This window comes from Dermacentor silvarum, chromosome 3 (genome assembly GCF_013339745.2).
Source record: "Dermacentor silvarum isolate Dsil-2018 chromosome 3, BIME_Dsil_1.4, whole genome shotgun sequence".
Classification (NCBI taxonomy): domain Eukaryota; kingdom Metazoa; phylum Arthropoda; class Arachnida; order Ixodida; family Ixodidae; genus Dermacentor; species Dermacentor silvarum.
In genome coordinates, this window is record NC_051156.1 from 160,011,203 (window position 1) to 160,083,291 (window position 72,089).

Here is a 72,089-nt window from a genome sequence, read left to right on the forward strand (position 1 = left end):
TACAGGTCCGGTCTGGCACCGTCCCTTCTGTGTCCTACCTGCCAGGAACCCGAAAACATTGACCCCTTTCTGTTATCTTGTCGTCGCTTTAGGAATCAGAGGAAGAAATTCGAATTTTCATTCCGTAAATTGGGTATTTCTCTAACTACTCAAAATATACTCTCCTTCGGAGCTTCTTCAATGGGCTTTAGCCACAGGAACATCTGCGTGGCCCTCTGTGACCATATCTGTGACACAAAAAGACTACCCAGTTAATTCTCGAAATAAATAATTGGATAACTCATTAAATCGCTAATTGTTGTTTCGAAATTATTCTAATACCACCAACAATTTTTGTTGTTTATATACAATTACAATTATTTTAATTCTGTCTCTGCCCTGCAAATCTCTTTCCAAATTATCCATAAACGTTCTACTTCACCCTGATTTATTTTTTCGTCTAGTTTTTTTTTCCCCCGTTCTCCCCCTTCCCTTTAACCTTTAACCACCGGCTTCTTGGCCAATCCCCCGTAGTGGGTAGGCGCCACGGATGGGGATCAAGCAAGCAAGCCCGGGCGCATAAGGTGCTTCGCACCTATGTCGGGGTACTGGCTAGGGTAAAAATGTCCTTTCTGTGGTGGACACCCAAACCACTACCATTCTACATGGGAATGCTCCAAGCCACCCGGCTTACCTAGAATACCCAACGCCTCCCCATCCCAGTGGGAAGCCGCTCTTTCCAGCACAGCCGTCGACGACCAGCGATACCTGATCGACCGGGCCAGCCGGATAGCAGCAGCAAATGGGGCCCTGGACTGAGGACTCCACCCTCTGGGACTTCGTTACAAAACGCCAAATAAAGGTTTCTACTACTACTACTACTACTACTACTACTACTACTACTACTACTACTACTACTACTTCGCACCTAAAAGTAGTGGTATATGGTTGCAATTTCCTTACAATTGTGGTACAGAGGGGATATCGTCATACCAGCGCTCTATGTAAATAAAAATTCAATTCCGGTATGCGACAGCGTAATCTGGAGTACAGGGGCGTAGCCAGGGTGGTTCAAACCCCTTCCCTCCGAAATCTTTTGCACCCCCCCACTTAGCCACCGTTTTTTCTCGTCGCTTCGGGCTCACATGATTCAAGAAACGGGTGCTACTATCACAATTTCATTCCTTGGCGCTTCTGCTTGGGTTGGTATTTTACAGTGAATTATGTCTGCATACGAAAAAACGTGTCACGGTGTTTGTCAAGGCTTTGACACTCTGTGAGGTTTTGGGCGAGAATGCGGCGGCCGCATTCTGAAGCAATAAATGAAGCCACAAATGCGGCGTCCGCATTTTACATGGGGTCGAAAATGATCGAGGCCCTTTACATAGATTTAGGCGCACGTTAAAGACCCCAGGTGGTCGAAATTTCCGGAGCCCTCCGCTACGGCGTGCCTCATAATCATATCGCGGTTTTGGGACGTTAAACCCCACCAATTAACAATTAAGAACTGTGTTTTTACGACTGTTCAAAAAATCTCAATCCCGTAATAATTTCACTTAACTTTCTTGCTTGATTTTCAGTTTGAAGCAAGATTTTCAGTGCGTATTTAAGTTTTCTAGCGTAATGACATAGAGAACAAGCTATTGCTATGTGAGTAGGTATAGTCTGGTCACACGTGGTCACACGTGCATTTTCACGTGTATAGCTGTCCTTGACTTGTGAAACGCACTTCGCCCCGACGAGGACGATGCCATCTATGCTTAACGGAGATTAACGATTAACGATCTCTTCTCCAATCGGGCGGGTCATCTCGATGATGCGTTTTCAAAGTGGTTCAGTGGCGCGATGAGAGGCCGTTGCTCCAAACGCCCACTGTACCTGTCGTACTTACTGTATGTTACTGCGCTTACTTTACTTTTTAATTAATGTCTTCACAAGCACACGCGCGGGGGAGGGGGGGGGGGTCCAAGTTTTTGACATACATGTATAGAGTCTGCTCAAACTACCGATATTCATTGTCGATCACGTCACGTAGAGGAAAGCTGACGCTTGCCCCTCCTCCCCCCTCCCCGGTCGGGTCGGTGAACCCCCCCCCCCCCCCCCCCGAAAATAATTGCTGGCTACGCTCCTGCTGGAGTATGTAACTTCCAAATGCCGAGAAGGACACCACTGTGTATCCCAGCAAAAAGCGAGATGCTGAAAGTCTGCAGATGGTATGAGCGATAATTTGCTGAAGTCATTTCATAGCCAAAATGTTCTCTATATCTTGATGCATATGGTATCCGGTAAAATAGGAAGCAAAGGTTCACTTAAAGATGATCTGGCTAATAAATCTGCCATATCGTTTAATTATAAACCGTAGCGTCCAGGAACCCACAGCAAATTAATTTTTGTAACGTTGTAGGCACTAACTTTCGGAACACATTTAAGATAGTTGTATTCGTTGCCGAGGAAAGCGACGCACATACTGACAGAGAATCTGTAACTACGACAGCTGACAATTGATTCGCGGGAAGTTTGCGCAGCGCTAAAGCAATTGCCAATAATTCTGCTATGAAAATAGGCGTATAATCCGGAAGGCGAATAGAAAAGGACCAACTAAGAGGAGAGAAAATGCCTACGCCAGCCTTCTCGTCTGACAGTGAAGCATCAGTGGTTATTATTAGAGGCCGGATCTTCAGGCAGTAAAAAAGCGCGTTTTGGGCGCCAAAAATAGGCAGGCAAAACAACGTTTTAGGCCTCCAACGTCTTAAATATAGGCACAATAAATTTTTACATAAATGTATTTAATTTAAAATAAGACGTGCGCGACCTGTATCTACGACAGGAAAACAAGAAATGTTATTGTTTATGATGGCACAAATGCGCCAACAGTTGAACATAGCCGTACAATTGTCCCATAAGACTGCTGGACTAATGACGATCAATTTGCTTAATTCAACAAGCACACTGCTCATATTCATGTTCGATGGCTACTGCACTCGAGCGTCTCATAAAGTGAAACAGGCATGACAAAGAATACTCGAAAGCTCGGACTACTGGTTAAAAAAGCGCTACTTAATTTATGTCTACCTTACGCAATTAAATTAAGATACTCCAAAAACAGACAAATAATAAATGCAAGAGAGACTACGATTCATTAAGAAATTAACATGTTCTTACATTAGGACTCTTAGGTACAACTCTGGCAAATTTCTCATATACGATGACATAATCTGAATTGTACAGGCAACATGTCCCAACACTGCCAAATACACTTGCGCCCATTTGAAGTGCACATGTTTGAAGAAATCTGTTCGGAGAGCAAGCGGAACGTAGTCTAAGAATCACTGTGAAGATTGTGGAAACAATAGCAAACTACCACCATCGCCAGATTTTTAGATTCAAAATTGTCCCTCTTGTCACTTGGCATCTTGTACGCTCAGAAGGAACGCTCGATGGCGGTGAACACCTTACCAAGTAAATTACAAACAAAAAAGCCGCGTGCACATCACATTTTTCTTTCTTCGTTTGCTCTTCACTCTCCTTTACCGTGACGGCCCTACGCGGTTTCGCATTCGCCAACCGCTCGCGCCATGTCAGCGCGGCGGCGTATAGACGTCGACTCTGGAGTTTTGCAAGACGCGTAGCGCCACCTGTCGGTGCGAAGAGGTAATAATTGAGTAGTGCAAAGTCCGACTCCCTTGCTAAGTTGCCTAAGCAGCTAGCGAGTGCGAAACAACGATTTAACTTAATTTTGGTTCATATTGCGAATGTTTGCGCATTTAACCGCCAGAATGAGAGCTATGAATTTCTCCGCTAGTCGGACGTGCCGCCGAACTGCCGTAAAGTTCCTGTTGGCTCACTCCTTCTATGGCGATGGCGAGCACGACAGCAACCGCGACAGCTCCGCGCGCTACGAAGAAACGCCGCAATCGACGTTACTGTTGCGTTGTAAATTGCCATGAACGTGAAGGACTGAATAACAACGTTCAGTTTTACCGATTTCCATCGCGGTCGTATGAAGGAGAAAGGAGAGAGCGCTAGATACGGGCCCGTTCGCGTGTTGGGTAAGCGAATTACTCGCATTCTCCACAACACAGCCGCTCACATGAGAAAGTGTGATAATGTTGTTCTGCTGTAATTGTGTTGCGTAGCCCTGACGGGGGACTATGGCAACCAAGCGAAAACTGAGGAATCTGCAGCCGCCTCTTCGTTGGCAACAGAATAAACAAAGTTGTGAACCATCCTGCGTATGTGCCCTCGATGTTTCTACCTGTTTACACACGTCCGCCTCCACTTTACTCAGCAAGTGGAACGGAGAGATTTGGCAGGTCAGTTTAACCAAACATTTTGGTTCCTTTATGAATTCAAAATCATGTTCTAGGGCATTGTGGTATCGCGAGCTTATTTCTAGTTTCGGCTTTTTCGATACAACGAGCACGTTTCGCAATGCACTGAGCCCTCTTGACAGCATTTTTCTTTTTTTTTTTGTAATCTGAGCAATAATGTTGCTGTGGGAGCACTGGATGAGTAATTGCGAAGTAACGCACGTGTTTAGAAAAAAAAAATGTCGCGTTTCTTTACATTAATTTGTGCGCGTGTGTTGTTTTAAGCGTCTGCTGGTTTGTTTTGCCTTCGGTTGTATCCCGCGAAAGCGGACATGCACGTATCTCCATTTGCAGTAAATACAAACGGAAGACAACCGAGAAGAAAACATTCGAAGATGCGCGATAACACGCTCGAACTCCCAGGAAGCGAGAGCTGAAGCGAGAACGCAACTGAAATGCGAAGGTCGCCAGGGCCATTCGCCCCTGATAAAGCGAGCTTTGTTCCACTGACCGTAATTAAGCTACATAGCTAACTGACTTAATCATATATGTACTTCATCGCTTTCACATTATGTACGTACCCAAATTTAACACATTTAGGCGCTAGAGAACGGACGTCGGAGTGCTTGACGTCGACGTCGTACGATGCTCGCTGTACTTTCGAGTTGCAGCGCGCCGAAATAACACCTGAAAGTTCTTTTACATTGTACACGTACTTCGCTCTGCTCCCTTTCCGAAGCGTGGATGGGCGGAAGAAGCTTTCCAGGTCATTGATATTTAAGAAACCGTGCCTCAACACAACCGAAAGAGGGGTCTCCACCATTGCGGCCTATGCAGCTTCGCTTGCGGACAGCTCTCTTTGCACCTACTCAGTTTGCGCCAAGGCTGCGATGGGGGCGCTGGTGGCGGGTTTTTTTGCAGCGCCGCCTGGGCAGAGTCTGAAGTCTATAGTGGCCGGCGCGTCCCATTTCACTGCTGCTAGTGGTTGTTTCCGGGAGTTGGTTGAACTAGAGGACTAGGTTGAACCTACAGTGAACTAGAAGTATTGGGTAGTGGAAAGAGCGGAGGGCTGGGCGCACAGGCAGCGTGAAGCCAAGAGCGAAGACTCCCACTAGGGGCGCTGCTGTGCTCTTCCCGAGGAGACCATGCCGGTTGGAGCCCGCGTTGCCCGTGTAGCTGCAACCGTTTTACCGCGTCGTTCTTGGTGTTACGAGCCAGCGTGATTTTCATGTTTAGCAAGTGAAGCTACTGAAAGTGGCGAGCGTGATCGTTTCTCTGTTCGATGCTGCCCTGTTGTCGCTTTTTGGATAACGCAAAAGAAGAAAGAAAGCGATACGCATTGCTATGCGCCCGGATGCAAGAGCGGGTATCCTGGTTTTTGAGAAGTACATGGGCGCACGTTGTCTTTTTTTGGAGTGCCTAAAGACAATGACCGGCGGAAACAATGGGAGAGGAATCTTCACTCCAAAGATAAGCCACTCTCCGCGACTTTAACTGTGTGGAAGAGGCACTTTAAAGCGCATTTTATTTTGCGCCACTATGTTCACTTCATCGGCGGTGAGGAAGTAAGGATTCCTCGAGGTAAACCAGCGCTGTCCGACGCCGCGGTTCCCACCCTCCTGCCCGATTTGCCATCCTACCTCTCAAAGGAAATGCGTCAGAGAAGACCCGAGAGAAAACGCGTTGCAGTGTGCCCAGCTGCACGCACGAAGAAGGTGCGTTTGTCTCGTCGCGACATTCATGATTCATCATCCCAAGATGATGGTGCGGATGGCAACGACAGCCTGGATGTGACAGCGCCCCAGCATAATCTTCAAACGATCGTAAACAGTGTGGATATTAGAAAATAAATTCTTGGTGCATTTTTTGTTGCAGGACGATCCGAGACATCATTGAAATAATGACATCCAGATTTCCAAGCCAAGTTCTGCGGCCGGAATCTGCTTCTGTGGAAAAGCTTCTTTCGTTTTTGACATGCCTGACCAAATCGGAGCTGCACGCAGGTGGTCGAGGTCGCTTCCTGTCCGCATCTACTGCTGTTGACCTGAGAGTCGCAGTCGCAAGTTTTATCATTGCTGACCTGCATGACAAAGAATGTTAGCTACAAGTACTTAATGACCTCAAAGCTGAGTCGGGACCCAGTTGAAAATCTCTTCGGTATAGCACGGCAGTCAACCGGTTGCAATACCCATCCAGTACACAGTTTGTCATTACTGCGTCTTGCCTAAGTATTTATGGGCTTGCCAGATCTGTTGTTAATGGGAATGCTGAGCCTGGTGTTCTTACAGCCCTCCCTGAGATGGAATCCCCAAGCCTAGCAAAACTGACATAATCCAAAGCCTTCTTGATGATGATGACATTCCCACTGCAGGGTATCAAAAGCAGGGCCCTGTGCCAGACCATGTCTCACGTGTTCAAGCAAAAAGTGACGACCGGATCATTTTTTATAATTGTGGTTACGTTGCCAGAAAGTTTTTATTGAAATTGGAGTGCGATGAATGCCCCAAATTGCTTCTCCCAAAGAAGGAGGATGTTGATAGTCTTGCTGCAGCTCAGTACACCAAGCTGTACACCAGTACACCAGGAGACAATGGTGGCTTACTGTATCCAACCGGATGGCTTTTCAGGTTTATTCGAAGATCAGAAAACCTTTTCACAGCCTTTTCAAGATCGTTTAGTAGCACTGACAATTGGGCGAGTTGGTACAGATGCATGGCTTCAGAACGTCGCAACAAGACGAAAAGACGAAAGATCACACGTACACAAGTTGGCTCTTGTGTTCGTGTGATCTTTCCTCTTTTCGTCCTTCTTGTTGCTCCGTTCTGAAGCCATGCTTTTCAAGATCATTCAGTACACAGGAGCTGCATCATGAGAGAGTTAAGGATGTTATTACTCCTGGTAAGAGAAACCGACAAGACCGGAGATGCGCCAGCCATGCAGAATCTTTGACGGTGAAGGTTGTAGCTTCTTATGTTACCACACACGGCTGCACTTTTATTGCGATAGCAATTATATGCACACTTCAACCGGATTTCTGCCGTCGGCGTCGCCGTGAGGTTCCCTATAGATAAAATCTTCGCCGCGCGCCGTATGCCCGAGCAGAAGCGTGCGGGGACGCGCGCTATCACGGAGAGCGAACGCACTCATCTCCCACGCGCAAGCAAGGAAGCAGGAAGCCAGCGCCGGAGGGAGCGGGGGGGGGGGGGGGGGCGCACTTCTACTCTGCCAACAACCGCGCTTGTAGCTCGTCCGCACCGTCTCTTATCTCCACACGGCTCTGACCTTTATGCGCCGTGCATTCGCCGCTCAGTTTCCGTAGAAGCGATAGACCGCACGTACCTTCGCCCGCTGCGGCGTATGCTTGCTGCCAGCGTTTTGACAGTCGTTGTCTGCAGTCATTCAGTGTGATCTATTCGTGTTTGTTTGTGCGCGCTCACATCACGCTTGTTCATTCAGTTAGTAATAGTCGGGCCACATTTTCCAACGCACGCTACACATGCAATGCTGCCCGGATCGGCAGTGCAGCGCTACAGGTGTGTCCCTTCGCATGCGCTGCCCACGGGAAGCGCTTCTCATCAACACCACCGTTTCACACGCGCCTTCTCGTGGTCATCGAGTCTCTCTTCATGTCGGTCTACTTACGCCGCAGCACACCTGCTTACTTAATCAGCTCATGTTTACTACAATTCATATTGCTACCAAAGCCGCTCACCTTACTTCGTATGACATTGCTGTGTTGCTATCGCATTCATTGCTTCGCCCTTAGGGCGAAACTGTGACATATTTTTTTGTGAAGCCCTTAAACCGTTCCAAAGAGTCGGGTGACCTCGAGATATCTGAAGTTGAGCCGCTGTACATGAGTATGTGAAATGGTATTGCGGAGTCTCGACCGTGCGACTCATCTGTTGCAGAATGTTTCTTGAAAATGCCCCACCCCCCTACCTACTGATACAGTGACTGAAATCAACTGTCTGCAGGAGACTAACGCTTCGGAAAGGCCCATGTTCATCGCTTGCTTAAATCGTAATTATCCCCCCCCCCCCCCTTCAACGGCTTTCCCGCGGGTAAAGCGTCCCCCAGCATCGGTCATCCCAATCGATCGGCAACGCCGCAGCCTCCCCACCCTTTCGCCATTTTCGTGTGTCAATAGATACAGGTCATGTCAAGTGTCTCTCCCCCCCATTTCCCCCCTTTCTTACGATGAACCTTTGAAAAGCTGCACGCCGCCACCTCTGAAGAATACCCCCTGAAGAAGGAGCCGAATTGGCTCCGAAACGTCGGGTTAATACATACCCTTACTTGGTGGGAGTCACTGTCTAAGTCCTATTCAATACAAATGTATTTTCTATATTTCGAACGGGACTTGTGACTGGTGTAACTGGGTAAAAAAAGTGAAATTGCCATGCTAAAAGTGCACTCTGCCGCTGCAGCGCGAAGTGCGTGCATCGCGATAACATACATTGTAGGTACGTACTGTGCCCTGCCATCCCATGGTACAGATCTTAGGGTTGCTTACATAAAATCATATTGAAATATTTGGCACGAGGAAAAATGAAGACAGCACTGTGAAACTCTGTGCCGCCGCACTCGCCTGCTGCGTTCTGCCGCCGACTGCCTCAGCCGGTGCTCGGGAAGTGCGCGCGCGCGCCATCTGGTGAGCTTCTACACAATATGCCTCGCGCCGAGGCCGCCGCTTCTTCCACTACCCAGTATTTTCTAGTGCACTGTAGTTGAACCCCATAGAGTTCCGAACAATGTTGCCCGGTAACATGAATAACGATCTCTAACTGCACTCGAAATCGAAACTTGAGGCTAAATCGTGCTCATATAGGCACCGATATTTAAAATAGGCAATTATAGGCGTTTATAGGCATTTAGGCACAAACGCCAAAATAGGCATTTATAGGCACTATAAAAACACTATAAAGGCCCTCCTTAACCTCTAATTCATGCTCATATATCAAAATGGGGTGAGAGGAGTGCAAGGAACAAAAAAGGCATTTGCCTAAAATCCGGTCTCTAGTTATTATATTGATTGTTCCCAGGTGAGAGAGGTAATCTTGTAATTGGTCATTTAAATATTGGAATGGCATTAGTTTAGCATTCGAGGGGAAAATATCGTCAAATTCAATTTGGAGGCTTTTCTTGGATTGACTTTTTGGGTGAATACGTAGAATTTGCACAAGGTGCTTGCTTGCTTGATCCTTCACTTGTGGCGCTTAGCCACTACGGGGGATTGGCCAAGAAGCCGGCGGTTAAAGGTGAAAAGGAAAGGCGAGAGAGAGAAACTTAAACGGAAAAGTAAGTCAGGGTGAGGTAGCACGCTTATGATAATTAGGATATAGGTTTGCCTGGCAGGTGAGCTATCCAATTATTGATTTCGAGAGCTAGCATCGTAGCCCTCTTGTGTCACATAGATAGTCGCAAATGGACATGCAGATGTTCCTGTGGCTAAAGCCCAATGAAGAACCCCCGAAGGAGAGGGTATTTTGAGCGTTTAAAGAAATACTTAATTTCCGGAACGAAAATACGATTTTTTTCTGTGATTTCTAAATCGACGGCATGTTAGTAGAAAGTGGTCAATGTTTTCGGGTTCCTGGCAGGTAGGACAGAGAGGGGACAGTGCTATGCCGGATCTGTACAGGTAAAAATTTAATGGTGGAATGCGGCAGCGTAATTTTGTTATGGAGATTGCTAGTTTAAGTTTGGGACACCATTTATTGTCCTATGAAAAAAGCTAATGATTTTCAGTCTTGTAGATTCTTCGATAGAGCACATATTATAAATCTAGCCGCAGTGACATAAGCCTATGCAGGCATAACGGACATAACTGGTCCATCAACAGATATATCCGCACAGTCTGTCAGCCATTTCATTTAAGAATATACCACGATGGCCTGGAACCCATACCAATCGCACCAGTTGTGTGCGAATAGTGATTTTACAGCCAAGCTGTTACGGGCTAGGTTCCAGGAGGTCGTGTCCGTGTGTAGAAAAGTTACATGACCTAGTGGGAGAGGACAGGAAACGAAGAGCTCAACCCTGTGAGAATACTGTGAGAGGGTGCAGATGAAAAGGAGAACGGGGAGGGGGGTTAATGTAAGTCGCGCTGTTCAATACACGCGTTGGAGGGGGAGAGCGTGAAGGGCACCAACTAATGGCGGTGTATGAAAAAAGTAGGTCAACGGAGGAGTGGAGTGTGAGAGGAGTTTGCGTTAGCGTTGGTTGTATATACGTCAGAAACGCGCTAGGAACGCCGTCGCCCGTGGACGCCGAGCCAGTTCTTTCAGAGCCGGGCATTGTATAGTTGTATAGCCATCGTCCAAGTGTTAAAAATTACCCCATTGTGCTACTCGGAGCCGGCACCGAAGCCTCTTTCCCGAGTAAGTAGCGAAGGGGTCGGTTTACCATTTTGTAGCCAAATTCAACACAGCAAATCCACAATATAGCCAAGCTCCAACATAGCAAATTCCACCAGAGCGCCAGCTTCGCTGAACTTCCCTCTTCACAGGATGGAGGGGCTCTGATTTTTTTGAGACCGAATCGAATACGAATAGAATAGTGCCAAAAGCTAATTGACTCGAATAGTTTTCTAATATTCTATAATAATAAATAACTGTTTCACAATTAATATAAAACGATGTTCACACCCCTGTATTCCTAGAGTTAGCAAGTTTCTATCATGATGTAGTACGTTATGAAGTATATTAAAAGCACAAACGAAGCACTGGGAGCAAACAAGCAGTTTCTTCACATGCACAGGGCTCTTCAGAGAGTGCAAATGATCGCTGTACAGCCTATAAAGTATGGCTACCTAAGCAACGTAGCCTACTCCACTACACAAGTTCTTATGTTTTATGCCTGTACCATTCCCGCTGAGGTGAAAATTTACCATACTTTTTCTCCAGTTTTATGTCTATATGGGTGCAGTTGACGTTCTGAAATATTCTAAAAGTATTAAAAATATAATCGCATTTAGAAATCAGGACTACCGAATCTAATAAGGCACTATTCGTACAGCTTCAAATATTGGTTTCGACGCTTGTATACCCAGAACATGCTCCGGCTGCCAACAGAATATCATATATTGACCATACCAGTTTTTGGCTAGTATTCATACTTTGGCTATTATTCATACTTAGTTTTTGGCGGGGCAGGTCAGCGCCCTTCTCCTCTACTTCGGCTGCAGATGCGCATGGCACCGCTGAGCGCGGCCGCGCGTGGTTTATCTCGGAGGTAACCTGCGGTGGGTGCAAAACATTGCCAACCCCCGATAGCTAATGGCTTCGTGTGCGCTGTGTTCTCGTGCGCCTAGGTTGCCTTGCAGCGAGAGGCAGCATGAAGGGCAATTCGCTCGCCGCTACTGTCACTCATCACGTCAGCAGCTGACAGCAAGGATGTCTGTGGTCATCGCGTGAGATGTGTGCTCATGTCTGCCTGCGCACACGTAACAACATGCTTGTTTTAATTTAGTTATTAAGTGAATGTCTACAGCACTTTATACGGCCGATAAGTCTGCTATCCTTAATTCTTACAGCTGCCTAATAATTTCCTACATCAATCAATAGTTCCCCTTTCGGTCGAAATTTCGATTTTCTTTAACCCTTCGTTGATTCCTTTGACTCACTGTAAAAAAAATAATAAAAAAAGTTTTGGCATGTGTTAACTGGAACGTCAGCGCATTTCACAGATTTTGAAGACTTACTTCTAAGCACAGCATAAATGAGTATGATTCTGTATGAATTCATTACTTCTGGGCTTCTATTCCTGAATTGCTACGTACTCTCTAAAGTGATCAACTACAGGTTAGCGAAATCTTAATTAGCTAACATCACTACGTAATTTGTCATGATAATAGAGTACATGTCTTTAAGTAATCCAGGTATATGACAGAATTGCGATATATATACAACAGCAGACCTTTCATAGGTATATTTCCATTTATATATATATATATATATATATATATATATATATATATATATATATAACCCACTGGGAATAATACCTGTACCAGTCGGCACATAAGTATATCTATAGAGCACACAGAACTAATAATATCAGAACGCATTATATTCAACTGTTTATTTATAAAAGTATACCAGTTAATTTGTTGCAACAAGCATAGGCAAAACAAAGAGACGGTATCCAAGTTAGCCCGCGAACGCTTCGGAAACCGAAATGGCAACAACGCAGTATGTTGCTTCATATCGCTTTTGTGCGTCCTAAAATGCACACCGCTTTCCACCAGTTCCGTTTCCCATGTCAGGTTCGTGTGTGCCTCCTTAAGGTTGCAAGCACCTAACTTATCCCGTTAATGAAAAAGGCCGATTTTCAGAGAAGCCTCGTCTCGCTGACAAGACGGAAGACTCAAGACAACTGAAGCATGAAAATATGCATTCCGCTTGTATGTTTCCTAAACATACAGACTGTAGTCTTTGGGTGTTCCCCAGTTAAACAAGTGTTTAATTAGGGTTTTAAATACGTAAGCATTTCTACGCTTACCCAACGAGAAAACTGTCCGTCCGTTCGTCCTTCCCGTAAGATGATCGCTTTCAAGATAGATCCCACAGCAGCGAGCGACTTTACCTTCGTGCTGCCTGTCGTTTCAATGCGAACGAAGCGGCTATAACACAGCGCTCACGAAGGTCTCAGCACAGGCCGCACCCTACCCCTTTCGCAGATCACTTTCAAGATATGGGCCCACGCATTTCCGGTCAAAGCCAAGCGGCGAAAACACAGCGGAGCTATCGGCAGTCGGCACTGTCCGTTTCACAGATCGCTTTCAAGAGCGGTCCGCGTGGCCGTGCCGCAGTACGTTTGATCTGTCCGTGCCACCGCCGGAGTCCTTTGATCAGAATTCACAATGTTTTGACATGGATGGACAAGGCTCTAAAGAGCTATAACGGCTTATAATGATCGAAACATCACCGGCGCACCTAGCGCCGCAACCTGCAGTACTTTGCTTGCGTTATCAATGCACCTTGCGCCGCCGTCCACACAAAGTTGGCCCGCACTAGTTCGTGGCACTGTCGTTTGTACTGGCCGAATCAAGTGTCATAACACTGATCATGACACCGTGCTGCGTGGAGATAGCAAGTGGCACATTGCTTACGCATAATTAGACAACTCCCTGAGGAGCTCCTGCGTGAATGTTTTCTAAGAATTCGTGCATTCAAAGTCCTCAAGGGTCTGTACAGATCCTAAACATTTACACATGCACATGCACAAAATAATGAGGACAAAAATTTAATTATGAGGTCATGCATTTCAATTCAACAATGTGGCACCATATCTCCGGGCTCAAATTTTTACCACATGCGGTCATTTAACACACACATAAAAAGCTCGGTAGATGAGAATTTATGCTCTCCACCCCCATCAAACGCAACTGCCACAACTGGAAACTGAACCCACGGCCTTGTGCCCAGCAGCAGAACAGTGTGTCAGTTGAATCATTGTGGTGGATTCACACATGCGCAGATGACTGAACATGCAGTGAGACTGTCAGTGGGTTACCTCACTGTTTTTCAAGCTGCAAGAAAAGTGATGCACAATTGCAAGAAAATAAACTGTATTTTAATGTACAGTGTCTGGTTTGGCTTTATCAAGATACACAAAATATATTCCACAGAAAATGTTCTCTTTCAAGAGAAATGGCACTTCGATGTACAGGCAATCAGAGCATTGCAATAGCACTTCTGATGGCATAGCTAGGAAACGAGCACTGACACTCCTAGAAATTGAACTTGCTAACAAGGCAGATATAGATGGCAGAAACACAGCATCTGGCACAAGCTTATTACAGATTGCCTACAGCTTGAGCTGTTCTTGTGGCATTCTTGTTCTAGTGATTACTAACTTTAAAGGAGCACTCACAAGAAAATTTATTGTCTAATTTTCTTTTTTTATAACGACGCTCTTGACGCACAACTAAGACACAAGGCATCAATTTCTCATACGTAAAACAAATGACCACATCGTCTTTGAACGCAACCAGTTTGGTATTCACACGAAGTACAGCACAGCTCTGGGTATGAAACAATAAGCAGGTTACACTGTGAAAATGAGAGGCGTCATTTGGGAGATATAATAAATTAGTGGCCAATACGCCAATGAGCTCGGAGCAGCGGCCACAGGCAAAACAATCCCAGTGTTGCCAAAGACCAGCTGTGTATCTCTAATTTGGCCCTTCCATCATCTCCTTTTCTGTGTATCTTCTATTTCGACAAGGAATTAGGCCCTTCCTCTGCTGTTACTTTTCTGGAAATGCAGAGCACCTCTTGCACCTTATCTCCCACCTTAGACTGCCAAGTGCTCAGTGAAATCAACTCTTGGCAGCATGATCACAATATGGCTCGGGCAACCGTTTCGCTGGGCCAAGCATTGTGCATATCACGAATATGTGTCACTTTAGACCAGCTCCAATTTTCGTGTCGTAAGATACAGCCTGCTATGCCCCCAAACCACATTACACTCATCATGTGTTTGCATCAGTCGCACCAGAAGACGTAAGTTTTGTTACACTCTTGAGGTACTACGGCTTCATACCCTTCATACCGTAACTACTGGGTCAGCAACTAATACCTGTTACAATGTAAAAATGCTGCTTTTTTAAAAACATTGCTCCACATATACACTTTTTAGAAATAGAATGTACTGTGTCAAATACAAAATGCCACAAAATTTGGTGTCATAAGCAGACGTTGGCAAGGGAGTGCAGTGCGCACAGGATAACTTTTATGTTGTTTATCCAACTGATGACCATTTGCTCAAGTCGGTCGAAAGTGCACTCTTTCTAAATGTCCTTCACAAGAAGAAGGAAAAGCAGGACCTTTAAGCGAGCAGCAGGTCTTTCCTATTGTAAAATGTCCTACCATGCCAAGGGGTAACAGCTAGCTGTTCTGTACAGTGCAAAAATGTACCTGCCATGGTATCTGACATCAGGTGAACTTCGCCGCATATATGCAACGAAACATTGTAGCCCTTGTGTTTCCCTCCCTGCTTTCTACACCAGAACCAGCAGAAAGTAATGCCTATAGCCTCGCAATGCATCTGTTTTCTTGCCTTCTGACGTGATAGTATTGCTCTATATGCATGGAACATTATACGCTCTAGAGCGCTTTGTACTCTGTTAAAGTGATTCTCAGGACGTTCAATAACAAGGTGTTGCAATGGCAGTCTCCAATGATTAAAACAAGGAGATGAGGCGAAGCGCTCATTCTTGTTAGCCATGATCCATAGCTTTGGAAGACATCAAAATTTGTGCCAATAAGGTTATTAATTCGCATAAAGCACCTATTAAATATATAATTTAGCAGGAATACTGGGACCCTCGTTCACCAGGTTCAAAACTCTGTCCTAAAATTTGCAACAAAATGCATAGGCAATCTATTAATTTTCCAAGATGCTTTGCTTATGCTCTATTGGTCAAGACTATGTACCAGAATGCCAATGTATTTCATGAAAAATTTTGGGCAAGATACCTCAAAGCTGTTGCTAGCCAGAATTTTTACTAAATGGACCTGACTTCAGCAGTAACTAGCTTCGGTTTTGCAACAACATATGCCCTAAGTTAATTATATATATAAAGTTTGCTGAGCGATATTGAGGTACTTATTGACCTTACATGTGATTACTGCTCAATATTCTCGTGTTTGCCACTGCTAGATAATAAATGAAGACAGTCGATGCAGGAGCACTCTGTATATCTGACAGCTGTTAGTGCACTTGGTGAACACAAGTAGGAACCAATAAATGCAGCACTGTCATGTTAAAGAAAAAAAAGGAAACACGGCAGCCATTAATATTGCTCTTAATGTCACACAGAACGTATACAACATCATGTGCTTATGAAGAAATATCTTAGCTTCTTTTGCAGCCAGCCATGATTCAGACAGCACAGCCTACAAAAATACATGCAAAATAATTTCCATGTATTAAAGCTGCCCAGGCTTTTTGCAGAGCTAAGCATTCATGTACTAACAGCTGCTCTTTGCAAACTGCAGAAAAGTTATAACAATATCTTGCACATCAGTCATAATGTATAGTGACACAAAAATACATTACTCTGTCACTGCAACAAATAAAAAGTCCTTGGACAGCTATAGTAAACATACATAAGTTTTTCTGCATAAAGGCAGATCCAGGTAATTAAAAAATGTAACTGAAACATAAAGCAGCCCTTGCATAATCAGTCCTAGTAATGAATATGAAAGAAAAAAAATGCTACCTAATGGACCTACAAGAGCTAACTCCACAGTTATGCATGGCAAAAAAAGAAAATGCCATTGCTTACATGCACTTACACGACATAATTAATGAGTGCTAAAAACAAGCAAAACCCGAAGTAAACGGGGGTGTGGACATCGCACTAACAATAGTCTATGTGCCCCCCCCCCCCCCCTCGTTTTGAGCTGTTTGTTTTTAGCGTTCATTATTTATGTCATGCATACACGAAAGAGGCCCCCAACAAGTCACTTCCAGCACTTACACAACAGTTCCAGCAAAAGTACACAAGAATAATCATGAGCAAGAAGAAAATAATGAAAAGCCAGACAGGTTGTAGGTACAGTACAGAAACTGCAAAACCGACAAAACCAAGGCATTTAGGAAATGCTTCTAAACACAGCATACTAAATGTAGATTATACATGAAAAAGTGGCAGCTTCAAGGCGAAACGTAGCAAAGAACAAATTCAAAACTGGCAGTGTTTGTTCTCTAAACAATCAGCACGGCAAATATGCATTCATGCTTAAAGCTACAAAGCGAACCTCTAAGGTTCTACTTTGACTGTCTTACATGGGCAAAATGCGGAATAAAAAAATTAATGCAAAATGAATGTTGAATAAAAAGTGGGCAACACACAATGCAATTGCACGGGTAAGTTTTGAAGTAACATAACATAAACATAGAATTGTAAGGCAAATACGTCTACTATTGCTGTTAATGACACCAAGTGAATTTGGACAGAAGTTCTCACAAATCGCAAGTTTCTCTAATGCCGAGAAGAAATTTTTACCAAATTCTATTTCAGACGGTTATGCTGAACAGTAAGCAGCAAAGATGTAAAAGCACGGTGGATGCTTTTACAGCCAAGAACACCCTTACTTATAAATGAGGAATCAGCACTACAACTTTTGATATGTCCAGCTTCACCAATACTGCTCACATTCCTGAAAATATGCATGGCTTTCATTGAAAAGTCCACCTTGAGGACGACTCCTATTTCTTTAGCTATATCACATAAAAGGCTGTACGTTACAGCCCCAAGAAAGCTAAACTGTCTCCAAAGAGAAATATCACTTTACATTTATAAAAAAAATAAAAGCATCTAGTTCCCTTCAAAATAATCCCCATCGGAGCCAATACACATGCCCTACATTTCTTCTGAATGTTCGAAGCAGCTCTGGAATTCAAGCTCAATACTGTTGAGCGGCCCCTGTGAAGCTATTTCAAGTTCTCCTTGGTAGCAGGCAAGAAAATTAAGAAAGAAGTCAGAGGCAGCTCGGTCCGATGACTATAGTAGGGCGGGAATGCCGGCCTATACCTGAGAGCCTAAATATCATGTCACAGACAGAACATTGCGAGCAGGGGTGCTGTTGTGATGTACAAACCATTCACTGCATTCCACAATTTTGCATGCTTCCCTCGTACATTCTCTCTCGAACGCCTCAACACTTCCAAGTAAAATTGTGGATTGACTGCCTGTCCAAGAGGAACTAATTCCCCTGCTACACACTTCCACAAGCACCAAAGAAAAAAAGTAAGAACAAAAGAAAGAAGAAACGATGGCCATCATGTTCACATTAACACACTTCTTGCATTCGTTGGGGACTTGAAGAAGGCGTGTTCAATTGACGCAAAACCTGTTTGGTTTCAGAGTCATACCTATAGCACCAGCTTTTGTTCCGCCTCATGCATGCGAAACAAAAAGATGCTCTCCTTAAGTAATTGGTGAACTGATTTGAAATTAAATTTGTTGTATTTAAATATGTCAGAATGTTTATTTCGGCCTTAAGTTAGAAACAGCTGCCAATGTCTAATAAATAAAAAATAAAAACATCAAAGAACTGAATTTATGTTTTCCATGACTCCACCGAAAAGGATATGTACACTGCATCTGTGAAAATGTCTCGAGGAGACATATATAAGGAAGAGCCCACATGGCGTCATTTAATGTAATTTCTGGGGAAGCCTTGCTCACAAATTCGTGGTGCCATTCAGAGTGCTATAGTATCATAACAATTTAGATATCCCCATTTTATGTAGTTCACAGTATTATGACATATTTTGATTGTAGAGTTAGCAGTAAACTTAATGCTTCTTATTTATTTTCTGGATTTTAATAATATCTGCAAGAAAGACTGAGAACTTAAAGAATTGCTAGCAGCATTCAACAAATTTTAACCTTTCCTTTTAAATGCAACAAATTTTTTCCTGATAAGATTAATCAATGCCGAGGAAAACAATTTCTCTGTTATAATGTAATTAAATGAGAGAGCCCGAAGCTAAAATTAAGGGCAAGTTATACTCCAGCGTCATGCACACGCTCGCGTGCGTAAGACTCAGTGACGTGACGATGGCAAACAACATTTGATACTCCAGTGACATGATGTAGCAGGCATAACTGGCACCGTCAGGCGTGCTCCAATGTCGCCGATGCATTGATAGCTCCTCTCCTTTTTATAGCCAGTCAGGATGGGTCATGCTGGCTATGTGCCCTGGCATTCTTCGTGGACAGCTGGAAAGAATGGCCCTGCAGGAGGGCACGCCTGCAAGTGTGGCTCTCTGTGCATCTGCAACAGTTGCTGTGGCAATGCATGCTGTTGGTGAAGTTGTGGCCGGTTGCAGTGTATGTAGACTGCAGGATTTTGGCCAAGTTTGGCACCGTCAACATGACGTGGTTAGCTTCGGTCAGCGCAGTTTGGTGAGCTGAAAGCGCTGAAGTATAACCTGCCCCTTAGGACCTTTACAAACTCACTGACTGATTTGTGGGGTTTATGTCGCAAATAAACCCTGGTGCTAAGACAGAAGCCATAGTTAAGGGCTCTAGGTTAATTTTGACTGCCTGCAGTTCTTTAATTTAGACCTAAATCCATGTAAACAAGCTTTTTTGCCTACATTAAAATGTGGCCGCCAAGGCCAAGAGTCGAACCTGCTACCTCAACGACACAGACAATGAGCCACTGCGGTTGGCAAACCTGGACAGCAATGTTACGGCAGTGAAATGACAAAATAGGAAGAAATCACGCACCACAATGTTTTAACAAGGCTGGTCACAATCTCTGATATGGCATGGCACTACGGAGAAGCATTCAGTTTCAACATTCAAGCCCTTTGGCTGCACGCCAGGTGCACTACGTCTAGCTGGGAAGCCGAGGATGGTTAGAAAATTCTTGGCATGTTCAAGAAGTGCTGTCTGGCAGCTGACAAGCAAACTGCTATATAGCAAATGGCAAACACACACTTTTTCGGAGCACCAAGCACTCAAAACTGTTGTTGTGAGGTTCCACAGTTATGCATGCAGTTTGAACTATGGCACACGAAATAAGAAAGAATCATCTGCAGCCACAACACTGAAAGCATGCACACCCACACGCTTCAAACATTCTATGTACACTTACTGCAGGTCTCTCTGTCCTCACTAAAAGATAGTTATGTATGCATGCTACTGTCTCTGCTGCGATAAGAATGCAATATACACTTCATTAAATTTTTTTTCGCACATGTGTGAGTAGCTAGCAACACCTACAGAGGGCAGTGATTCAGCAAGCTACAACGCAAGTGATAAATTTTACAAGCACAATGACTGCTATGCGAAATTCCATGAGTAGGCTTTCTTATATGTCTAACTTGTCCAAGCCAAAATGGCTGTGTTTCCATTAGCAGCATTGGTAAAGCTAAGATGTGCAAGTGTTTTGACGGCTTGGACGGCGCGGGAGAATGGTGGGCAGCAGGAATGTCACTAGCCTGGATTTTGCCACCCTAATTACAATTCAAAAACAAGTTTCACTCTGGGGTTTTACATGCCAAAACCATTCTATAATTATGAGGCACACTGTATTACTGCGGACTAATTTTGACCACCTAGGGTTCTTGAATGCGCACTTAAATCTGAGTACACGAGTGTTTTCATTTCGCCCCCATCGAAATGTGGCCACTGCCACTGGGATCGAACCCATAATCTTTAGCTCAGCAGCGCAATGGCATAGCAACTAAGCTGCCACAGCAAATATGATTCCAGCCCGAGATCTGCCATTTCGGTTCGGACTAACTAAGTTGTGAAGAAGCACACTGGCAAGCTTCGCTTATCATCCATGGCATCCCGTTAATTCATGTAACTGAATAGTTTGGACAAAATAACTGGGCACAGTGGGGTTTGTTGCAAACTGCATTCTTACTCATTTTAGTAAACGCAAATGTCTCCCTCTTGCCACATGCATCCACCATGCAAGGCTGTCAGCAGCTCGCACCTAGCTGAAGCCAGTCTGTTAACTGGTACTGTACACTACACTGCAAGTCAGACCCGTATTCATGCATCACGCATATAACATTCCTACCGGGCTGCAAACTGAAACTAACACTGCACACAAATGTGAAAGCAGCACACTTGCAATCATTTCCTCAGAAGCACCGTAGACAAGCAAGCGTTGCACATGGCTGTTTCAAACTCTTCAGAAGGTTGATGCAAGGTCAGTGACATGCTTTTTCATAGACTAATAAAACGAAAAGAGGTCGCAGCTAACTACAGCACATTGCTGTCTCGACAAAGTTTCCTGCAAAAATTACTAGAGGGCACTAGTGTCTATGGAAGCTGCAAGTATGGTGGTTCAGCCGGGATGGATTGTACATGGATTTGCCTAAACTTCATCCTTCTGGTTTCGAACGGATTTGTGACTGATAAGAGAGCATTTTTAAAGAAACAATGCAGTTTAATTGCAACAATGTGCAACTATTACATAGTGCATGGAGACTAATTGACTGTCTTATTTTTTAGAAAACTATGAAAGCTTGGAAATTTAAGAAGCTGTACCGTAATAAATAGTGTTCACAAAACAATTTAGTTTCACCCATAACAAGACGCAGTGATGCAACAGCTAGTCAAACTGATGATAACAAAAAATACCTCTTCAATAAACAGTAACTCATATGGATACATGATGGTTACTTTTAGTAGGTAAGGAACAACGCAAACCACGCAAAGACGCACTTGTGGCGATAGCGCAGTTACTGAGTCAACATAAAAAAACCTGGAACAACGCTTTTATGATAATAAAGCTGCACTACTAAAAGTTAACAAAAAAGTTTTGATCTCATCTGCAAGTTTCATTACATTATATATAAAAAATGCAAGAGAACATGCGCAAGCTGCTTGCTTCCATTGAATATGATGGACCTGCAACCATAAAATATGGCAAAGGGCAACAAAGAACAAGAACTGTCTATAAACAAATAGCTTGTGACTAGATAGAAACACAGTGGATTGCATTTACACACCTTGTAATTCACATGAGTAAGGATGCTACATGGCAACACATACACTGTCTAGATAATGTGCAATGCTCGCACATTTAGAGAGTTTGCAGACACCATTGCTTTAGAACTCTTAGCTCATTGTGGTTACAATCACTGTGAATGAAGTTGCGGGTGTTCGAAACAAGACACACGTTCACAGCTTTGGGCAGCTCAACTGGCATAAATGGAATTACAGTATTTCGATTACGAACTAGACGAGCATAATTTTAGACTGAATTATTAAGCTGCAAGTGTGTGTTATATTTAAAACCTCCGCACATTTCGCACATGCCAATAGCTCGGGACGTTACACTGTCACCTCATTGACGGTATGGAAGAATTGCAGTTCCCGTGATAAATGTGAACAGTCCCGTTGCACCTGTGGTACTCATCAAAAACGTCTGCATAGCCGTGATACCGCCACCACTCGCACAGCTGTCGATTCCACGTGCACGGGAGCACGTAGAACAGCTCGGGGCATTCCCAGCCAAGAAGTGAGTAGAAGTCCTGGTCTCCGAGGTTGCCTCGAAAGCTGTATTTTTTTACCAGAAACTGGACTCCCTCGGCACTGAGGAATTTCCTGTAGGTGGACGAGTTCCTAACGGCCTCGAGATCGATGAGCACTACGCCACTGTTGAACCCTGGATTTCCACGTGGCGGAGGCTCGCCGCACGTGGTACCCGGATGCTCCTGCCGGTATTTGTGTAGACCGTGACGATACACGGGCTGAAGCTCGTACCCCAGCCCCATGATAGTGCCCGTAGGAAACAGGGCAAAGTGGCGATGCAGCAGGGCAATGTCTGAGCGCAGCTGGAGATCAATGTCTAGAAGGATGAGGTGACGAACCCCTGCAGGAAACAGCCGATGTACGCCTGTAGATAGGAAGAAGAGCTTCTTGCTGTAATAACCTGCGGAGCTGAAGTGGGGCTGCATGAAGGACATCAGGTCCAGGAGAGGAGCCAGCATGTCATCCACGTGCAGAAGCTCCGCCTGCGAGAAGAAGCATATCTTACTGCAGTGTGAATTAGGCATATGCCTTGGTGGCAGGTGAACTGAGGAAGCCCTTTAATGGCTCACGATTAGGTAAATTGTGTGATGTGAATAGAAGAAGATACGGAAAAAAAAGATGACGCACAGACTGCATTGTCGGCCACAGTACATGGCCCCTGAGCAACAGCTGAATATTCGCACTAAAGCAGGTTTTCTTTCTGTTATTTTGTCCTGCTGGTTAGTAGTACAGCTTCGAAAGATGAGTTGAAGATGGTCATATAGGCCACATTTCCCGTATAAAGTCCAAGAAAGGGCGGTGATGTGTACTGTGAGTTCAATTATGCACACTAATGCATATACACTTAGGGTCCTTCAAATTTGGGTAAAACCTGATAATTCTCAATTTTTGGACCCCAAATATATTTTCTAGAAATCAGGTTAAACATAATTTCTTCCTCAAGTTCCCCCTTTTCGTAAAGGGGGAAAGAAGATGCAGTTGTCCGAAGACAGTGTGTTATTTCCGCGCCACCATTGTGCATTGGAAACGAACAAGGGAATCTCACTGGACCAGGAGCTTAGGCCCTAGTGCATCTGCATGTAAGAAAGAAAAAAATTAAAGGGGCACTTAGTTATCCCTATGTGGATGGATACGAAAGCATTGCAACTACCGTGCAATGCCTATGCTCTTTCATTCATTGAGTAACTACATGACCAAAACGTTTTTATGCATTGTGTAATTGCGACAACCAACGATGTTCGTCACAAGGTGCGCACAATGCAAGGTCGTGGGTCCGACTCCCACCATACGTCGAGGGTTCGTATCCTTTTTGGACCATCGTGTGGTCACGCTAACGCCGGATTTCTCAGTGATATTCTTAATGCCCATAAATGTGAGGCCATTTACGGCTTTTCATTTTAGTATGAAAAGATGAACTGCAACATAAGTAAAAACATACAGACGTTTTAAAACATTTGATTTTTTAACAGCCACTGCCATGACACTGGCTCTTGCAATAAAGACATTGTTATGTACTTCAATGCAGCAAAATATCCCAAGATCTTTGGCAGGCGACAAGCGGTAATCGCTAGCGCATGCACACACATAGTGCCACATGGACAACAATAAATATGCGCACATAGTACTACAACAAACCAATTATTCCACATACAGAAAGCCCAGTTTGCATCGCTACATGCCACACCGTGCATGGGATGCTGCAGGCAATGCAGCTCTGGGCAACATTTATAGATACTTTTTTTAGTTTTGCAACACCTCTCGAGCAGGGAGCAACTTGTTCCTAGGCACGGTGAGGGCGCTGTGGTCGAGCTTTGCGCCAAGTGAGCGGCGCAGCTCTGCTGACATGTGCACTCTGGTTGCAGTTGTTAGCGCTGTGTTTTGTGCAGGTAGCTGATTTTATTTTCTCGCTGTGGGTGCCTTGTCCCTATCCGCGTGCACGGGGCTGGCTGTTGAGGTATATTGCATCTAGTACAAGTTCTGCACTCACGGAGACACAAGTACCTGCAACGTGCAGGTCACCGAGTGTTGATACTGTGCACATGCTTTGGTCCATAGGACCACATTTTTTCGCCTCCTAAGATAAACCTTACTCCCAGTGTGGCCATATTCTACGTCATAATATAGAACCTCATGACAAAATGCCAACGTGTTTCATGCCTGTTTCCACCAGAAGGCACTGGAAAGGCCCTACAAATGGCACATACTTCCCCCTCGCTGTTGAACCCGCATAGTTGCTTTAAAGTTGCAAAAAGCTATTTCCTACGCAGAGAAAGGTATGGGGGGGGGGGATCACGCAAGGTATTTGATGTACAGTTCCAGGAAAGGAACATAATCAAGTCACATGCCACCTGTTGGGTTTTGTAGGCTGGAAGCAGCTTATTCTTGTTTAAGGTTGGCAACCTTTCACAGTGTCTTTTATGTTGGAAACAGTATATATATTTCAATTGATGGTTAAAAGAGGGCAGTTCCATCGCGCTCACTGACAGGAGCAGGTCACCATCCGTGTCTTCTTCTTTGCGCCCTTTTCCATGCGGCGCCTTCTTTGCGAGACAATATAAATGGGGACGAGGATTAACTAAGATGGACAGCAGCCATCATGTTCAACTGCAACCCGCCCCCCCCATTCCTTGTTACACCAGGCACTGCAAGCGTGCCCTGGAGGCAATAGAAGTGAGCGTTCCTCAACTACCTGGAAGTCCTTGGTAGAGAGGAGCTGTCGAACAAGCGCTGCAAAGCGATACTGCTTAATGCACTTGGCTTGGAGGGGCAGTGGGTGTACTACAGCCTGGTGTCAGACAATGCAGACAGCAGCACAAACGTCAAAGAAGACGGCACTGAAGTTTTCAAAAAGGCACTTGCAGTGATAGGACAAGCATTTCACCACGACGGTGAAAGAATTGATGGAGCGGCACTGTTTTCGAAAGCGTCGACAACTGCCGGGGAAGCCAATCGAGGCTCACTCCATTGCCTTATGTGAGCTCGCCGCATGCTGCATCTTCGGTGACGGAGCCGAAAAGGTGGTGTGTGACCAGCTTTTGGAAGGAGCAGCATTGCAACAGATATGTGAGTGCCTTTTGTTTGAAGGCTCCAGTTTCAATCTCAGTCAAGCGGTTGAAATAGGCAGACACATAGAGCAGACGTAAGGCGAACTGAAAGAGCTCAGTGCTGATGCAGCGGTGCATGAGGTCATTGATAAGCCGGCAAGTGCGACTGCCATTAAGGATTCAGGTGTGTGCTACTGCTGTGGCTCAAATGCGCATCGCGCCAGACTGCCCTGCTCACCCTGGCATCACAAGAACGAAACAAAGACTACGAGACAAGTACTGGTGGCCAAATATGGTCAGACATGTGGAAGATGCAGTACGAAGCTGCTATGTGTGTCAGTCTGCAAATAATTCAGCAGACTTCAGTTGCTCCACTGAATCCTGTTGCCTGTCTAAGAGAGCCCTGGAAAAAGTTGGCTATGGTCATTGTTGGGCCACTGAACATGCCTGAAGCAGTTCGAGTCCGAATTTTATCATCACGGTGGACTATCACAAGAAATGGCCCGAAGTTTGCTTTTCAAACACAGTTACACCACAAGTCGCGAAAGACTTCTTAAGAACAGTTTTTAGCCGAGAGGGCTACCCAGAACTCGTGACTGACAACAGACCACCATTCAAGTCTGAGCTGTACGAGAACTTTTTGGAAGAAAGGCGCATTAAGAACTGTGTACTACCCCCAGGCAATGGGTAATACACTGACGTTTTAACCGAAGCCTAAAGGATTTTATTCAGCTGTCCGTTTTGGAGCAACGACCTCTGAAGGTGGCTATCCTGGATTAATTGGCAGTTTATAGGGCTGCACCACACGCCACAACAGGTGTTTCCCCTGCAAAGCTCCTACACGTGCGCCAGCCTAAGACCCGACTTGATGTTGTTGGTATGCCATCAAGAGATGTCACAGTGCAGCCTTCTGCAATGATGCAACAGCTACATGAGCAGGCAAAGCAGGGCTGCATGAAGGAGTACACGGATGCCAAGAGGAGTGCAAAGGTGCCCAAAATTAAGGAAGCAGACGTTGTGCGTGTTCGAAAACTAGGAGCATGTGTAAAGAGAAAGGGAAAATTGACATATTCTCATCCACTGAAAGTCATCAAGCAGCTGCCTAGGGGAGTATTCAGGCTTCAAGATGGACGTTGTTGGAATGCGTCTAAGCTGGCGGTGGTACCAAAAAATGTCACAGTTTCGCCCCAAGGGCGAAGCAATGAATGCGATAGCAACACAGCAATGTCATACGAAGTAAGGTGAGCGGCTTTGGTAGCAATATGAATTGTAGTAAGTATGAGCTGATTAAGTAAGCAGGTGTGCTGCGGCGTAAGTAGACAGACATGAAGAGAGACTCGATGACCACGAGAAGGCGCGTGTGAAACGGTGGTGTTGATGAGAAGCGCTTCCCGTGGGCAGCGCGTGTGAAGGGACACACCTGTAGCACTGCACTGCCGACCCGGGCAGCATTGCATGCGTAGCGTGCGTTGGAAAATGTGGCCCGACTATTACTAACTGATTGAACAAGCGTGGTGTGAGCGCGCACAAACAAGCATGAATAGATCACACTGAATGACTGTAGACAACGACTGTCAAAACGCTGGCAGCAAGCGCATATACACCGCAGCAGCGGGCGAAGGTACGTGCGGTCTATCGCTTTAACGGAAACTGAGCGGCGAATGCACGGCGCATAAAGGTCAGAGCCGTGTGGAGATAAGCGACGGTGCGAGCGAGCGACGAGCTCAGTTGTTGGCTGAGTAGAAGTGCGCCCCCCCCCCCCCCCCCCGCTCCCTCCGGCGCTGGCTTCCTGCTTCCTTGCTTGCGCGTGGGAGATTGAGTGCGTTCGCTCTCCGCGACAGCGCGCGTCCCCGCACGCTTCCGCTCGAGCATACGGCGCGCGGCGAAGATTTTATCTATAGGGAACCTCACGGCGACGGCGACGCGACGGCAGAAATCCGGTTGAAGTGTCCATATAATTGCTATCGCAATAAAAAGTGTCTTGTTAAAGACGGGCAGATACGCGAGCTGCCAGCACCAGTTGGTAAAATACCTTCTGTGGGGCTAACTCAAGTGGATGTACACCCGTGAGCAAAAGTATATGGACCAGGGGTTGCCCAATAAAGCTGATTTCCTCCTCTGCCTTTGAACGGAACTTGAAATTGAGGACTGCAGTCCAAACTTGGCATTGTGAACTTTCCACTCGTACATTCCAGTTTATACTTAATTACGAAAAAATTCAATTTTTTCGGCGACCCTGTAGTCCGTATACTTTTGCTCACGGGTGTACTTTCAGCCCCAGTGACACTCCAGCCCACTCCAGGATGCAATGCATCAGAATCCACAGCAGAAGCCGCCAGCCAAAGGGAATGTGATGTCTTTACTGCCATTAGCTCCTGATCCCGAGGACAGCCTTCGTGAAGCCCAAACTGGGGATGTCACGATTGGACGAGAACCATCGTTAAGAGTCCGAAGAAGGCCAAAACGTTTCTAGGACTATGACATGTGACCGCGTTGAGTACGAAGTGTAGTATAATTACCCTTGTTTTTTTTTGTAGGAGGGGATGATGTGTTTTGTAAGCTGGAAGCAGCTTATTCTTGTTTTAGGTTGGCAACCTATGTTAGTGCTCTTTTATGTTGGAAACTGTATATATATTCCATTTGATGATTAAAAAAAGACAGTTCCATCATGATCGTTGACAGGAGCAGTTCACCTTTTGTGTCTTTTCTTCTTTCACGCCCTTTCCCATGTGGCGCCTTCTTTGCGATGCAACACCACACGTCACATGAAATAAGTGGCGAAGTCGTTGAAAGTGAGCACGGTGCATGGAGATGCATAAAAAGTGCACAGTTCCTTGCTTCCAGTTGTTCCAGTCTGCTTTTTCTTCCACCAAAAAAATTGAAGGTCATCAAGATAAAAGGAACTTGTGCCTGACCAAATCGTAGAATCACATTGCAGCCCTTCTGAAAGATCTTTGCAAGAGTTAGCCCTTCCTTAGTAGTTAGTAGCACCAAGTAGTTCTGTCACAAGTATCAACCTTCAAATTACGATAATAAAAATCAGAACTTCAGTGCTTCGATATAGCTAGCTGACATCTAAACAGGGCAACAGTTCGGCGTGAGTTGGCATTCCTCCCTTTAACTCAATGTCGTGTTTTGAACAGAAAATAGTTGCTTATAGGAATGCATGTAGGTTGGAAAAATGTTGCATTCATCGAGGAGATTTGCAAATACATTAAATATATGCGAGTTTGAAGCTCTCAAACTACACTCAAGCCATTCTGCCAGTGGATAGCGATGATGTAAAGCTTCTGGTGCGCAACCGATTATGCGGCAGTTGATGATAGTTGCATGTAACTAGGCCACTGCAAAGGCCCAATTTCAACTGCCTTGTCATGGCAAGATGAGGTGTTTACCCGCATCACAGTTTATGCACCAGGCGCCGAAGATCTCTTCCATAAACTGCTTTCATTTTGCTTAAAAGTAGGACGCTTATAGCTCTCACCGCTTTTATTCAGACTTCAACGAGAGACAGCTCGTGTACCTATACTCCCATTTAGGTTCTTCGTATATAAGAGCATAAAAAGTTGTGGCACAAGATGGCTATATTAATCAGCGAGCGCCATGTAAATGCCAAGTGCCGCGCCAAACCATAACTGCGCCAGGCAACAGCAGACGATGGTCGCATGCTTGGTGCTAAGGCCAACCTCAGCACTGCAGGGGCGGGAATGGCAGTCGGGTGCCTACTACCCAAAGGCAAGGTGAGAAGTTCGGAAACTAAAAAGTTATCTATAAACGTTGGCTCTGGATGCTAGTAACAAGTTTCTGCGCCATCGACTTGAGCCACAAGGCAACTGGCTCGCCGCACACAAGTCGGAATGCCTTATTAGGCGAGTCAGCACTCCTGTTTCATTTTACTTCATAGTCGGAATCAAACTAACCAAAGTATTTAATTAGCCAGAGTCGAATTAACAAAAGTCAAATGTATTAGCAACAATTGAAATGTGAACAGTGAAGCACATTGTTTCAGCACATCCTAGCAAGCAGCAAAGTGTGCAAAAGATGTATGACCAACTCTGATGTGCCCCAAGCAATGTTCACGACACATCACAACTAGTCTTGCATATTCTTCACCTCTTTGCTTTTGAAAGAAAAAAATACACTCTCCACCGTTAGTATTTCGATTGTTGATCATAGTGCCTCTCTCTATCTTTTGTCTTGGTTTCTGACAGTGTTGCAATTACGGCTCTTTAGTAGGAATCCTGAAACTGAGCACAAGTTTTGAGATATTTGTCCTCAACTGGGCGTGTATTGGACAAGTTCATGATTCTTACTTAGAACTTGCAAAAGCATGCTTAAAAACAAGATAGGACAACAGATGCACATGCAGTGGCATGTTTGTCGCACATGCCTCGTGTTTTAAGCACTTCCGTTTCGAGCTTGTTTGTCTACAAATTTTTGTGCACTATACGGTGCTCTCTAGAGCTTTGCTGTCTCGCATTGCGTGAGAGATGCCTTTGGGGAAAATAACTTTAACACTAGAGCATTTCGTCACAAGTTTGGGGAGGCCATACATTCAAACTGCTGCTAGTCTGAGGATTCCCAAGTGCACATGCCTTGAGCACTGACCGGCTTGGATTATGCTATTTCAACATGTGCCCTAATCTAATTCAAAGTTAAATGGTAGTAATGATTCTGCCGCTCACTAATTTTACCACGTTAAGTGACATTTGCTGCCATTTATATTTCATTGCGACAATGAAGACATTATTTTCTCAACACCAGTGTTCAGTTTTGGCTCTCCTTATTTATTGTAGTCACACATGCACGACAAAAGAAAAGCCCTGCTTCAGCAATTTTTCTAATATAGTTTGCAGAATAGTCAACTTTTAACGATTCTACTATTGATAAGTTGTGTGCACTCACAAGCCACATTTCGTAATCGGTAAAACTTGGCTCCAAAACATGTTGCACTGCAATGGCAAGATCGATACAGGCAACACATTAGGGGAAGACTAGATAAAACAAGTGCGTACACTACCAAGTGGAATTAAAAGAGAATGGACGCAACAAGGTAAGGCAACAGGAGATGGCGTGCACAAAAAATTATTAAAATCAACAGACTTCAGTGACTCCTATGGCTTTGAACTCATTTACTTTAACTATGGTTAGTCCCTTCACTTCTCAAAACACCTTGGCAACTCTGTACAAAAACGACGACATGAAAACAATGCCACCAAAATGACATGATGACAAGGGCAGCATCGTGACTCTTCATGCACCAACATTTAAAACAGTAAATGGCATGTCTATGTGAGAGGAATGCCAAGAATGATGGCTGCGCTGAATGCCAATGAATGCTTTGTCATGCACCAGCTATGCTGTGTTGTAGTGTTGACTTCCATCTTTGAAATACATGTGCCGAGTCAGTATCTCGCGAGCTACAAACCCTGCATAAGCTGTGAAATTCGCAGTGTGCATCCTATCACAGTGGTTACCATATTTACTTGCATAGTGCTCGCATTCCCCACACTGCACATTGAAAATTGAAATTACTTCCTTTGCATCACACCCTCGACAACTGCTGCATGACAGTTGTCTGTTTGTGATGTCTTGGTTGCCATCGGCTCCAAATAGGTCCGGTCAGAGTCACTTTATTCATTTAGTGACTCTATGTTAAGCCAGTGTTTGCAAATAAAGGGCATTTGCAGTTTCTGCTTCTGTAGAACTTGTGCTCTTATTACAAACATTAGTGCTGTTTAGAAGTAACACTTTGCTAGAGTACAGTGGCTGGTGTGAGAATCAAGATTTACAGCCACATTATCTTTAATTTTTACAGCAAAGCTGTCTATGGCTAAAATCCCAGGATTTCTTCGTGGTGTAATGTAGACAGAAAACAGTGGTCGGCCAATCCCGGCAGCAGTGCAGGGAAGAGCAATGGCTCGTACTCCCGTAGAACAGAGGTTATAAGCAGTGACTCATCAATGGCTCATAACCCCGTAAGCAAGCAAAAATGCAATGGCTCATACCCCCGTAAGGCATAGGCTACATGCACTCAGCAAAGTGAAACAATCACTTCATTCTTTGGAATCAAGCATACAACATACAGAACAGCATATGTTTCAATAAAGAACAAGCTCAAAACAATATTCGAACCAATAAATTGATAATAAGGCGCTCCTTATAACAATGCAAAGCATGTAGCGCTCACCGCATATGCTTCCCGGTAAAGATTACTGTTGTGCAAGCTGCTGCAACGATGGCAGCTTGTGACGTGGGGAGTGACAGCCCTAGCCTTTCGTATAGTAACAAAGAAAAACCACTGGCCAGCCAGGCACATCTCTAGCGTATTACGTACAATGAAGAAGTGCCGGTCAGTCAGGCGTATCACCAGCGCTTTACGCACAGGGCCGGTTCTGACTGCTCGCAAGGTTCTGCCACATCGAGCTCGACCTCTCACTCCTTGTGTACCCTGTCAATAAACACCTTGACAATTGGTGGAGGTGCTGTATACAACTCCAGGAACTTCGATGCCAAACCCTTCAACTATCTCGGCCCATGCCAGACGATCTAGCCCAGCCTTCTCGAACCATGCCTGACGATCCAGCCCATCAAGCTGCAGCCACGGTGCCACCTGTTATCTCTCCTGGCGTACAGCATCCAGCGGGATCCTATAATTTTCGTAGGTACCGGAAATCACTGTCGAGGACTGGCTCGCCACGTATGAAAGAGTCAACGCGCACAACCACTGGGACGACACAGCAAAGCTCAACAACGTAATTTTCTACTTGAGCAACGTTGCGAATTTGTGGTATTGAAACTATGAAACGACATCAGACATGTTCGGTGTTCAAGACCAAGATCCCAGAAGTCTTTCGTCACCCTGCTGTCCGTAAACTCCAGGCCAAATAATGCCTGCGCGGACGCGCTCAACAACCAGATGATAATTTCACCAGCTACATCGAAGACGTCATTAATCTGTGCAACAGAGTCGATGCAACGATGCCAGAAACCGGCAAGATCAGGCATATCCTCAAGAGAATTGAGGACGACATCTTCCAGATGTTGGTCGCCCGAAACCCGACCACAGTGTCTGTCGTCGTCGCATTGTGCCAGAGTTACGACAGACTCAGAAGGCAGTGAGTAGTCACAAGATATCCACCCTCACAATCGCCTCTGTCTCAGGTCTGACGTTAGGTGTTGACGAATCGTCCTTAATGCACCAGATAAAGGAGTTGGTGCGAGAAGAAGTCACTCGGCAGCTTTCCCTGGTGTCCTTTACGAATGCGCAACTATACTCCCCATTGCCCCCCGGGGTTGCAGACCATCATCAAGGAGCAAGTCGCTGTGTGCCTGCCAGATTCTATTCAACAGCCTACTCTCACGACGCCTGTGATGTACGCTGACATCGCTGCAAGGCCATACTTTTCTCCACGTCCACCCCTCCAAGCTGTTGCGCGACTACCCCCGCTGCCCTTCTTACCGCCTGCACCACAGCTGCCACGCCAGCCAGATCCTTGGCCCACAGTGGACAACCGCCCAATTTGTTACAATTGTGGTATTCTGGGACACGTTGCCCACTTTTGTCGACACTGTACGTCACCTTTTTTATGATTACCACCGACCCATAAGCACTTACGCCCCTTGACAACTACAATCTCCTGTGCCGCCAGATGAAACCCCCGTTCATAACACTACTCGTCGTTTATCCCCACGCTATCGCTCCATCTCACCGATGAAGCACCGACCAAGCCCTCTGCCTCAGGTTGCAGTTCGTGAGGTGAGAACTGCATCCCCTTCGATTTACCAAAGGCCTCGAAATAACCCCCGTAAGGTCATTGAGGTATACGTGAAAGGGTTTCCAACATTCGCACTGCTTCATATGGGCGCAGCAATCTCGGTGGTACGTGCAGGACTTTGCCGATGGATACTAAAAGTAACGACTTCACTTGCCGAACTGTATTTGAGTACTGCGAGTGCAAAGCCTGTCGAACCTTTGAGAGCCTACACTGCACGTCTTGTCATTGAGGAGACTCTTTAAGTCATGGAATTCGTTGTACTGCCGTCCTGCTCCCACGATGTCATCCTAGGCTGGGATTTCCTTTCGTCCAACAATGCCATCATTGACTGTGTCCGTGCTGAGATGAAAAGTTGTCTTTTCTTTCTGATGCAGCCATGGACGAAGATACTGTGGCGTCTACAAAAATGCTTGTTTCAGAAGTTACTGATATCCCACCTCAGTCAGCCGCCGTTGTCTCCGTATCTTGCGCCTGCCCATGCGATGCAACCGTGCTATTCACGCCATGTAACTTTTCCACCCGTCGCCGTTCTTTCTTCTGTTGCCCTTTGCCATCATTTCCCTCAGTGCGGGCCGTGGTGTCATGTGTGTGTGAAATGTGTCTTTCCTGCCAATTACTTTGCATTGCGGAGAATGCCTCAGTTACGCTGAAACAGTGGATTGCTCAATGCTCTTCGATACTTCTGACAATGCACATTCGACGCCCGTCGCCATGCTTGACAGTGCGACTCCACCACCACTGGAATGCTTCCATTTGTAAATTTCCAGTGATCTTTCAACCACGCAACTTGGCAGCCTGCTGTGTGAAGCTACGGCCTCCTTCGACTGCCATCAATATTCTCTCGGCCGCACCACCACACCGGTTTGCACACCCCACTCTGGAAGCGTCTTTACCGTGTCTCAGCTTCTGAACACCGTGTCATTGACGAATAAGTGAGTGATATGCTTCAGCCGTCCCATAGCCGTGAGCATGGTCAATTGTCCCCGTAAAGAAAGATAGCTGTATTCGCTTCTGCATTGATTACAGATATCTTAACAAAATTATGCGCAAAGACATACATCCCCTACCACGCGCAGACGATGCTCTTGAATGTTTTCAAGGTGCCGAGTTCTTTTCCTCTTAGAACTTGAGGTCCGGATATTGGCAAGTTCCCATGGCAGAGGCTGACCCGCTCAAAAACCACCTTCATCACACCAGACGGATTAAACAAATTTAATGTCAAGCCATTCGGCCTATGTAATGCGCCTGGCTACTTTCGAGTGTAGGATGGACAGTATCTTGCACTGTCTCAAGTGGCACGAGTGGTTGTACTACACCTAAATGATCCTGTCGTCTTCTCAATTGACTTCCCGACTCACCTCCCAACGATTAAGAGAGGCATTAAGCTGTCTTACCAAGGCTGGCCCTGCCGCTTCACATCAAAAAATACTTCTTTGCTGATCGTAAGGTTACCATCTTAGGTAACGTCGTATCCAAAGAAGACGTGCTTCCAGATCTGGCAAAACCCTGTGCAGTTGTGGAGTTCCCCAAACGCACCACCATGAAGACAATACACAGTTTCCCCGGCCTCTGCTCCTATTTTCACCGCTTTGTGAAAAACTTTGCTATGATCATCGCTCCTTTGACTGAACTGCTGGCTGGAGGCAACACCTTATCCGCCTGGTTGAAAGCATGCAATGGTGCATTCACGACCCTACACTGTCTGCTCACCTCTCCTATACTGCAACATTTTGTTGCTCTAAGTTGCCCCCAAGATATCATAGCCCTTACTATGTGATTGCACAAATTTCGCCTGTGAACTATGTCATAGAGCTTGTGTCGCCGTCTTCTGATCAGCAGTCGCAAAATTGTTCACGTAGATCGGCTCAAAGCCCTTCTACGATCCCTCTATGTTACCATATGCTTAGACCACCAGGATGGCATCTTGTTCTCTGGGGGACCAATGTAACGAAGAATACCCGCCAGTCAGTCACGTGCATCTCCAACGCTTTACGCACAGGGCCAGTTCTGACCGCTCGCAGGGTTCTGACTGGCGCACCGAGTTCGACCTCTCTGCTCCTAGCATACCCTGTCAATAGGCACCTTGACAGTATATAAAATAGCCATCCTAGCAATGGATTTCAATTTTGTTGCAGCACCGCTATGGGTGGCGGCGTGCTGTCAAAATTACCATTACTCTGAAATAACATTACTACCATTACTCTAAAGACAGAAAGCACTGCATACTCAGCAGTTGTGGTGTTTTTCAACAGCTTCGCTGGATATCCGCTTTAGTAGAGCTGGGATGACGAGTCAATTGTTTTATTTAGCATCTATAACATTCTAAGGAAAAATTTCTACCCGCATAATTATCGCACCCCCCAAGTTCCCACAAATTTTCCGTGAAAAGAAGTGCAAGCAGTATGCAAGTAAATAAGGACTCCAAATGCATATAATATTGCTGCAGTGGCACGAACACGATCCCCTGTGGTAGCTGGTGATGGGCAAGCTTTTGTTTATGCTTTGGCAGGGAACATGACACGAGATGCCAAAAGCACTTGACGTAGCATAACAAAAAGGGAAGACAGATAAGGCAAAGCAAGTATCAGGCAATTAACAGCATTCTGCAGTAAAATAGGTGGCTTGAGAAATGAAGGAAAAAAAGTCATGTATAGCCTATAAACTGCGGGAGTCAATGTTATGCAAAGCATTCTGCGAGCAGCTGGCTGTCTAGGCTTCTTTTATTTTGCACAAAGTGTTATCAGATGAGTGAACGATGGTGACAACAGCAACCACAATGGATGGTGCTTGCCTGGGGCGCTGCTTCTGTACCCGATTCTCAGCAGTACTAATTTCATGCATCGCAACAATGGTGAACACTAGCATGCGCACAGTAATTTATAAGGAAATTGTTACTGTAAGACAAGACACACACGTGAAGCGTTTTAATGTGCTAGATGCCACAGGAAAGAAGAGTGGTAAGGTTGACAGTCATTCAATCGTTCCATTGTCTGCTTATCAGGAGACAGTGAAATTTACAGTTGTGTGAATTACGCAGGTCGTGTGATGGGGTTTCCGCATCTTGCTGATATGCCAGACAGGCACGTAATCGCTCAGCTTCAAAATGCTTTGCAGACGATGAAGCTTTTCAAAAGCACTTATTTAGCCGTTTCAAGAAAGCTTCACGTAATTGCAGAATGTGCATTGGACCTGCATAATTTATCCCCCACCTATTTCGTATTTCTTCTTTTTCAGTGATTACTGTTTTCCTTTCATTCCACCATATATGAATAAAAACTCTGCAACTGTGCTTGATATTGCATCTATTTTTAAAATGCGCTTATGCTTAGTTGTGTTTTTGTCACTCTAATTTTGTGTACTTTGTGAAATATAATCCCAATTTTTTATTTCCAATATGGTAATGTGTTTTCTCTTGTTTTGTACATATCTGTTGGATTTCTATGACATTGCATTTGTTTTAAGTGCATCTTGTTCACAGAAATACACACTTTAACTACTAGCATAGTTGCTAACTTTTTTGCTCTTTCACATTACATGCTACAAATGCTCTTTATGTTGTTGCATATACATTATTCAGAATGTCCCATTACATATACTGACTTCAGGACTTCCTCATGTTTATTATTAGACTGTAATGCACCTTTCCGTAAATGAATTTGATTCTCCTTCGGTTAAATGTTTTACCTAAGCCAACAAGTTTCACAGGAGCCTTGAAAATAACACACGCATCTCTTCTCACTGCTCCTTTTTTTTTTGCAGATTAGTGAGAAATGTTTCCATTTCTTAAAAGAAATGTCCTGAATATATATCGTCAAATTGCATAAAAGTGCCGAGAAGCTCTGCAGAGGGGACCATTTCACATCACTAGTTCAGATGAGTGCACTTGTTAGCTTACTGTGGTTAGGTATTTGCAAAAGAACTTGACTGCACTAAGAATGCAAAAACCATTTCACATTAGTAGTTCTGATCAATTGGTAGAGTATTTATGACCAACATTGCTGTTCAACACGCAGGACTTGATATTAATGTCAAATTTTTAAGGTACAGTCCTGCATAGTGAATCACTGAAAACTGCTTACGAGGTGACTGATGAATGTATTCTTATAAGCAAATATGACATTTTAATTTTGAAAACAATGTTAAAACTAGGCATAAAACGCGGTTATTATGCCTGACCTGCACAGAAGAGCCATCAGAACAAAACTGCAAGAACACTGACACTGCATTTAAGTTCATCTTGTTCACAGAAATAGACTTTAACTACTAGCATAGCATAACATGCATATGCATGCTATGCTCCCCGTATGCTTGGCTACTGAAATGTCTCTGTGGAAGTTTTCCCAAGTTTGTAGCAGAACTTCACACACGCACACGCTGTTCTTCCAATTCCTTCATTGTCACTTTGGCACCAATCCGAAGAACAGCTTGTTCATGTGCTCACTTCAGCGGCTGTAACTCGCCAACTAACAGTCTGAGCGAAACACGGCAAATGGCAGTTTGTTGTCTAAACCTGCCGCTACATGCGCTCAGTAGCCGCAGCACGCTCCCTCTGACGGTTGGCACGCTATTTCAAAAGTTCGGTTTCTTTTTGAACACACTTCGTATATAGCATACAATATTCATTGTTTAATGTTGGCCAAGGAAATTACTTAATATTGTCGCAATTTTTGTTACAATTAAATTAAATTTGGCATATTTCTTTTTTTTTTAGCTCTTATCAGGTGCAGGTGTATTGTAAAACGAAGCTGCACTGCACAATAACCGAGTTGAAAGTGCCATGGCATGCCCCCCATTGTGCCTTCATAAACAAATTATCATGCTCACAACCGTGTCTTCGGTGTAAAGCTCTTGCCCTGATCTTGTTTTGTAAGACACTGTCAGAGTGTCAGAATGTAAGATGCAGAGTGTCTCTGGAGCACATTAGCACACCCATGGCAGTGGAGGCAGCTATTTTGCATTTTTGCCCATCTTGCTCGCTGTGCTTGCACGCTCCACTTGGCAAGCTCTCTAGCGGAATGGAGGTGCACCTTTGCTCGTGGGCGCTCGGAGCTGAGCATTCAGCACATGTGCAGTTGAGCCCCCGCTCGCTGGCTGAGCAGAGTGCAAGAAGTGTTCTGCTAACACTGTCTTATTAATAACATGCATGTAACTGGTTGATATGCCTAAATCTGTGCTGAATACACTAAATGCAATACAATCGTGCTTCAGCCCACTTTCATACCCACAACTTCTTGTCAGTACAGACTCACGTGGTGTAGAATCCAGATGCTAGATGCGGCGCCAAATCTAAATATTCAATGCTAGGGTTTTGCATGCCGACACCGTGATCTCATTATGAGACACAGCCTAATAGGGGCTCCAGATTATGTCGGACAACTGGGTTTCATTAAAGTGCACCTAATGCACGGCACACGAGAAATCTTGCATTTTGCCCTGATAGAAATGTGGCCTGCGTGGCCAGAAATAAAATCCACGACCTTGTCTTAGCAGCACAACTCCATAGCCATAAAGCCACCCTGGCAGGTTGTCATCAACTGTGTGCCGGAAAGTAAGTACAACGTCATGCCCAACCATAGAAGGATGTAAACGGAAACTTGCCTTTGTATGCATCATGCACTACAATGAGTTCTTGAGCTGGAAACACACTATCTCATGCTAAGCAGCGCAACGCCACACTCAATTAGCTACTGCAGCGGGTATCCTGAACATACTGAGACCCCAAAAAGTACGTGGTAAAATACTTGAAAGCCTATGAATGCCTTAGAATTGTGAATGCTTCGTCAAAAAACATTTCCTGATTATATAGACAGCTACCCAATCCTAATGAGAAAAGCAGATTCTTTGAAAGGAATTAAAACTTGTCCCATCGCTCAATTCAGGCCATTGAAAGATTGCAAAAAGTGAAAAATAGGCTAGTCATCCTTTAACTTTCACTGCAAAACTTACTGCAGAGATAATCATTTTTTTCTTGAAGATAACATGTATTTGCCAAGCTTGGTTTCCCAAACTAGTGAATGGTTGTGCGTGCAAAACAGTCCCTAAACAAATCAAGAAAGCAAGATAAGACACTGGCAGCAAGAAAAGCAGGAACAAAACAAGAAAAGGAGATATGCCATAATCATATGTGTAGACAAGACGGCCTGCAGCCTTAACAACACTTGAGGCAAGATAATGTGTTTTGTTGAAGAAGTACTTGCTCCTTTATGAACCAGTGTGCTTTCTGATAAAAGCTGTAAAAGGGGACCTTGACAAGTGTGCCATACAAACGTATTGTGGCATGTGCTGTTGTAGTGGTGCATAAGATACACACGGCATTTTTAAAAGGGTCATGACATTCACATTCGACTACACACTGTAACATGTGCAGGTGCAGATTTGCAACTCCATTGAATCAGTGATCTGAAAGAGGTTTTATGCATTAGGAATCATGAGAAAATATGTGTCAGCAAGGAAAGGACAATGTTGCATGATGGTGAATATGTGTACACTGATAAACTACTGTGCTTTCCGAGTTTGCCTCAAATGTTACCTACTTGTCTTCTTGCAGCTTTGTTTATGAAGTTCTGCTGCTTCATACAAAGGATGGCACCTGTCCTGCATGCTTTGCTGGGTTAGTGTTTTCATATTCCTTTTGCTGTGCCTTCCGCAATGAAGTTCCATCAATGCGGCCAACTCACCAGATTCCTCTATTTGGATGTACCTCACAAAGATTCAGTTGTCAGGCAGTGCATGCTGCCTTTTCTATTTCCTTCTGTCTTGGCACTGCTCTGTCCACCACAGTATAATCAAGCCATAAACAGGTGGCTTCTCCCACTGACATGAACAAAAAGAAACTGCAGAGACAAAGGTTCCGTACACTGTATTTGCTGTCCCTCATAAAAGTGACTGGCTTGCCATTATAGAACAGCAAATAATGGGAGTGAAAAGAAAGAATACTAATGTCACTGCTACAGTAGTTAACAAACACAACACAGAGTTTACGAGCTGTGGATTGGACCACGGAGGCACACTTAAGCAATAGTGTAAGCACCTAACTGATCGAGACATCAGCCGAAACTTGCATATTTGCCTTCGATGTTTTTCTGGTTTCTTATGATAATTCCTCGCACACGTCATATTCGTTGCCTCGCCGCCTTATTACGTCGCACGCTTTTCATTTCTAGTGTAGTAGGTAGCTTGCACCCATTCTGCTGTACTTTACCCCAGTATAGTCCCAACCACCGCTGTGCAGCAAGTTTTAACTTATCCCTCCCTGGCGCTGGCACCTGTACGCAACCGAGCTAGACCGCCGTTGTCGCCGTCAAATGCGCTGCAGTAAAATCTCGCTTCTTTTATGAAACTATCAGTTTTCGCGGCAACAGAAAACGAACACACTCCCACAGTTGCACGAGTAATAGCACAGGGAAACGCGAAAAGAGAAGGCGAGGAAGAGAACGTGCCTTCGTTTTTAACCATGTTTTGATTTTCGAGATCATACGAGCGAGTTCATTAAAACCCGTGAGAAAAGTTGAAGCGACATGCCGCAGCCGCACAGATCCCAGCGGAATAGCCAGACTGGAAATATGACTAACGCCCATGGAGAACGGCGCGCGCCCCACGCACACCACCACAGCGCGGGCAACCAAACATTGTGAGGGCGGTCCCCTGCACCGTTCACCGCCCCCCTCTCCCCCGGGGATAGGCACGCGCGCGAGAGCGGGGGGGTTTCACCACGATTTCTCGGGGTCGGCGTTCGAGCGGCGCCGCGGCCTAATTGTAAAGCGGGCGGACGGGACGAACTACAGGGAAGAGGAGACGGGGCGAACCACGCTTGATGTTTGCTGCGGTTGCGCATGCAAATGCACTCACCAGCACATCCGAAGAGGCCTTGGCGGAGGCGTCCGCGAGAACCTGCCGGGCCACATCGGCGCTGGGGCCGTCCGTGACGATGTAGACTCGAAGCGGGACGCTGCTCAGGGCGATCAGAGAGCCAAGACAGATCGACAGTTTCTCGCGCATGTTACTCGCTTCGCGAGCGTTCGTGAAAATGAGCAGCACGTGCACCATTTGGTCGGAGTAGTCCAAGTCGATGGTGGCATTGGCTCTCGACTCGTGTCGAAAGCGTCCCAGCACTCGGATCGGAAACTTCCATGCGCTGGCATTGTTGTTGTTGTTGTTGTTGCTGCTGCTGCTGCTGTTGTTGTGGTACGATGTCATGGCACTCTGTCGCACTGAATCCCGGGACGCACCACCTCCGATCGCATTGCGCAGCTCGCGTGGACTGGCGTAGAGGATGACGAGCACCGTTACGACGCCGAGGGTGAACAACAGCAGTTGTCGTGTGCAATATTTGCGAGGAGTGACAAGCTCCATCTACACCGAACACGCAGCGCTTACGGGCGCTACATCGCTGAACGCATACACCAACACCGCGGCAGTTGACAAAACGCATTAGTGGCATCCGCGCGCACAGTACGCACCTGTACGGCAAGCGCACGCGAAGCGCGCCGCTGTCGCTGACACTTTGCGCGCTTTCCGTGATTCCGTGCGGGGCCGTGCGGCTGTGCCCCCATCGCCCCAATCCACGCCGCGCATGCGCGATGGCGCGTGAGGAGGAGCAGGCGCTGGGAGAAGCGAAGGGCGGACGGTTTCCTGCGCAACCTTGGGTTCGAGTGAGGAGGTGGAGAAAAAGCAAAACAAAACGCGTGGCCCAACCAAAATTCACGTGATCTGTGACGTCCGTAGGCGCGCGTGCTTTGAAAACCAATAATGCTCCACGCGTGAAGCGCTGCCTGTAAATGTCATATACTTTGCCTTATAGTTACAATATATAAACTCATATACTTACGCAGCATGTCGAAGCACATAATGTCAACTGTATAGATTCCCTCTTCATAAATAGGATTGTTCGTTTGGTGGCAAAGCCCAATTCCACCCGATTTTTACAACCCGAGCATGTTTCAGGAGAATCGGGTGAAACCCGATTTCTTGTTGCTACCTTGCCTCGGGACAACGAAGTTGGATCCTGTTGGCTTAAGTGAACTCCACTGACCTATAGTTTATTTCACGAGTTGCGTGCAGCACTGTGGACGCTACACGGCTCTCAACCAACCGCCCAAAGAGCGCGCCTAACTCTGAGTTAGTAATTCACCGTGACATTCTACAGAGGCCGGCGTTAACGAAACTTGCTCAAAGCTCGCATGGTAGCAGCAAAGCAGGAGCTATTCGAGTGATACTTTCTGAAAAAGAAGTTGTTTATACGATGGCAACCCTGATGAGAGACCCACTCGGTGCACTTTTAGACGACCAGAAAACGCTGGAAAGTGGAACACTTCTGATGCCCAGCTTTGATCACCTCGTAAACGTCAAGCTGCAGCTGACTGTCAGCGAGCTTTCAACGACGATCGGTGAAAGCGACCAGGCAAGCGCTGTTTTGACTTTATTACCCAAGAGCAGCGCCTCGTTAGTGAAAACATGTTCTGAAGAGTTTTGCACGAAACTCGCCACAAAGTAGTACTGCACTGGTAAACGGAACGTCTCAGATAAAGACGAAAACCAGCTAACGTTATGGAAATTGGGAGCCGTCTTGGATCCATTCCAGAAGCGTCTGCTGAGCCAGTCATTTGATGACTACCGACCTCTCCTCATTTCCGTGACCATTCGCTTCACGACGAGTTCAACCAGTGCTTGCTGGAAGCAAGCCCCACTGACACAGCTGTCGAAAACATTGAGTATTGGCCCGACTCTACCGCTCGCTACCCCAGGCTGGCAAATGTTGCACTGACATCGTTGTGCGTGCCTAGCTAATGGAAGGTGTGATGTCGAGAGAACGTTCTCTCAGCTGAGATAGGTTCAAAGATCGGACAGGTTCGGATTGAGACTGACATGTTGCGCATGCAGATGAATGTATGTTAACAAGGATGTGTAAAAAATCGATGACCAGCTTTCCGTGAATAAAATGTTTCATTTCGTAGAAGTTAACAAAGCTCTTTACTGTCATTATTGCTTATTAATTTCCAAACAAACGCCGAACTTCGGAGCCTTTGCTAGAAAACCCTGATGTCCCCCCGATTACCAGCTTGAAACAGATCCTTAGTTTTAACGTGTTAGCGTTAAGGAGCTTGTGATACACTCCGATAAAAAAGAGAGAGAGAGGACCGAATGTAATGCATTACTTAGTACATTGGTAAATTTAACCCCCCCCCCCCAAAAAAAAAAAAAAAAAAAAAAAACTAAATTTCGGAATGGTTCCACAGAAAACCCAATTTCTCCCCCATTATCAGCTTGAGAAATAGCAGCCGATTTGTACTCCCCCTCCCTCCCCCCGAATAAAAAAATATATGAAACCCGAAAACGAACAACCCTACTCATAAATGAGGCTAGAATATTTGATCCATTGTTAAAATTGTACTGCAAAAAGAAACCCGGACCTGAAAACATTCCAAAGGAATTCCTGACTCGGTATGCTAAATGGGTAGCCCAACATTTATTCCTAATATTCAACAAATGACTAACAACGTGTTCCCTTCCGCGCGAATGGACAATGGCTTGAATTGAGAAAAAATTGAAAGAATTGAGAAAAAAGGTAAAGGAAAGACAGGGAGGTTAACCAGAGGTTATCTCCTGTTGGCTACCCTGTACCGGGGGAGGGGTAAAGGGATGCGAAAGGAGAGAGAGCGAGAAAATGAGTAAAAATAAAAAAATAAAAAAGGAGGAAAGAAAGAAAAGAAAATCACACTCGCACACAAAACAGAACTGTTTCTGTGAGCACTGTCACGCAGTCTGGGAAGGCGTTCTCGTGTAGCGTAGAAAAATTGGCAATCGTCCCACTGTGAAAAGAGGCGTATAATCCCGGAAGCAATATATATATATATATATATTGCTTCATTGCAGGGTAGTCTTGTAGCCTGTCATTTAAATGTGTCAGTGACATTAGTCTAGCACTTGGGGGCATATTTCCACAAATTTGATCTGAAGGCCCGAACTGGATCGACTTGTCGAGTCGATACTTCGAATCTGCACATTCAATGGTGCTAGCTCTGCCTGCACAAGTACAATCTTAGGAGTGCGTGGTTGCGACCAATGAGTATCAAGAAATGTAGTTGGTTCATTAACGAAAAGACGCTGTGATAGTATGTGAGCAAGATCGGAAATATTTAACCTTTTCCGTCCTTTTGAGCTGTACTGAACTTTTGAACTGCAAGAATATGGAATATACATTATGAACATGGTGATCCCTGATTACACGTAAGGAACATTGCTTGTAACACACCTAGAGAGCCCAAGGCACTGACGTAGAGCTTCTCTTTCTAAAAGTACCAAAGGCGGGATTTTGTAAGCTGGTTTGCCAGAAAACAATATGCACCTGTGGGATCGCGAAGTGACGAACACCTAAAACAGAGTACCAACATATACGCAGGTTTATTCCTCCAGTACATAACGAGAGTAAAACGCACCACAGCAGAGCCTTAGGGAAGCAGTATACGTAGCCACAGTTACGGTCCGGTGATCCATGAACCGCGCAGCAAGTATGACGCTTGTATTGCTTGTCTCTCGAGAGACTCAAGTGTTATTGCGCAACAAAAAGACACGGACGTGGGAGAAGAAGAGCACACGCCAAGCGTGTGTGTTCATGTGGGAAGCATCACGTGGGGCAAAGTGGACAAAAATCGGGCAAACTGGGCATTGCCTCAATGATCTGCTCCGCGAACACCGCATTAACGTAAAAAAAAAAAAAAAAAAAATGGCACCGGTGGGTTCTTGGCGATTCATTGTCGCGATAATATGGCTGCAAACCTACCGAGGACGATTGCACGATTGTGTGCCGTGGCAGGACTGAGCTCATCCATGAAATAATTGAAGCGCAGATGATTGCGAAATTGGGTGATAAGTGTGTTAGTTTCCCTTCACTGGATCTCACAGAAAAAGAACTAAATTTCTTGGAGGCGGCATCACATGACTCATAACTATGTTGCACGAATGCGCGATCCTTTTTTTTTTTATTCATGTAAGCACATGCGCAGCAAAAAAAAAAAAAAAAATGCTTTGGTGTGTGTTTTTCTTCTCCCACATCCGTGTCTTTTTGTTGCGCAATAATACTTGAGTAATGGATTACCAACTTTCCCGGAATGCCGCTGTCTTGAGAGACGCTTATATTCGTCTTGCTGCCAGGAACGACGCCACTCTCACAGCGCTCTTCAGCTGCTCATGTCGAGGCCAAGAAAGGCGGGGCGCGCGTGCACTCATGGAAGCAGCGCCAGAAACACGGCACAAATGAAACGGAAGTGGAGGCGATAGCGCATCGGCTGCACCCAAACTACATAATGATATGCGCATACATGAGTCAAAATTCACGTATTTCTGCATATAGTTCAGGGCGTTGGTTCCTGAGCTCGCGTAATCATCCCACAGTACGTGTTGCTTCGACGAGACTTGCTCAATGTGGCCTCGCCAATTTTTATGTGATGTGGAGATATTGAAGAGAGACTAACTGGAGGATGAACTTAAGACTGTACGCCAGTGTAATGTAAGCAGCAACATATTTAGAGGAAACACGAGAAGTGCACTTTAGCTGAAATTCAACGGCATGTGAATAGTCTCAAGCAATGTTTCAGGAGTACACAAGTGCGCTTATAATGATTAGTTAAGTGAATATTTGTCATTGCTCAAGGAAAGCGATGACAACTGCGTAAACGTATAAAAGAATATCGTGGCAGATGGGAATGGCGCCTAGAAGTATAATAAATAAAGCAGAAGGAAGCACAGATGTTTGTGGTACTCAGCATTTCTGCTTTTACCGATACGGCGAACAGTGGCTTTGAAAACATAGAATTTTCTTTGTCTTAAAAATTCTGAAACCCATGCCGTAATTCATTTCGGTAAACTATATTTCTCCAGTTGTTTTGTTAGCATGCTATGTTCAACACTGTCATAAGCTTTAGCTAGATCGAGCGTCACTAGCGCGAGCGAACAGACAGACAGACCAGACCAGACGAGACCAGACCAGACCAGACCAGACCAGACAGACAGAATCATGCAAGTGTCGCGTCCGCAGATTCGCCGTTGTCATGCCACGTGTTACGCTCCTGGAAAGAAGTTGAGCCTCTCGCTCGGCGTTTACAGAAGCATATGGCTCGGCAGTACATTTGTCGATCCGAGCGGGAGTAGCCACGTTTGAGACAACTCACTCAGCCATAACAGGTGTTATCCAACAAACTCAAGCCTGAGCTCATCAGTATAGTTATGAGGCCTGCAAGTGTGCGATTTATTGCAGAAACTTCACACTTGCTCGGCCGCGTTCGACACGTCTATACAGAGTCCAGAAATGACGTGAAGAGACTGGGGCAGCAAGACAGATGGATGCCACTTCGCACCCACCATCTTTTACCACGGCGGGCCCACACTACGAATAGGGAGTGAGCGGGATTGCAAGATTAGACCGTAGGACCCCCACTATAGCTGCATCATAAGAAAACATGTAAGCTTTCAAATGCGTGAATAAATGTCACGCGCTTTGCTTTGTCGTTGTTGTTGTTGTGTAGAGGAAATAAGCTTTTACTCCATCATGCCTGTGTCGCGTGCGCAGATGGTGCCTTTGCCACCCGCACGCGCATGACACAATCGGAGATAAATTTCGCCTCGCGCGCGGCAGCAGGGCTGAAACCTCAAGCGAAAGTTTCCTAGGTATAGGGATCTTAGGCGTTAATTGTTTAAGGAAATAGGGAAAGGTGCCCAAATAAATTTCGCGCCAGGACATTGAAACAATAAAACTCCCGACATTATCACATATTTTGACTTGAGTCGCTTGCAAATTACTTTCCAACTGGCATGTGAACTATCACTTTTGATCGGAGAGCAGCGCTGTGCATGTAACTTACACAGTAAACGAAAGTGTGTGGATGCCCTAGGTTCTGTAACGAGGTACTGCTAGTGCGATTTTGCCATTCGTATACCGCTATAACTGGTCCATCGATGTCTGTGCTCTGTGAATAAGCTATTTATCTGTAACCAGCGAAGCAAGCGTATGTTGGTGTTGGGACACCAAACGAAGCAACAAGGGCAAATCAGGGCGTAAGAGGCCCCTATACCTATCGCCGAGCACGACACTGCGGTTGCGCCTGCAGACAGCAGACTACGCACGTGCATACTAATTTTAAATGGGAACTAGCTGCCCATAGGCAGAGCTAGCTTCGACAGAGCCGCAGTGGTACTGTGCTTGGGCGAGTTTTGCTTTGGAGGAAAGATAAATGTTTGCCGTGGTTGAACGCGGTTAAACCAAGCTTGTCGAGCGAAAGCGCGGTTTTGCTTGCTTTGGGAAAGGACACACGCTGCTTGGCGCGTCAGCAGCAGCGAGCGAATTGACCTTCATGCTGCGTCTCGCTTCAACGTGAACTAAGCGCCAAAGCACAGCTCATACGAAGCTACCAGCACTCGGCGCACTTTGTCCACATCGCAGATCGCTTCAAGACATGGGCGCCCACGCGGCGTATGCGCAGCAGCCGCTGGTATAGTGGGAGGCTAAGTTCCCGTTTGACCTTGGCTGAGCTTGAAGGTCAGATTTACGGAACCAGGCGTTTTCTGGGTTTGCACCTGGAGTAGGAGAGGCATCGCTCTAAAATGATTCACACCATCCACATTTGTGCCGTGAAGTGGCACACTGCTGTGACACTGTTACATTCTGTAAGGGGGGGTGTCCATCGAATTTACAGTTCGAATAAGGTTCCGTGTAATCTTTGCACTTTAGTCTAGCTGCAAAAGAACTTTGGACAACGAAGTACATACGTGCTGACGCCTTCTGTGAAAATGCCTTCAAGCAAGAGGCTGTGTTGTTGGCATAACAACTTGCGCATGCGACATCATTTCCGCTTCAGCCCCGTGACTCCGTTATTCGGATATTTTAAAACGCTCTATATTGGCAGACGGAACAGCCACATTTTGCAAACATCTAGGGAATTTTTGATGCCGGTTAGGGGAAAACTGGCTTCTAGGGTTGGCTGCATTGCTCGGCAGTACTTTTTGTCGATCCGAGCAGGAGTGTACGCGTTTGAGAGAGCTCTCAATGCCATACTAGATATAATTCATCAAACTGATCGAAACTGGTGATCATAAGCGTTATAAAGCCTAGAATATGTGCAATTTGCTGCAAAAATTCCATGCTTGCTCGGCTATTCAAAGTGTGCGGGTTAATTGCGACTGGTGCAATAAATTACGTATGCGAGTGCTTGGGAGTGTTGTGAAGGTGCTTTACGAACGGCGCCAAAGTTAAACCCCCTGTCTTTCCGTAACTCTAAATGGCACTAGGATCTAACTTCTAGACCGGGGGGGGGGGGGGGGGGGGAGTTCAAACAAATTTGTGTGCGAAGTTAAGTACCGGTAGATTACATACAGGAGCAGCAAATAATTTTCTCAACAGGTGCTCGAACGCGTTATATGGCCATTTTAGGCTGTTTCCCATTGTCACGATGGAAGTCTGCGTTCCACAAACTTTTGAGTTTGATCGAAATTGCGGGAATCAGACGTCCACTGTGTCACGAAAATTTAACGTTTCTGACTTACTCTGCGGATTTAGAAATCATAATTAAATCTTCCTTTTTTTTTTGGTATTTCATTGCGTTATTTCAGGTCCTCCAGGTGCCCTCCTCGGTTAACTAACTTTAGAAGGCACGTTGTTTATGTTTAGTAATTAATAAAGCAAGGGTCTTGTAATGGGTGATGTGTAGGCAAAGTACAAGGTCATAAATTACGTATAGAGGCTCTTCCGGAGCGTTATGATTGTGTTTTGCGAGTGGCGCAGGAAATAGGCAGTTGCCCTGAATGACTAGAAATGCCACCAAGGTCAAATAAAGCGAAAATAGGGGTAACGCTATGAAAAATCGATGTGCGAAGTTAAATGTACGTGTGGCAAAATAGCTTCTGAAAAAAAGAAAAAAAGAAACCATTCTTAATCAAGCTTTCGGAAGTGTCACAGGGCCGTTATAAGCTATCCTTCCCAATCTACCGAGGTAACTCTGCTCTGCGTTACACCGAATTCATATTTAGTGGAAATGGAAGGCATGCTAAGTGCAATGTGTGGCGAAACTTTAGCGTTCCTGGCCTAATTACAAGCGTTCCAAATAATTACTGAACCCTCGTTCTCTCTTTTTTTTTTTAGGAGGCTTTCGAAGGTCGGTGCAGGTTTCTCCGGTGTCCTCGGCGAAATGATCAAGGCAGCTTGTTTAATTTTTCCTATGATTAGGGCAGCTTAAAGCTACGCGTAGGCGAAGTTCAATGTGCGTAATCTAATTACTGACCTTGCAGTAAATAACGTACAAGCCATCCCCAGCGTTGTAATTGCGTATCACGAACGCGGAATTTATCCCCGATGCCTTGGGGAAAAGTGAATTCAATTAAGATCATCATTATCACTCTATATTTATGTCCATTGCAGGCCGAATGCCTCTCCTTGCGATCTCCAATTATCCCTGACTTGCGCTAGCTGCTTCAAACAGGATGGATAACTGGTGGACCATTAGAGTTACAGAATGGATACCAAGAGAAGAGAAACGCAGTCGAGGGCAGCAGAAAACTAGGTGGGGTAATGAAGTCAGGCGCAACTAAGATCCAATTTAGCTAAAACTTGAGGGGACCCTAAAGTCAATGCTTGATGAAGTAAAATGTATGTCGATGAATCACTGCCTTTGTGAAAATTCCTTACCCTGCCGAAACAATTGTTGGCATCTCTCTCTCGAGACATGTGCGCTCGCTCGCTCGGCCGTGCTATACGCTCGCACAGCAAACCATAGAGCGAGCAATAAAAACCCGTCGAACAACGAGCCGGCCGCTGCCCGCAACCGCCAGACCACCACCGCCCCGCCGCGCGCGCGTGACCTCGCGCCCCATCGAGGCACCGGCTGCACCGCCGGCGTCGTCCCATCTCCTGTGCCCTCTTCCTCGTCCCTGACTCGTGACCCCCCCCCCCCCCCCCCGCAACCCTTTCCTTGGCTCGTTCCTCCCGCTCCGCTAATCTTGCCGAACAAGTGCGAGCCCTGCCCTGTCCTGCCACACGCCCGCGCCTGACAAGAAAGAGAGAGGTGCTCGCGGACAGCCTCGGAGCTGCGTTGAGGGGGCATTCACTTTGAGGCTGCATGCGCACGGATTTGTGGCTCTCAGGGCTGTAGGTATACACGTACGGGTGAGGTGATGAATAACGCCTCCTCAGCGTCCGGTAAAGATAAAAAAAAGAGGAAAATTTTATAAAATGAAGGACAGTTCCATGAATACATATGCAAGGGCTCAAAGTTTGATCTGTTGTGCATTTACAGAGGGCACAAGAGAAATTGACCATCGGGCAGTTGAGAAAGGGCATAGAAATCGTATTTCAATGGTCGCCAAGTGAATGCGGTATCGGTGGAAATGACCAGACGCAGTCGCTCTATCTGCCCACGACAGTGGCGATTGCGTTGCTATGCCCAAATCAAGAACATATGCAGCGGGAAAGGCACCATGAGCTTGCACGTGAGCTGAGGTTGGCCCAATGGAATTTGGCAGACATTACAGACCAGCGCCTTTGTTACCTGGATCCCCGCGTGAAGCTGCGCGTTCCACACGGATTACTACGACGGGAAGTAACTATAATTTGTCGTCTATCGCTTGGGATTAGCTTTTACTAATACATACGTCTACCTCGTCGGAATGGCCAGAAGTTCGCAATGGGGAAGTTTGTAGCTGAATATAGACGATAGCGCACCTCCTGTGCGATTGTCGTCGTGTCAATGTCCCAAGAAAAGTCTTCAGCACTACGCTTGACAGGATTGACAACCGTCCACTTACGGTACCAGCATTCTCGGACCCTGGTCCCGGTCGAAGTCGGCCCGAACTGCTTTAAAAGTGCTAGTGTATTTTAAAAGCGTCGGGACTGATAGAAAAAATATAGTTTAATACGGTCATATTTTTTTTATCTGCTCTTTTTTTTTTTTTTCTTCTCGTCTTCCCTTACTCTATGTCCCTGTGCAAAAGTATGGCAAAACGGAAAGTTCACCTGGTTAACCACTCTGCCTTTCACCTCTTGTTTTCTCTCTTCGTTCTTTACAAACGAAATCTGGCCAGAACATAAATAGGGCAAACATGTTTTGCCTGTTCGCAGACAAAACGAAGGGACAAGTATGACATATCTTCTAGTGCTTAACGCGGAAACTTTAGGTGAAACGGACAGAAGTCCAGACAAACACAAAGCGCTTGTGTGTGTCTCGATTTCTGTCCATTTTGGTCTCAAGTTTCTGCGCTAAGCACCGGAAAATGTATCGTACCAAGAAGGCCGAAATTCAACCCTTGTCAAGTACCGACGAGCTGAATTAGGGTGATCAACTTTTTACATCTTCATGGCCATGTTTGTTTTGTTCGCATCCCTTATTCTTGTAGCACTGAATTACTGAGTGCTCATTGAGAATCTCTATAGGGCTGAGATGAGGAATCATGCCTATGTGTCCTCTTTATTCATGTTTAGTAACAGTGAACTGAAAATGCAAATGCTGCTCTAGTATATATAAAATAAATACAGACAAATAGGAAAGAAAAAATCAGAGGAAAGATCTCACACATATGACAAAATGTATGCAAAATATGCAGAAAAGAACACCACAGATGCATGATTGTATTAAAAAAACACATTATTCACCGCAATTTACACTATGAAATAAATAGCAACTGGTCTTCAGGAGTTCCGACGGGTGACCAATTGAGTGGGAAGCCATCGGCTTAATTCCAGCTTTAATATTTCCTCATAGGTAAGCTTTTTATTAGTGTCTTTGTTGGTTATTATAGTTCTACAAAAATATGATCTCATATATGATGTAACGTTTGTGAGCCATATAGCTTGTCGTAGCTCTGTGTGTGTCACCTCAGCAAAATGTATGACGGCATATGGTACTTGTCGTTGGCTGTGTAATGCTAGCGAAAAGGTCGGGGCATTACCAATAAACGACACGTCTCAATGGCCAATCTGAGGATCTTCAGGTTATGTGTAATTAATATTCTGAGTTTGATCCAATAATATTATGTGCTGCCTTGAATCCAGATGGTTTTAGTGTATCCTATAGCTTTATTTATTTTTTTTTTGCAGAAAGAGATGGGATCGTTTGTGTCGTGTTGTTTCACTCGAACAAGCAATAACGTAGGTGTGATTGCAATTTAGTGAGAAATAGATTTGCATCAAAGATCTTCAAACGTATGTGCATGGGCTACGTACGATCTCTCCATAGGGATTTGCTGCTGAAACAACTCCTAAAGATTGCATCGAGCCCGCTCGATGGAGGGAAGTATTGCTAAATGAAAGAATATGTATGTTTTCGGATGTCTTGTTTTTCTTCATAAAGAAAGAAAGTGCATCCTTTAGCTGTTTCCTTCACTTAGTACCGACGTTCAAACCCATTCCAGTGGTTTTTGTATGTCACGTCATGACATACCATTTATGTTCGTCATATACTCCTGTCATAGTATGCCAATTTTGGTACATACCAAGTTAACGACACTACCATGAGAGCACAAAGTTGTAGTCGGCTAGATAGATAGATACTGTCAAACTAGCAAATGTTCGCCAAGAAATGCTTCGCATTTAATACTTATATAGTTCCCACCATAGTACAAGCTGCGCGGGTCTTCCATCTCCACCCCAGTGGAAGGGTGTCGCAGAAAATCCGGCGTCGGCAGGTGATGTCGGCGGGTGGCGGAGAAAATCATCCCCAACCACGATGGCCCTCCGAATATATATAGGTACAGGGTCGTCCACTCTTAGTACGAACACGGCGCCGCGTGGCCGCGCTCCGCGGAGCGCCAGCGCACATGGCGCGGCCGCGCATCGAAGCTAAGCGGCGCAAGCGCACAGGGGCTTGGAGGCGGGGCTTCGTGTCGTCTGCTAAAGCGCGCGAGCGAGCCGTGTTTGTGCCGCCTGTTGTCTGCTAAAGCACAGCGCGCTCGCGCACTTTAGCAGGCGACACGAAGCACCGTCCAAGCGCCTGTGCGCCTGCGCTGCTTAGCTTCGATGCGCGGCCGCACCATGTGTGCTGGCGCTCCGCGGAGCGCGGCTAGTGTGGCTAGAATGGTGGCTAGGGTGGCTAGGTGGCTAGAAATTCTAGCCACCCTAGCGCGGCCACGCGGCGCCGTGTTCGTACTAAGAGTGGACGACCCTGTACATGTATATGCCACGCCTTCTTATATGACATGCGGTATATGCGGGTTATATTGTCACACCGTTCTATCATTAATGTTGCTCGTACCTTGCCTTGCATTCTGGACAAAGCTATTCCTCGCAATTTTCAGAATGACAATCCACAAACAAATGTCATGAAACAAAACAACCACAGCACATGCCTTTTATGTTAAATCTTCTGATACTGAAATATTAGAAGTACGAAACAAAAAATTACAGCATATCCACGGGGTGAATGATGATGAGTGGGCGAAGCTCCGGAGGGAATCATCGGATCTCCCGCTTAAGGGGACGCTAGCACAAACGCGTTAGAAACGTGCAGTACTCTCTAGTAAGGGGTAGCGACCACAGCGTCTTACGCAGCCATTTACACATGCCGGAACGTGCACCGCGTTTGCCGACGCCATCACATGACTGCTGAGAGAGTATACCCCCCGTATTCATAAACGCTCCTCGACTTGAACTTGACTTGCCACCGCTTTGGGCATCGCGTTCGAAACGCGTTGAAGGTAAGGCGGAGAGGCCACAGCGTCTTACACCAGCTTCTTACACGGGCCGTAACGCGCTAGCACAAACGCGTTAGAAACGCGCTAGAAACGCGGCCTTTCGTTAATGTTGGGTATTTATTGCCATCGTGGTGCGTGTGTCCATGTCCGCTTCGTGGCGTAGTGGGCTAACGCCGCGCGCTCGGAAGCGAGGGGTCCCTGGTTCGATTCCGCGCTACGGACACAACTGCGGACTTTTTTTTCTCATTTTTCTCAGAATGGTTACACACTACTACTACGACGACGGGGACGAACGGGTGCCGCTATAAGGAGCTTCGCCCCTAAAACGGAAACCTGAAAATTATGAAATTTTTTTAGCGCGGCTGTACAATATCTCCGGGATCGCCCCACGCAAGAGGCAGCGTTTCTACCAGAAAGCTCGCCTTCGTGCATAGCGTTCGCCGCCAGTGTTTCCCGGTATTGTGACTCGGGGTCCGGGACGAGAGACGGAGTCTTGAAGCAGGCGAAGAGGAGACGAAAGCTTTATACAATATGTACAAATATGTACAGATATAGCAGAAATAGCAGGTAATAGCTGGTAATAGCTGCCATTAGCTGGGGATAGCTGGTGAAAGCAGTAAGAGCTGGTAAGAGCGCACCAGACCGACGGGGCGGCCGGTGGCGACTCTCTGGCTTAACAATGGGCCGGTTCTTCCTTAAATCCTCTTGGCGGCGGCTCCTCGTCGACAGGAGGAAGACGGGACGGTTGCTGACGTCACTCGCGTCGCATTGTGTCGTCGCGTCCCCCTGGCGACTCGTCGACAAGACCCCGAGGGACGGGTGGCGATGATGGCCGGGGCTGCTTGCACGTCGGCAGGACACAGACGGGGCAGTTGCCGAGGTCCCCCCGCGCCGTATTGTGTCGTCGCGTCACCTTGGCGACTCGTTGACAGGATCCAGACGGGGCGGTTGCTGAGGCACCCGCGTCGCATTGTGTCGTCGCGTCCCGTTGGCGACTAGTCGGCAGGACCCAGAGGGACGGGTGGCGATGATGGCAGGTGCTATGGCACGACACCGGTAACCATTACAGTTGCGTAAGCTGAAGTTGTCCGGAAGCGTTAGAAACAGTCAGGGATCTTTGAATGCTATCGCGTTCCACTCTTAAAAGCGAAGCTTAAGCGTCCTCCAATTTTTTGACAAAATTTGGTAGACTTACTCTGTAGTCCTTCATTTATCTCCTTTTCGAAAATCACATAATCGTCCAACAGCAGGGTATCAATTTCCTGAATCGTTGTGGCTGTCGTTTACAGCTTCGCTGTCCAACCACTTTCACAGCGTGGATTAGAGCCAGTTTCTTTTTTTTTTTTACACATACCACTATACCACTTACCTGGAGGTAAGATTGAGCGTCATCTGTCAGAGGTGGAACTGCGCGTTTCCTAAATGACAGAGGAGAAACGCAATCGAACACGGGAGACCAACGATTCTGGTTTTTGAAGCGCGCACGTAGACTGGCCATGCAGGGCTAGAAGCGTGATGAACATTCGGATCAACACATCTGTCAGAGATTTCCCCCTTTCAACTTCGCGCACTAGGATCGTGGCGATGACCCCGAAATCTACTGGCGTTAAAAAAAAAAAAAAAAAAAAAAAAAGCTGGAGGCGACCCTAAACCATGACTTAGGTGTCTGGTAGTGGCACTCGCACCTCGGCGTTGGCATGCCCTGGTGTATTCCTTGTGCTAACTTTGTGTTATTAAGGTTAAGTACGACACAGATAGACACAGAGAATGCTGGTGAATTCTTGATGTAAGCGATGTAAACTACACTACGCTGCACACTACAATACACTACACAACACTTGGCCCGGCGTCCTCGTCGTCTACTTCCACGGCAAATTCGGAACTGGCTGGAAACCGTGGTGCCAAACTGTTACTGATGCGGTTGCTATATCTAAAATGTATACGATTGTGTGCTTTGGTGCACGGCAATTAGATTTTTTCCTAATTGTTTCTAATTATTCCTGTCACCTAACTAACTCGATTTGTAACTAAACTTATGCTCTGATGTCATATCGTATTATCAACATTAAGTAGAACGATCGATTTCGTACAGTTTTTATTTTTATTGACTTGTTTTCAATATTTAGCGCAAACCGAACGTCGGTGGTCGACCGGAAGTCGCTGCTTAAGAAACGAAGAGTGTCACTCGCTGCTCCGTGCCACTAAATAATACCCGCAATGCCCATCTCACCATGACTTTCGACGTTAACGCGCTTAGCATTCAAGCACTGCAGTGACCCACCGTCATACTGACGACAACTTTACTTGTAATGTTTAATGCGAGAAGTAGGCCGCAGGTGTTAATTGCATTAATTCTGGTGGTGGTGGTGATGTTGAAGGAGGCGGGGTTAGCCTGGGATACATAATTCTGCACTGACCACAGCAGTGCCACAAACCAGTGTCGTCTATTCCTTCGGATGCCACAAAGAAAGCTTCGCTATCACGGCCTAGCCAACCGCACCCAGGTTTGCCCATCTGGTACTGTAGAAATGGGGCTCAGCATATGCGACTTCGAATGAACTTTGGTGCGATTGCATAAGGCTTCTTATTCATGAGTCAGCTAGAAGAGCACCTGTTCTCACTTTTATCAAATGCACATGCCATTTCATTTCTTTGCTTCTAGAGCGACGCTTCAGAGGCTAGATACGAGACAGCAGCAACACGACAAACACTAAAAACGTTAATCGCATGAACACGTGCTTCTACGTTGTTTCCCCGATAGCGATTCATTCTATAGGAGAAATATTTACCAGTGCAGCCGTGCAGTTTTGCGGTCGCAGAACCTTCGATTGGATGTTGGCAATGCGCATCCCATAATAAATAGGCGCGCAGCATCCTAATGCGCTTACTTTCCCACTGATGCCACGGTCGTGACGTCCGAGGACGCTTTTCTGCTCAGACACTAACCGTCTTTTAAAGCTGGTGCGTGCTCGGTCCGTCCTGAATCGCGCGCAATGTCACCAGCCGTACGGCCTGCTTCAGGCACCAGCGTCGAGTATTTCCTGTCAACTTCGCGGCCGAAGCTCAGACGCCTTCGCCGACAGGCCCGTCTACGACGCAGCGTCTTACTAGGAGCCGTCATCGAGAAGGCCGAGAGCCTCAAGAGGACGCAGCCAGGCGCCTACATTCCATGCGATGGCTCACTTGACACTCCGAGGACGTGCTTTACTGCGTCATCGACGATTACCGCAGCGAGCTCCACTGAATACAGCCAGTGCTGGCGGCGAAGTCGCACGGACTGGTGTTCCTCGCCAAATCGGTACCAGTGCTTATACTCGGAGAATCTGCCGGAAGTTGCTGCGGCCGCCAAAGGTGAGCGTGAGTCCTGTAGGCTGAACGAAAGTGCTTTCTGGGAGGAGGACGTCTGTACCGAGGCCCCCGTGATAGCGTCATGTGTAGACGACGAAGAGTCGGATTGCTGCTATGGCTTCGAATCGCCGAGGCTGCCGGAACTTACTGGCGCAGATGCTGACTTGGCAATAGCCGGTGTGTCGTCCGCGAACATCCAAAGAGAAGCCGACACGCTACCATCGTTCGAAGAGCTGTTCTACGCTATCTGCGGCCGTCATTATTGTGACGGCACACACTGCTCGAACTCCAGCGTTTAGTCTCTATTATGTGCCGTCGCCGCGAACACAGACAACGAAAATGCAGTCAGCTGCAGGCTGCTGCTAACAAAGTGGAACGTTCCTCATCATTTCGCTCTTGACGGATCTGTGAAGTCAATAAAGTACAACATCATCATCGCACCAATTCTCGTGGCGGTGTGTTTTGCAACGCCGTTATTTTGAAAGATTTCGTATCGGTGAGCGTGTCCAGGTCCGGTTAAAGCACAGCGCGGCCAGTCGCAGTTTTGAGAACGGTGCTGCAACTTTCGCGTTTATAGGCATCCAAACAATCGGGCATAATGAAACTGCTTCGCTATATTTGGCCTTCAATTTTGGAGCTGAAGAAACCAACCATACTGGCATAATTAAGCATATACTTATACTTTTGTTTCCTGTGTTTCCTCATCCTTGCGCAATTTTTGTACTTGTTTCCTACTTCACACGCTGCGTCAACTGGCTGCAATTTCGGTGTTCAGGCTTTTGCTTTGGCCGTAATCTGAGCCCGTTCGCCGCGTTTCCTATAGCGTGAGCCCTGCGGGCCCTATCAGCACTAAGATTGTGGCTGATATCGCCTTCATCGCACATTTCCTATTTTTAATGCTCTTCCGCATGACGTGGTTGTGTTCCCGGGCTCACCCGAACGTGTACTCTTTACGACAAAAGCCGTACTTGACCGAGTAATGCATGCTTCGGTCACGCTGTACGCGCGTTATCGATGAGGCTGTTAGCAGAGTGTCCCGCATGGCAAATAGATGGCCAGCGTCAAGTGCTGTAGTCGTGTCAGGGAAGTTCCGAATGCCTCCCATTGGCCGCGTCAAATCGCGTCACAATTACGTCATGCCTATCACAAAACGTACAAAAGTGGCGGTACCGTCTGACGCCTCCAAGATAGCTCAAGGCCTCTGCACGTCGACCCATTACGTCATGCTACCCTGCCATATAACATAATAAGAAAGTTCCTGAGTCAGCCACGGTAATTTTGACGTCACCTCTTCCGTCACACCGGGCTTGGCAATGAAAATTTTGGTTCAAGTAGCGTGACATCATGAAACATAGGGCACATGCCTGCTATCTAGGAGGCATTGTGACGTCCCGATCCTCTCCTTTCACCCTCCGTCATCCTTTCCCCTGCCTGCTACGCCCTCATTTTCTGATGGTTTGTCCGATCCGAGCTCGTATGCCTCAGTCGTTGCTTGACATCCCGCAAATTCAATTACATGGTTCTGAAGCTTTCCCATGGTCCGTCTTCCAGTGAAAGCGAAAATTGTCGCCAAGGTCAAGGACAACGCGCACATCATTGCGCATGACCAGCTGAGCCAAGAGCTCAGTATACACAGCTATAGCCTCGCTCCGATAGCACATAAAACCGCGGCACCGAAGCAACGTTACGCGCAATATTTATTACCCAATATACTCGATCGAAACAGAATAGCGACTTGTGTTTTGACGATCAAGCTTGGTACACAAGCATGCACAAATTTTATTTGTCGAATAGGTTTGCCACCGAAGAACCCACGCAGGTGGCAGAAGAAAGACCCAAAGCGTACTAAACACTAATGGCACTGTTGAGCTAGTTGGTCTGTTACAAAACTGCACCTGAAACTGCATCGATTAGCCCCAGTTAAAGCTTTACTGAAAGAGTGGCGGAGGCGACAGCTAGACGACCATAACGTGCCTTGTGGCCGTCATGTTGCTTCCTGTCGCTCACGTTGTCTTGTACAGTGCTCGATCAATGGGCACACCGAAAGAAACAAGATCTTAAGATAGCGGACAGTATTATTGAGAGAGTTCCGTTGTCATATGTATCGACAAGCGTGAAACATTTTTCGCGTGATATTGATTCCGCACGGTAGTTGGCTGGTGAAGGTGCCCCAGTTGCGCAGCAGCACCATGCACCTGTCGTCAGTCGAGTACAGCGGCCTCCCGCGGACGCAGCTGTAGTGGCAGTGGAAGAGTGAGAAGAGTGTGTTGGGTGAGAATTTAGCGGCGGGTAGCGCCCGGTTCTCATTGAACGGAAGCCGCTCCAATGCGAGGTAGGCGAGTTGCGTCCCCATCACGTGCGCCAGGGCGTCGCCGTCCAAGCTGGTGACGTCCATGCGCTCCACGGTTGGATTATCTGCGGACTGCGCGCAGTGCATGAATGAATAGCGTAGAACGTAAGCCGCTGCTCTGTTGAGTCGCACCACGCTGAGCGAATATTGCGAGCCGCGCTTGCAGGAATGTGAAGACGACCCACTACAGGGTTGCCAACGTTTCCCCCAAGAGGTCGTGACAAGGGCGAGGGGAAGCGTTGTCTGGGCTAAAGGAATTGTTCTTGTACTGGATGTTTGCGGCCGCATTGTGTCAAGCTTCCTCAAAATGCAACTGCGTAACAAACTTTAGGCAAAGTTCAATTTGACTTTCACTCCGCCATAAGTAATTCTGCACACGTTTTCTCCGGAAACGTGTAAAAAATTGGTCACGTTGGAGGGTTGATGTCCAGAAAATGGACAATGAGTCATGAGGGACGCTGCAGTGGAAGAGAGCCCCGGAATAATTTTCACCATCTGGGGTTAATTAGCGCGCACCTAATGCACGGTGCGCGTTAAATAATCTCTGCATACGGACAGGCCACCACTGGAAACTGAACTAGGCAATGTGTAACACGCGAACCCACTCGAGTGAGGTTGGCTTAATTAGCAGGGCTCTTCGAGGAATCATCAGGCATTGCCGGGGTATTATTGACCATAGTTAGGTTAGAAGAACTAGTGAGGTTTTTAACCACCACGTCCTCTGCTACAGAGGTCTTCCAGACAAGGGAGAATACGGGTTATGATTCTTAACTCACAAGGAAATAGCGGGCAACATTGATGAATTCTACAGCTACAATGAGAGGGTAGCAGTCGTCGCAATAAAGCTAAATAGCAGATATAGAATAAAGGTAGTAAAAGCATACGCTTCAACCTCCGGTCATGATGATAAAGAAATAGAATAGTTTTATAAAGATGTTCAATTAGCCATGAGACAGGCACAAACTCGGTATATGGTAGTTATGGCGGCCTTGAATGCAAAAGTGGGGAAAAACAGGCTGCGGAACAAGTAATTGGCAACTACGTCATCAATTCTAGGAATAGTAGAGGACATATGTCGGTAGATTTTGCGGAAAGGAATAAGCTCCCAATAATGAATACTTCCTTCGGGAAGCGCAGTAACAGGAAGTGGACCTGGAAAAGCACTAATGGAGAAACCAGAAATGAAGTAGATTTCATAATCTCTGCCAATCCCAGCATAGGGCCGGATGTAGAAGTGTTAGGTAAGGTAAAGGGCAGTGATCATAGGTTAGAGAGATCTAGGATTGCTCTCAATTTGAAGAGAGAAAGAGCAACATGCCAACCTAGATGCAGTAAGGGTAAGAGCCAACGAATTTAGGCTGGTGCTCGTAAACAAATATGCAGCTTTAGAACATGAACGTGATGATGACATAGAGGTAGTTAATGCATCCGTAAGTAGGCTGATTTCAGAAGCAGTCATTGAAATGGGAGGTAACGCACCAAGGCAACCAGTAGGTTATGTCTGGTGAAGTAACAAAGGACCTAAAGACGTGTCGAGACCACAGGACCTGTCATGGTTTTTTTTTGTCCATGTCTTTGTCTCTTCACGCTGCTTCAAGTTATATTCACGAAAGTGTCTAACTCAAGAGATCAGGTAAAAATCACTGAACTGTCAAAGCTGATAAACAAGAAGAAAGTGATATGTGAAATTATAACTTCGGAATGATTGAGCAAGCAGTAAAAAAGGGGCGCAGCATGAAATAAGTAATGAGAAAACTGAGGACAGGGCAAATTGTATGCTGTGAAAGATAAGCAGGGCAATGTCATCAGCAATTTTGAGTATGTAGTAAAAACAGCAGAAAAAAATCTATAGTGACCTGTACAGTATCCAGAGCAGCCACGCAACCTTCATTGGAAGTAGTTATCAGCAGGACGCAGAGGCCCCTTCTATAACTATCGATGAAGTTAGACGAGCCTTGCAAAATATGTCCACGAGAGAAGCGGCAGGAGAACATGTAAAACTGTCGATTTAAGCAATGATGGAGAGGACGTTATGCTTTAAAATCTTGCGGCGCTTTATACGCAATGCCTCACGAGTTGAAGTGTATCAAAAAACTGGAAGAATGCTAACATTATACTAATCCATAAGAAGGGAGACATTAAAGAATTGAATAATTATAGGCCCATTAGCTTCCTTTCAGTATTGTATAAAAATATTCACCAAAATAATTGCCAATAAAATCAGGGCTAAACTTGACTTCAATCCACCAAGAGAACACGCTGGCTTCATGAAAGGATATTGAACAATGGATCACGTCCATGTCTTCAAACGGGTCATCGAGAAATTCGAGGAGTACAATCAACCTCTCTATATGGCGTTCATAGATTATGAAAATGCATTTGGTTCAGTAGAGGTACCAGCAGTCATAGAGGCATTGCGTAATCAACAAAGAGTACAGGATGCATACGTGAATTTCTTTGGAAATATCTACAAAGTTTCCAGAGCTACCTCGTTTCTCCGCAAGAAACGTAGAAAGTCACCTGTCAAGAAAGGGGTCAGGCAAGCAATCTCTCCTATGCTATTCACTGCATGCTTTGAATAAGTATCGAATCTATTAAGACTGGGGAGGCTTAGTAGTGAGGATCAATGGCGAATATCTCAGCAGCTTTCGGTTTGCAGATGACATTGTCCTGTTCAGCAACACTGGAAATGAATTGCGACGAATGACTGAGGACCTTAACCCTGGAAGCGCAAGAGTAGAGTTGAAGATTTATATGCAGAGGACACAGGCAATGTTCAATAGCCTGGCAAAGAAACAAGAATTCATGATCGCCTGTCAGCCTCGTGAGTCTGTCCAGGAGTAAGTTTATCTAGGTCAATTAGTCACAGGGGACCCTGAGCACGAGAAGGAAATTTACAGCAGAATAAAAATAGATTGGAGTACATACGGCAGGCATTACCAAATCCTGATTGGGAGCTTAGCATGGTCGTTGAAAAGAAAAGTGTCCATTTATTGCAGTCTACCGGTGCTGACATAGGGGGTCGAGACCTGGAGGTTAACAAAGAAGCTCGAGAACAGGTTAAGGACCACACAAAGAGCGATGGAACAAATATGTTAGGCGTTATGTCAAGACTCACACCTTTACTCATACCTTTATACCGAAAAGGGTGTAAGGATGTGAGTGATACAGCGATTTACACCCTTATTCACTTTTAAGTGTTTTAAATTAAGTGTACGCTCTCATTTACCTCTTGATCGATATTGCCACGTGTAATAGGGTACTTCGATAGCAGAGCCTCGATTAGGTGGCATTATCAAGGCACCCTATAGCGCATGCGTCATCGCTTGTCGTAGGTGCGTAATTACTACAGCAGTTGCCGCCATTGCGTGTCTGTCTTTTAAAGAAGCCGAACGTCAGATGACGTGAATATTGTGTGGAGAAGACGAACGTTGCGAGCGTCCTCACAAACTTCACACTTTCGGTCCTTCCAAACAAAAAACAGATGCCACACTTCTGTAAACTGCATCTCTTATTACAATATAAATTCACTCATCGCCTGCATCACTGCTGTTATAGCAGCAATTTTGCAAGTAATGCTACCGAAGAAGCAGCTTCAAGTTGATTACAAACTAGCGTCTTGGTATACTTCCCTTTCAAAGCTTTATGAACTGTGTGAGAATCCTAATATCTGTACATTTTGTCTGTTGTGCAGTTTTTAACTTTACCATTAAATTTTCATTAGTTTCGCGATTGTAACGCATCAGCGCAAAAAAAGAGACAGGAAAAAGAAACTAGCTTTTCACCGAACTGCCCCTACACTTTTACTGTTATGTTCAAGTGCAATAATTTTCACACCTTATTTAAATCGTTGAACAGCTAACTGATGTGAGCACAAGTGCACGACCAGGGAAGTCGAGGCCCAAGCTCCTTAAGATTTGTTTCGTCGCGAAATACTTTGTCGCTTCACATAGGCTGTTTTGCTAACGATCACATATAAAGCTGTATAGTACTTATACGTCGCACTCACACTGAATGGGCCCATAAAGAAAAAGAGTACGAACAAAAAAAATTGATAAAAATAACGAAAAAAAAAATATTAGTTGTGGAAAAAATAAACTTAAGCGCACATCAGGACTGATACAGCTCAGTGCAGCAGTGCAATGTGTGCATACCCCTCACTTACCAATTGCGCAGTGCGCCTTGAAGAACGCTTGTGTTGTCTGTTAAAGCCCTTATATGCTCTGGAAACTTTAACGCTAGGTATTTCGTTGAGCGACCAGGTTGATATAATATATATATTTTTTACTATTTGATGATACCCGTTCGTACGCGCGGACAACTGCCTCTCTCCACATACTTTAACATTAAGTGAACATTGTCTGCGTTGGATTTATCTGTCCTGTGAGGAAGGACAAAGAGGCTTCAACACACAGAAGTCATCGTACCTCAGGATCGCTTGCTAGGATGCAGTAGACAGTGTGGTACTCGATGAGGCTCCTCGTTCTCCAAAACTTGCTCCATTTGTCCCGATGCATTCTGTACTCGGCGTTGGTAGGCGCGACCAGCTCCTTGATTGCTTTATCCGCTAAAATCTGAGATTGCGAGGAAAGTAGCGAATAGAAAAAAAATATAATTGGAAGGACCAAATCTCAATAAAGAGGCGATCTAACGGTAACAGTGAAGAAAAGTTTATTTTTTGACCCGGAAGCAGGTGTTACGTAAAGTGGCTGGCCTTGCTGAACACAGACACGTTTTAATGCGCAAGCATTCTAGGGCTACTTCGCTCGGAAATATGTCCGTCCGTCTGTAACGCGTGACACCGACGCGCTCCATAGGTATACATGGGGTTCTACCGGGGTGTATATGACAATGCTTTATGACTACTGAGATTTATGATTATGACTATAAAAAATCTAGTTATAGTCGGCATACGAAGTAAGTAGGATACTGCAGTCGGTGCAACAAGTAACGCTACCATGTTTCCGCAAAAGAACCAAAGCCTATGTGAGACAGCAGACTAAAAGATTTCATTTCAGTCAGCGAAAAAAAAAAAAAGAAAGCAGACAGTACAGTTGCCACAAGAAGTGGCTACCTAAACCATGCCGAAAGAAAGCCGGCCACTACAGTTGCCTCAACAAGTATACCATACAGTTCGTGCAGAAAGAAAGAAAGCCACTAAAGTGGTGGCATCAAGTATACCATACAGTCTGCGCTGAAAGAAAGCAGGCCACTGCAGTTGCCACAACAAGGAACTAGCGGTGCTCATTAATTATTCGAAAAATAAATGAAACTGTCATTTCAAAACTGGGATGCCCCATTCTCGCAATAGAACTGTGCTTCATCTAGAACCGCCGCTCCATCAGCTTGCATAAGTTGATTCGGTCACGCACATAAACGTCTGCGCTTATTTCTTAATTGCTTAAGACAGGAAGTGCTATAGTCACTGCGTGGTCTGTGCTTAGTGACTTAGCAAGCTTGGCTAATGAAATGTTTGAATGGGTCAAGGAAGCTTTTGTTGCTTTCAGATCACTTCGCAGTCCTGGCCGCTGCACTGCAAATATGGAGATTATCGTTGGAGCTACAAGAATGGAAAGTATATCATGTGTGTGTTTTTTGTTTATTTAATTTGAAGAAAAATTTGAAGAAACGCATTTAGGTTAGTTTAGGTGAATTATTTGAAAAGGCAGATGTTACTTGCATGAAATGTACAGCCTCCCGCATTTTTAACTATATCGCAGGAGAACGCTATAATATGGTCGTACGCATTAGACGACTATTGCACAGGAGAGTGTTAAGTGCACTTCAGAGTATACTTCTGCCGGTCTCGCTTATTATCGCCGCTTAGATGAGCTAAAATGACGCGTGATGGACGTTTGCACGATATAGTTAAAAATGCCGGAAGGCTTACCTAAATAAATGCACCTGAAAGATGAAAACGAATTTAAAAGGGGGAAGAACGCTGCCACAGGAGATTAAAAAAGCATTGGTCGACGTAATAAAACGAAGGTGGTATGTTATGGCGTGCTAAAGTGCGCGACGTTGTAATTGCAAACTTCACACGCAAAGCGCTTACCTGTCCTAGAGTTGCGTAGTTGTAAGCGGGCGGGCCACTGTCGTAGTAGTAAGGCGCCTCCAAGAATTTACTTGTGCTCTTTCCCCAGCCCATGCCACTTACAGCAGCCAGGACTGCCTTCACCAGCGGCGGCTGCACGTTGAAGGTTCTCGACTCTGTTAGCCAGAGCCTCAGAAATTGCGAGTCCAGGTGGTCCAGGAACGAGGAGTAGTTTGCGTAAGTGTACTCCTTGACCCTCATCCCAGTGGCAGACTGGCTATATGTAAGGGCTAAGCCGATGTCATGGTAACCTCGTAGTTCGGATGGATTGCGCATGACCGAAGCTAGCGCATCCATCACAGTGGCCATCATGGAAGCAACTTTTTGCAGGAGTGGGGACGGAACTCTTATCGTGACTGCATTGGAAGAGAGAGATAGCAGAAAACAAGAAAAAAAGATGGCCACATAATTATAAGATTTTCGGCCGCTAGAAATTGAGGATAATGATGATGATGATGATGTGTAGTGTTTATTATTGGTACGAGAGGGAGGAGGCACAGTTCAATTATTGGTTTCACATAAGCGCGTGTAATACGTCAATAACGTTAGGCCGCGTGCCTCTCGCTAAGTAACGAGGGGGACGGTCCGGTCCGGGATTACAGGGCTGCCTGGAAAAATACGGACGGACATTTCACACCACCGGACACTGCTATATCCTTCATTTGCACACATAATATATATGAACGCATTTTTGTTCGCATCACCCAGACAAACAAAAAGAAAAAAAAATATCCGAAAACATGACAAAGCAATTGGTTAGTTATGGTCAAGAGTACTGAAGTTCGAGCCAAACCGTTCTCACGCGATGCATTGCCGAGTCCACTGAAAGAAAGATCAGGATGCTCCGAGAAATTTATCACCCAGAGATACCTTTGTCTTCCTTCATGTACTCGAATATCACTTCTGGCGATGATAAACAAGTTGCCTCACAGGCAGGCTGATCGGCATGGCGATAGCGATCATCCAGCAGGGGCTATCGACAGGAGAATCCCGCTCAGTTATCCCAGCAAGCCTAGGGGAAAGCAAAATGCACTTCCCTATTTTAAGCCGATAGCCTTAAGTGGTTCGTTGCGCGGTGGCCTTGAAAAAAAAATGCGACGTCTAGTTGAGTGGTATATATATATATATATATATATATATATATATATATATATATATATATATATATATATATATATATGTATATATATAAAGCAACATGACATTCTCCGAGCGAGCGGCGAGGGGAACAATCGAGCGGCGCACGCGGACAGAGAAAAAAAGAAAAACAGGTATTGCGTTGTGTTCAAAGGGCTGGTTGGTTCCTCATTAGAAAAATACGGAAACAGCGTGACACAAGACAAACAAAGAGCACAGGACAGGGCGCTGATATTGTCTTCTTTCTGGGGTTTTACGTGCCAAAACCAGTTGTGATTATGAGGCACGCCGTATCGGAGGGCTCCGGATTAATTTTGACCACGTGGGGTTCTTTAACGTGCACTACAACGCAAGCACATGGGCGTTTTTGCATTTAGCCTCTATCGAAATGCGGCCGCCGTGGCTGGGATTCGATCCCGCTACCTCGTGCTCAGCAGCGCAACGCCTTAGCTGACTGAGCCACCGCGGTGGGTAGGGCGCTGATGTTGCGTCGCTGACATCACGCGGTGGCGGTTGTGGCGACAGTCGACTGCGAAGCGAGAGAGACGGCGATGGAGGTTGCTCGCCCGGGGTCTGGCAGATTGCGCGGTATGCATATAGGCCTCGGAAGTACGGATTGCGCACTACGGCCTCTGATGCTCGCCAAGCGAGTAACGAAGTGCGACCTGCAAAGCGGCGGGAGCAAGGCGTTCGACCGCGAGTACTGCTTTCCCCTGCTGAGAGGATGCAACGTAAAGTCAAAGAGAAACGTCGTTGGTGCGAGTCTGACCCCGCTACACGAGCGCGTGAGGCAGCAGCTAAGCGTCGAAAACGAGTGGAAGAAGCCGAACTGCGAGAGCAGCAACGCGACGATGCGAGACGGCGTATTACCAAGTGCGCAGCAGGCTTTCGCCTTCACGTGTTCCAGGAGTGTAACATGCTGCCGCACTTTTAACAGCGGAGCTGTCTGAGCCAACCGTCAGTCCGTGGAGCGTGTACAAAAAAACATCGCTGAACGATGACGTCACCGCGCGTTGCCTAGCAACCACCTCGCGGAGCGGCGTGTAAGAAATAAGCTTGAAATTCGATGACCTTTTTTTCTTTCTTTGCGTGATTTTGTTTTCCATAATCTGTGTTTCATAGCGATTGATGCTTTTCAAGAGCACACACGCGGTCGGCGCATCGTTCAGCGCGCCTGGGAAGGCGGGAAGCCTTTACGCTCCTGCTCCGTAAGGTCCAGCAGTTTTCAATGCGACGTCGAGGCAGCTCGCTCCTTTCTATGGCGTGAAGTGTCAGCGGAGAGGAACGCGAAAGACGTTAAGTTCTTTAAAAAAAGTCAGCTTCCTGAAACAGGACGTTTCATTCGTTACATATAAAAATACGGCTATTAGATCCGGATTGTTTAATATAGCAGATGCCATGTACTTACGCTCTTGGAGGCTGTACGAGCCTCGTCTCGCTGCGAAGCTTTGCGTGATACGTTCGTTGCACGCCTCCTTTGACGTCATCTGTGGGAAAGAGGAAAGCGCTTGCAACTGGCGCACACGAGCCCATTCACTTTATTCTCACTCCACTACCTTAAACTAAAATTAAATTACGCGGTTTTACGTGCCACCGTGCAGGAATCCAGACTAATTTTTAATCATGCGGGATATTTATTGTGTACTTAAATCTAAGTACATGAGTGTTTTTTTTTTTTTTTTTTGCATTTCGCCCCCATCGAATTGCGGCCGCCGCAGCCGTGATCAGACCCGCGACCTGGATCTCAGCAACGCAACGTCATAACCACTAAGCTATCGTGGCGGGTTTTGCACTGTTTTGTCGAGAACACTATGGCATATGGCACCAGAGATATTGACGCCATGAAAAACACAGTGGGAGAAAAACTGAACGAGAGTTAGGCATCCTGTACCGTAATATCGACGCTTTATTTAGTGACACCTCACATGGCAAAGCTCCCTGTAGACGTATGCCCAGGTTGCACGCACGCCAATTAATATCTGCAGCTGTTTACGTTTGGGCGTCACCATGTTAAGCATATTAGAACACCTTGACAAAGCCTTATGCTTACAAGTATTCTTACCTGGCGATACCCAAGTGGCTTTGTCACGGATTGAAGTGCGCTTTCGATGGTTCCGATGACGCCACCCTTTATTCTGGAGACAACAAAGTTACAGTATTTGTTGAAGTTGGGGTTGGTCTGGACTTTGCACTATAAGTACAAAATATGGCTACCTAACTAATTTAAAAGCGAATGCGATTTTAAGTACTTCAGCTCGTAGGTGCTTCGTAAAACGATTGGCTTCTATTTCAGTTCACGGTGCTTGAATGTGAAAAGCAATCGAGCACAGCATGGCAGCCCATATAGTGTTCATACTGTCGGGTTGTAATGACGATGAAGCACACAGTAGCAAAAACTGTGAACCACGAAGTAATTCTTTATTGGGTGAACCTATTCCACGAAAAACAACTTGCACTCAAAGCATAACGATAGCGACACGCACAGTCAGTAATCGTCGAAAATCTCGTGTGGAACAGACGCGTGGGCTATTTGTACTTGACTCATTGAACCTTGCAGTGTAATCGCTGGTGCCCGCGTAAGTTCTAGACTGTACACCAATATTTTCCTCATGCACTCAATCTGATTACACAAGGCTCGGCAAAAACATATAGGTAAGAGCTATAACCAGCGATAACATTCGAGAAACTTCCAGTACAGAAAGGCGCGTCTCGCGCTGAGGGGTAACTTTCAACATTTGTTAGGCGGGAAAATGCGGTCACCGGACAAACACGTATACGCCTGTGTCAGTGTACTGCCGGCTGTGCGCGATCAGCAAACACGCAGGGTAATCACCGTCGTCTTCACCATGAACTGGTTAATACGACTTAATTTCGCAGTTGATACGTGATAAGACATATTTCAACGTGCACTGCTTCTGTGATGATCTTGAATCGTTCAGCAATGGTTTATCTCGAGCACGAATTAAGAGCGCGAAGAGCTCTGTATTATAATACTGTTGTAATGAAGAAGAACGCCTGGACTTAGGCAGCAGGATTGCCAACAGCATGGCGTGACGCAGAGGCTCGAGCTTATTAATTTTTTTATAGAGATCGTGCTCGTTGAAACGCTAGACCCGTCATCGGCCCTTCGCCGAATAAACCTCCCTTATAATTTATAACAATCAAGGCCTACACCACTTGCGTCGGTATGAACTTCAGTAGGGGCGTGAGGGTCAAAATGTCGAAGAATAGGTGGCGTCGCGAGAAGACGGCGCAAGGTGGAGAACCCATGATCGCAGGCAGGGGACCACGATGAGAGGTCTTTGGCACCACGAAGCCGTTGCGTGAGGGGTGATAGGATAGATGCGAAATTTTGAACGAAGCGCCGGAAATAAAAGCACAAGCCGATGAAACTGCTAAGTTCTTTCATTGTAGTGGGATTAGGAAACGCAGAGACAGCCCGTAATTTCTCGGCATCTGGTAGAATGCCATCCTTATATAGACACAACGTGGCCGAGGATCGTGAACTTGCGTACGGCAAAGCGACATTTCTTCAGGTTAAGCTGCAGACCGGTGTTGGTCAAAGAACTGAGTACGTGCTGATGGCGGCGCAGGTGTGTTGCGAAATCAAGGGCGAACAGTATACGATGTCCTCAAGGTAACATAGACAGCCCTTCCATTTAAGGCCGCGCAAAACGTTATCCACCGTCCTTTCGAACGTAGCACTATGATGCAATAACTGTACAGGCCGAAGAACGAGGTCAGACGAAAAGAGCAGATAAGACGAGCGCTGATTTGAAACTGAAATTTATTATGGAACAGTGAAAAAAGGGAAACACCCGTTGGTTATTTTGGCACACTTGTTCACGCTGTACAGTTATTTCCTCATGTTTTACAAAACCGCCCAAGTTTCCGTGCTTTTAAGCTTATCATCTCCTTGAAATTCGTGAATTAACTTGCAGAATAGCTGCAATAACCGCTGAAATATCTTTAATCAACGGCGACTGCTTTTCAAAGCACATGCATGGAACTGATCAGATAGTACTGCATGGTCATCAACCATAATATTCAACATCGCCGCTACGGAATTGTTAATCTAGTCTTACGTGTCTGGTCACCCTGCTATATAGACCTTTTACAGCACCATACTTATGGGCGCTAACATATTTGGTGATGTGACAGGGCCCGCCATTCAGTGCCTTCTGATCGGCGTTTGCGCGCTTGTTTGCAATATAGCCACAGCGACCGCAGGCATGGCCCAAGCAGCCGCTATTTTGCCCACCCCGGTGAGCAAGCTGTGGGTATGTAGCCGACATAAGACTTTTGCCAAAGCTGTAAAGTAAGTGTAAGTATACCTTTTATGTATCCATGCTTTAAAATGTGCAAGCGTACCGACAGAACGCGACGAATGTAGTAACCTGATATTTGCTTTTGCCCTTGATATTGAAGCCCTGGCAGCGGTAGTTTTGAAGGGTGTTTACGACCGTGTGCCTGTTGTCGTTGTTAACTGTATGTGCAATAACTTCATTTGGGAATATAGCGCGTAAGCGCGCGCAGAATAGGCCCGTTGGCGACCTGTTACGACCATGGTGGTTTGTTCAGACCAAAAAGATTTAAAAACAGCCTCCTTGGTCCCGACCGCGTAATTCTTATCGCCAGCGCTGATCAGATAACTTGGGAATGGTTTTCTGATAACTTGCAACGCATATTAAAATGTATTCGCGTACTAGCGGTAGCTAGCCGTGATGTTTGATTCCTGGTGCCGAAAGAAAACTCGCGGTGTCCGCCTACTATTCCACGGAAATAAGTTGCTCGGGTGTGTCAGTTGCCCTTGCGTGGGACGACGCATAGCGTCGAGTTGCATGCCTATCGAAGTTCTACATTCCGCGTTATTTTGTACAAGTGGAGGTGGTAGCGCTATGTTGTTGCTACAGGTGGTGTTATAGCCTTGAAATAATTGCCAGTAATTGGCTCTGCAGCGCTGGCAGTAGAGCTTGTTGCGCGCCTTGCGGGAAGTTTATCACATGGTCGTATAAGTTTGTCGAATGGTCGTGTAAATACGGGGACTCCTTGTACAGCTGAGGCGGATGAAGATCGCAACACAATCTCATCCCGCACTTTCAAGTCTTTATCGCAGTTATTGCAGTTCACGACAGAGCACAGGATCCTCCTGCTCTTCCACATTTTAAATAAATTGTACCAAGCGATCCGCGGTCTCTCCGCAGGACGTTGCTGGAGCGGCGGGTTGCGACTAATACGTGCTTGCTCTCGATTCAGAAGGCGTTCAATGGCGGAGCAGCTGTGGCGGCCCCTGGTGCGCGGTGCGCTAACTGCTCGCTGTAAAAGGCCTATAGCGTGTTCTGCCGATGCAGCATGGA

At 45.9% G+C, this 72,089-nt stretch overlaps 1 protein-coding gene across 1 annotated transcript; it reads right to left on the bottom strand.

Annotated features, from left to right (window-relative positions):
- Positions 1-13,846: 13,846 nt before the first annotated feature.
- On the bottom strand, positions 13,847-41,698 carry LOC119445983 (xyloside xylosyltransferase 1). Its single transcript, XM_037710284.2, has 3 exons — positions 40,985-41,698; positions 22,126-22,796; positions 13,847-16,195 (listed from the first exon to the last, which is right to left on the bottom strand). Exons 1-3 carry the CDS (start codon positions 41,486-41,488, stop codon positions 16,132-16,134), a joined length of 1,239 nt encoding a protein of 412 aa, XP_037566212.2. The 5' UTR covers positions 41,489-41,698; the 3' UTR covers positions 13,847-16,131.
- Positions 41,699-72,089: the final 30,391 nt, after the last annotated feature.

Coding starts and splice junctions, on each gene's coding strand:
- LOC119445983 (XM_037710284.2), bottom strand. CDS start 41,488: ATGGAGCTTGTCACTCCTCGCAAATATTGCACACGACAACTGCTGTTG. Junction 22,797..40,984: donor AGGCCTCTTCGGATGTGCTG/GTGAGTGCATTT, acceptor TTCTTCTCGCAG/GCGGAGCTTCTGCACGTGGA. Junction 16,196..22,125: donor TCTTCCATACCGTCAATGAG/GTGACAGTGTAA, acceptor GTATTTTTGTAG/GCTGTGCTGTCTGAATCATG.